The sequence below is a fragment of the Sarcophilus harrisii genome, chromosome 3 (genome assembly GCF_902635505.1).
Source record: "Sarcophilus harrisii chromosome 3, mSarHar1.11, whole genome shotgun sequence".
NCBI lineage: Eukaryota > Metazoa > Chordata > Mammalia > Dasyuromorphia > Dasyuridae > Sarcophilus > Sarcophilus harrisii.
The window spans coordinates 355,036,707-355,108,795 of NC_045428.1; positions in this window are offsets into that span (position 1 = coordinate 355,036,707).

A 72,089-nucleotide genomic window follows, 5' to 3' on the forward strand; every position below is an offset into this window, starting at 1 on the left:
CAAATGCTCCACAGTATATACCGTAACCCTTCCCATATATAAGGTCAGGCATCAAATACTAACATGGTAGAAACAACTTATGAAAACAACTGAAGATCTGGTAAAAGATATTGGAAGAAAATGTTACTCTTACCTTTCCAGTCTTCTTAGCACTTCCTTCACAATCTTTTCCTCTTTCATCCAGTGACATTGGCCTCCTTACTGTTCCTTATGGAAAACCTATTATCTCCTGCCACTGGACATTTTTGTTAGCTGTCTGCATTACCTGAAATTCTCTCTCTTATCTCTGCTGCTTGGCTTCTTTCAAGTCCCACTAGAAATCTCATCCTAAGCAAGAGCCTTTCTCGGTGCCCTTTACTATGCCTTCTTTTTTTGTCAATGAGATCCAATTTTTCCTTTATTTATCTCATTAGAACATAATTGTTTATATGTTGTCTCCTCCATTAAGCAGTGAGCTCCTTGAGGGAAAAGACTATTTTTTTTGCCTTTCTCTGTATTTTTAGCATTTAGATCAGTTCATGGCATATAGTAGTTGGTTAATAAAAGCTTATTGATTAGATGACTGACATCAACAGCTAGCTAACATACACAGTGAAAATCCTGAATAGCAGGATTTTCACCTATTTAAAGGCAACAACAACAACAACAAAAAGAAATATGACCAAAAAAATAGCAGAAATTCTTGAAATTTAATTTTTAAAAGTCGGGGAGGGAAGCCAAAAGGTTATGGCAATTCAAGGAGTCAAAGTAATGCAAAGAACAAAATAAACAATTCAATATCGATCAAAAACTATATTATACTCTCCTTACCAGGACCTCAGCCCCTGGGGAGAGTAAGCTCCAATTTAAGATAACTGCCATGAACATTCTTCTAACCAAATTCACCTCCAAATGAGGCAGAACCAGTGGACATGTTGCCCTCTTTCTTGCAACTTACTAGTTTTTTCAGTGTCAGCAAGATCACACATAATTTTGATGCTATGCTGGTTTCTCAGCTCGTTGTGGTGGCTACAGCCATCTCTGCCATGGACCACTGGACATCTGGACCTTTCAAAACTCATGGGGTCATTCTATTTCTAAAATTCCTTTACCTACAATCAGGAAAGAACAGACAATGGAGGCTGCAAAGGTACATGTGATGAGCCATATAATGTCTTGGGTAGGGAGATGTTGCTGTTTGTTGTTCCTCCTCTATTTTTAGAGGACCAATCACAGGGTTATGTGGTGACCTGGGAATGAATTGGATTTAAGTGAGGAAAAATTACACAAAGTAATTACACAAGTAAACTCACTTCCCAAGTACACCACTCAATCTGATATAAAGCCACAGTAAAACATACATGTAGTTCAAGGGTGATTACCTGGCTGTTAATTCCCAAGATTTAGTGAGAGGAGAGAGATTTAGTTGACAGTGAACAGAAGAGTAGGACCAATACAGAAAATAACCGATTCTTACCTGATTGAGAACTGTCTGTTCTCAATACTAGGATATTAAAGATTTCATCTAAAATTAAAAAAAAAAAACACAAAAACTTTGGACTATGGGTTTTTTAATTTCTTGGTTTACTTTTGCAAATAAAATGATTCTACTGGTTAAAGACAATGCCATACCAAATGCCGTTATCTTATCTTCTCTCCTCACCCCATGGCCATTTCCCCTTAGTGAGCTGAGATGGAATTCTAGAGAAGCAATGAGAGAAACTATAGAACCCAATGTCAAAGTAACCAACCCTAATACTTGTCAACAGGTTAAATTCAGAGAATGAAATTTGAAGTTTATGATATAACTTAGTAATGGCTGCTTCATAGATAAATGAAATTATGACATTTAAAAACATTCTTGTTACCTGTGATAGATTGGTTGCCAAGCATTATTTTTGAACAACCACAGTAAGAAAGGTTACATTTATATAGTTTAAAATTGTCAAAAGAGTTGAGAGTGAAATTAACTTTGTTCTCTTTTTCACAGGAGTAGATACGGGTAGATTGCTTTACTAGATGAAGGAGAATATACACCATAGCTCTAAGATTAAAAATGAACTTTGTTACAAGCACTGAAAGCTTTTGTACAAAGGATGAATTTTTTCCCATTTGGTAATATTATAGGAAACTGATGTATTGCAGATAAGAACCAAGAAGCAAAAATAGAACCAACAACAATGTAACTTCCACTCAACAGGCATGCAGAGGCAGAGGTGAGTACTTTCTACTCTTAAGAAGCTTCCTTTTTAAAGAAATGTCAAATTAAAAATGCAGAAACTAAAACTTGCATAGAATTACTTGTAAATATGCTCTACTGATGCTGCGTTTATTTTCACTGTAGTTTCTAAATCACAGAAACATAACATTAGCATTGCTAAGTACTGGAGAAGGTGCATCAAAGGATCAGGAAGGATCAAAGGCTATATCTGCTCATCCCTAACCAGTCAGATAAAGAAAAGTGAAAATCCAGTTAAAGGTACATAGCTAGTCCATAGTACATCAACTATCTGTATATATTTAAAACGCCCAGTTATTTTATTTACTGATTTTTCATCAATTTTCCCAGTTCTATTCCCAAATAGTATCCAAATAGGGAAAAAAATTCACAATAAATAAATGCAAATGAGGGAACAGGTCATTAGAATGACTTAGACCACATGTCAGGGTTGTTTCATTTGAGAAATAATTACAATAGATTTGTTTTTCAAAACAATAAGAAAGATCATTAAAATTCCATCTCAGCACAGTAAGGGGAAATGGCCGTGGGGTGGGGAGGGAAGATAATGGTATTGGTATAGCATTGTCTTTAACCAGGAGGATGATTTTGTTTGCAAAAGTAAATCAAGAAATTTAAGAACCCATAATCCAGAGTTTGTGTGTGTGTGTGTGTGTGTGTGTGTGTGTGTGTTTATTTTAGATGAAATCTTTAGCGCTTTAGCACAACTTTAGCACTGATCATGGAACACTTCAACTTTTAAACATCCATTAGGAGTTTTCTAAACAATAAAAGTTTTCAAAAATGTCCCTAAAGTTATTGGAATTCTAATTCTATTGAGGCTTGTGAGGAGGATGGCAGATCAGGGCATCCCTCTTCTTTATTGTGCCTCTTTCCCATTAGTTGATATTATATCAAATTAGAGAGAACATTTAAAAATACAGAATTATCTTTTTTTAATTTAATATAGTTCTTTAGTCAATGATTATAGCCTATATTTCTATTGTATATTATGATAATGAGACAAATTGACTTCATCCTTTCATAGATTACACAGCTATTGAGTAAGTCAGGATTTAAATCCAAATATTCTAAGATTTGGTTCAGTACTCTTTTTACCCATGTCTTCATTATTCTTTTCCTCGAGTATATTCACTGATAACTCTACTATGTAAAGAAAGTATTATTAACCTCTGGAAAATAATATGGTTCCATGGCATAGTAATAGCATACAATTGATAATGATAATGATTTTCATATAGCTTTTTGAGGTATGCAAAGCACTTTATCCTCACAACATTCTGCAAGGTAAGTGCTACTAGTATCCCCATTTTACAGATGAAGAAACAGAAGCTAAGAAAAGTTAAGTGATTTGTTCAGTGTCTGAGATAGTATTCAAAGACAGATCTTCCTGACTCCAACTTCAATGTCTTAAACCCTGTGCTACTTAGATAACTAGAACAGAGACCTAGACTATGACACCTACCTTCCATGAACAGTTTTAAAGTATAATGTTCACTGCTAAGAATATATGAATAAAGGAGAGTAACAACTTCAATTCATTCTGTGAAATCAAACAAATATTGTCTTAATCTTGCTTGAAAATTTTAATTATAGAGGTGGTAAAAATTCTTATTTTCAGAATATACTTTTGCTAGTATAAACTCATTTTTGACTTATCTCTAAAATGGCTCATAAATAAGTTGTATACCACATTCAAGACTGAAATGGGAAAAGAGATTTATCATGATCTTTCTATTTGAAGATTTTAAAGATATTTTTCTGTAGCTTAGCAAGAAATAAAAAGGAAATTGACATAGTTCTTTGACACTAATGTTCACAATTTTGGACAAGTCACCAAAACCTCCTTGACCCTCAAGATTCCTCTTCTGTTAAATTAGTATGTCCCTTTGGTACCTTCCCACATAAAATATTTTGATCCTAGGAATAAACACATTCTAAAATAATGAAATAGGCATATAATAAAATGGATCTTTACAGGACAGACATAGCACATATTTAGCTGAAAGCTAAAAAAAGGTTTTCTATATATTTTTGTGATGTTTAAAAGCAATCAACCCAAGTTCACAAATCTTCATCTGTTCTTTATAAGCCTTCTAAATTACAGAACAGATACTGATGACCCACCTAAGAGGGATATATATTAAAAAAATGAGATTGTGTATGTTTTTAAGTAGAATGCTATTGGGAACTATACAAAATTATTTTTAAAGGTCCTCTAGCAACTTACAGTTAAATACAGACAACATTGACTTAAGAACAGAAATATCATAAAATCAAGCTGTTACTCTATTTCACACTCACAACTCTCCCACCCCATTGGTAATATGTCTCTCTCAACTTTCTGCATCTATTCTTTTCACACACACTTATCTAGTAAAGGCAGACTCCTCCTCTCTTCCTATTTCTTTCCTACTCATATAATAATTTCAATTAGTAGTAATCCTTAATCTTAAAGGATTTGTGTCCTGGATTCCTTTGGCTAGCAGATGAAACTTGTGGACTCCTCAAAATAATGTATTCAAATTAATAAAATAAAATTTTCAATCTTTTTCAACCATATCTGACTTCTCATGACCCCATTAGGGATTTTCTTGGCAACAATACCAGAGTGGTTTGTCATTTCCTTTTCCAGCTCATTTTACAGATGAGGAAACTGAGGCAAACAAGGCTAAGAGATCTACCCAGATACAGTTAAGTGTCTGAAGCCAGATTTGAATTTAGGGAAATGAATTTTGGCATTCTATCCACTGTGCTACCTAATTGCCCTATAAATAAAATATATAGGATTTAAAAAAATAAATTATAGTGAAATATTGTTACTAATTTTTAAATGAACCAGAAACATATCCTAATGAATTAAAAATGCCTTGGTCAGAGCCATAGCTCTCAGGGATAATTCAGTACTTTGAATAGTTTCATCTAATGTGCTATATAAACATTAAATAATATTGTTTCTACATCATCATCATCATCATCATCATTATATTCTTGCTTTTTCTTTGAATACTGCTCACCTTAAAAGAATAGCTTTCCCTGAAGATAATAACATAAGACAGCTAAGTAGTATAGTGGAGTCAGGAAGTTCTTCTTGAGTTCAAATCTGACCTCAGACACTTGTTATTAGAATTAACTGGACACTGGACTTAACCCTGTTTGCCTCAGTTTCCTCATATGTAAAATGATCTGGAAAAGGAAATGGCAAATCATTCCAGTATCCTTGCCAGGAAAACCCCAAATGGGGTCACAAAGAGTTGGACATGACTAAACAACAAGGTGACATTATATCTCTTTCTCAGTTTTCTCTGATAAAAGACATTTTTTTGTTAAAGGCCAATGATAAAAAGGGAATGGGCTACAGCCAAGGGTTTATTCCTAACTATCCAGTACTCCTTCCAGAATTTTATTTGATTACCCTCTTTTAACAATTTCTCTGTTGAAGTCCATTTCATTTACTTACTTAGCCTGATTAAGCATGAACTGGGCCTCATCCACCAAACTCTGGAGCAAGGTAATGATGGGGGAAAACTAAAGGTTGAGCAATTTAAAAGAAAGGATGAGCTCAACTTGGGGAAATAACACTCAGCTAAAGGAATTCTGTGTATTCTTACTTTCTAGTCATTTTGAACTGAAAAAATAATGGACTTCACCTTTATAAAAAGAAATTGCCTTCCCTTCTCACCTGAAAATCTGAAAGGTGATAGAGACATGACTGATTGAAGATACAGGAAAGGAGATGGGAAAATTGAGGAGTGAAGACAGGACTCTGGACATAGAGATTATCCCCAGTCCAGATTTCCAGTAAGGACCAAGGTCAGGAAAAATAGCAGAAGATCCTTGAGTTGAATCACCTGCTGTCACTGAATCGCTGGCTATACATTGATATCTTGTTAGGTTTTTCTGCAACTGGCAGAACATTAGAGTTGACACCTTATTAACTGAAGAGGAACTGAACTCTTTGGGTTGGACCTTTTCCTAGAAAAAGTAGATTTTACTTGGTTTCAGAACTAAGAGGGGAGTGATAAGTGATTGTTCACAGGACCTTCCTAGTAGTTTCTCTCATAACAACCTCTTCCCATCCTTTTTCACTATCATCTATCAATGTCCTAAAAAGAAGCATAATTGAATTGAATTAAGTAAGATGTATGAGACTTTTCCAAGAAGGGGACAAGTTGAATATTAAGAACGAAGCAGAGAATCAAACTTAAGATAATAGTGGTGGGAATAAAGAAAAAGTAAAAGATATGAAAACTCTTATGGAGGTGAAATGCACAGATTTGGTCATGGGGTAAAAAAAAAAAAACAAGCAGTTTCTTTAGCAGTGACAATGTAAGGGTCAATCCTGTCCAATTCTTCATGACCCTTCAGGTTTTTTTTTTTAACAAAGAATCTGGAGTGGTTTGCCATTACCTTCTCCAACTTATTTTATGGATGGGGAAACTGAGACAAACAGAGTCAAATAATTTGCCCAAGATCACACAGCTAGGAAGTGTCTGAGGCTGGATTTGAACTTATATAGATGAGTTTTTTTTTATTCCAGGCCTGGTACTCTATCCACTGGATCTCTTGCTGCCCTTAATGAAAGCAAAAACTTGCAATCAGAGAAAATTTCAGAGTTCAAGATCTTAAATGTAGAACAATTCCAATTCAGGAAAAATTACAAAGTGGGGTTAATTTTTAAGTAGGTAAAATGAGTGGAGATGTGAGCCATTGGAGCTGATATTTGAATTCTGACAAATTGTTTCCCATAGTGAAAAACAAAACAAAATCAGGTAGATATAATAGCTAATTCATTTTCTGTGAAATGTGAAAGATTCTGAAGAATGAAGAGAAATAGCATCAGGACTCTTGTTCCAATTTTCAAAATAAAGGAAAGGGAAGAGTCTCCAAACTTGAGGCCAGTAAGCTTAACTTGTATTCCTGGCAAAATTCCAGAATTCGTTACATGGATGATAAGTGAACATTCAGAAAGGGAAACTATTGATACTAGTTCACAACCAATATCATGGGCCAGACTACTTTTGTTTACCTTTATGGGCAAGCTTACTACACTGATAAAATAAGAAAATGCTATAGCTATAGCATATTTAAATTTTAGCAATTCATTTGATGATCTCATGTGAATAAAATGGAGAGAGGCTGATGTGGTAATAATAGAGTAAGCTAGATTCAGAACTCATTAAACGACCAATACCAAAGAGTACTTATTGTAGACCTGGAGGAAAGTCTTTAGTCAAGTTCCCTAGAAACCAGTTCTTGGCTTTATTTTTATTAATGACTTTTAGGAAACTATAGTTGGTGTGTTTGTGAAATTTGCAAAGAAGGATAACTAACATATTGGATGATAGAATCAGGATCCAAAAAAATCTTAACCAGCTAGAACAAAGAGGACCAATTAATTATTGTAATATTTGAAAGAACAACTTCATCAGTAAAAGACAAAAAAGCCATGGAAAGACATCAGTTGATTTGAAAAAGATCTCAGGGCCTTTTACAGACTGAAAGCCCAGCCTGGCTACAATATGACAATCAACAAACCCAGCAGAACTTTAGGCTGCATTTAGAGAAGCTCATTCTCTACAAAGTGATAGCTTCACCATAATTTGCCCTGAACAGACTACAATGTGAATATAAGGTTTGGTTTAGATACCACATTTTAGAAAGCAAAATGAGAAGTTGGATCATATTCAGAGGAGCAAGGAAGGCACCCCTAGAATGCCATAGGAAGATCAGTTGAAAAAAAAATGAGAATGTGTTGTTTATACAAGAAAATATTTGAGAATAGGACAGATGTTATCAAATATTTGGAGGACTGTTAAGGTGTCTCAGTGGATAAAATACCAAGCCTAGAGGTAGGAAGACATCTTCCTGAGTTCAAATCTGGCCTCAGACACTTACTAGCTATTTGACCCTTGGCAAGTCCCTTAATCCTGTTTGGCTTAGTTTCCTCATCAATAAAATGAACTCAAGAAGAAAACAGCAAGCATTCCAATATATTTGCTAAGAAAGCCCCAATTGGAGTCATGGAATCAAACAAGACTGAAAATGACCGAGCAACAACAGCAAAGTGAGGAGAGTTTAAACTTGTCTCCTTGATCCCAGAGGGCAGAACTAGAGATAATGAGTGAAAGCTGCTAAGAAACAGATTATTAGAGATAATGAGTGAAAGCTGCTAAGAGACAAATTTAGCCCTTATTGAAAGAAAGGGGGAAAAAATCTTTGAATAATTGGAGTTACCCAAAAATAGAATGAACTATTTGGGGTACACAAACTTCCTTGTTATTGGAGTTCTTCAGTCAAAAGACAGGTGATTACTTGTTGAGGATGTTGCAGAAAGGATTTCTATACAGATAAAGGTTGGCTTTGATGGCCTTTCTAGTCTATTCCAGCTCTGAGATTTTATGATTCTCCTTTTTTCCACCTTCTCATTGATCTTCATAGTCATCTGAGTCACTGACCCTGCCATCCTTTTGGGTGACTTCAACATCTAATTAATGAATATTCAAATATATCTGCCTCATAATTTTACAAGCTCCACTTCATGATATTCATCAACATTCCATTTTAACAAACTACCTCATAGCCATATTATAGAGTTTGTCATCATTTGGAACTTTTCTATCCCTAAGTTCTGGAACTCTGTGATTCTTCTTTTTGGTCATTCATACAGAACCTGTTCTTTGCCCCAGTGATCAAGTCTATCTATTCTGTCTTTGTAATATTTCTCATTTCCTTTTCTCTAGTTTCACTACTAATGCACTAAGTCCTGTGCAACATCTCTGTGTAAACAAGAATTTAGTTTTCCCTCGGAGCAAAGAAATGTGAAATCTAACTGTGAATTTCAGGAATTGTGATCCAGGAAATCTGCCTGAACTCTTCTTTCTATCTCCTGTTTTCTTTCTTCTAATTCCTCCTACACTTCCCTTAAAATGATATTCCAAAGCACAGTCCAAATCATGTTAAATACTTAACAAAAAAAAATAACAAAATGAAATATAAATGCATTCAATAACTTTCTATTATCAACATAAATTCTAAATTCTTTAAAATATCATTTGATCCTCCATACTCTAGTTCCAATCTATCTGTCCACCACCATCCTTTATGCATTGTATATTCTAGTCAAATTGGACTCATTCATATTCTCCAAATATACTTCACATTCAGACCTTTTTTCCAAGGTAATTCACTGAAAATGACCTTTCCTTCTATCTCTCCCTATTATAATCCTTTCCATTTTAAGGGCTATCTTAAATGCTACTTTTCTTCAAAGATAAAAATTATTTCTTGTACTCTACGCTTCTATAGAACATTTTTTGGTACTATCCTTAAAAAATTTTGTCCCATTCTGTCTTGTGTAAGAATTACTTGGATCTTTTATCAGAGTTAATTGTCTACATATACTTTCTAAATTACAAGCAAAATGAGGCAGGAACTCTGTCATTTATCTTTTGCATCCTCCATACAGACTGATACCCATAGTAAACATCAATTGATATTTGTTGAGTTGGGTTGAACTGAATGAGGATGATGCTAAAATAATTATTATGCGTTATGCACAAACAATGGAGCAAGTACATCTTGTAGGGTAGAATTGAAAAGGAAGTCACAATTGGTACATGTTTAAGCAAAGTGGGATTGGAGGAAGATTAGGCTTTGTGTTTTTCCAGCATAACCTAGAGAAAGCACCATACATGCAGCCATCCACTAGCTAATCACAAATCAGCTAACCAGAGGCCAGCTTATGTCTCAACAGCTTTATTTAGGTTTCTAGGTGCTTCATCCCTACACCCTGGCTAGACAATTCCCTGCCAGTTACTTGACACTTCTATTTCCTCTACTGCAGATATAGCTTTCAACTTTTAAAATAAATGCCCTAAATATCATGATAACACAAAGGGTTTTGTTTTGTTTTGTTTTTTAAGGGTTCTGCATACACCCATCTTTATAATTCCTCCAAAAACCTCTTTGGCTTTATTTCCATGACTCTGTGATATCCAGTGATCAAAATTTAGTCCTGGGTATAATCTATATTGAAATTTAGAGATTCGGGGAAACAGATATTATTGATGTTACTGTTCTTGTTTTTGTTATTAAATAGCATTTATTTACTGGAAATTATTTTTAAATGTTCCCAAACTTTGGACTACCCTAGATAAGGAATAAAATGCTAAAACTGAGAGAACTTTCAGCCACTGGAACCTAGTCCCACACATATGCTTGTACAAAGGTAGATAACACTCCTATAAGGAAGAGATGAAGCTTTCAAAGAATTAGCCTTCTCATTCTATATGTGGCCCACATCCTCTACTTTGAAAGTATTGAAAGTCAAGGCCATTTTTGCTTTCTTTTCTCTTTTTGCCTCTACTATGGTGCCTGTAAAGCCAAGCCTGGAAAGAATCATTTCAGGTGGTTAACAGCTCAGTCAATCTTGGCTGCCAACTCTCCCTTTCCTGAGTTAACTTTTTCTATTGCTGCAAAGACTTTTTTCTAATTACTTTTTGGATTAAAACCCTCCTTGTTGCAGAGGGAGCTGGCTGCTCCTGTTCCAGCAAGCCCAGGCCTGGAGGATGTCTTTGTGCTGTCTGACAGCTGGGCTACAGCCAGGTGTATGTGAAGACCATGCAGATTAGGAACTGTGTTGGGCTTTGTAACCAAGAACATTCCAAATGCACACTAACATCCATCCCCCCTGGCCTCTGAGAACCCTTGTAGGGAGGGGCCCTTTTGAAATAGCTCTGTCCTAAAACACATCTTACACTGCCTTTGCTCCACAAATGTAAAGCTCTCATTATTAGAAACAGCCCATTAAGAAGTCATCACTTTATTTTATTGGTGATATATTTAATATCATGTAAAGTTTCCCAATCTTTTTCATTTAGTTCCAAACTCAAATACAAAACAAGAAATAATGCCAGTATCCACTACTCTGCTCAGCATGGGACTTCAGTCATAGAGCATTGTCATTCTTTCTGGGATCATTAGAAGTATTAAACATGCTACATCATGGAGGTCTATATAGCTTTTGTCTGGGATAAAGTTGAAAGACAATTCTATTGTCACATTTCTGGGATGTGACCACCCAGAAACTGTCTTGGGAGTAACTGTTCATCCAACTGTTCAGTCTATGAAATCTCATAGACATTCATCCTTTTCCATGTGAAAAGAAATTTTAAGATGTTTCACCAACCTAAGAATTAATTAAATAAGAATAAGGGGAAAAGTATTTATTAAGCATCTCCTATGTGACAGGCACTGAGCTGAAGTGCTCTACAAATATTATTTCATTTGATCCTTAAAACAACTCTAGGAAGCAGATGTTTTTATTAATCCTCATTTTATAGTTAAAGAAAATGAGACAGACAGAGGTTAATAGTCCCAGGATCACATGGTTGGGAAGTATTTGAGGCTACATTTGAACTGAGATTTTCCTGACTCCCAGAAATGAATGAAAACAACATTTATTAAGTGCTTACTATGTGGCCAGGCACTATATTAAGTGCTAGACATAAAAGACAAAGAAGAAAGACAATCATATTTAACTCTCTATCTCCTGTTCTAATCCTTGGTGAGCTCTTACCATTTCATTGCTGGATAAGAGAGAAGAGATTCAATTTTTAAAAATAAAGTAAGACACAGAAGATAAAATGAAAAATACAATAGTAGAGGGAAAGAAATACTGAAAAATATGAACTTATTCCCTCTATTCAGGTAGTATACTTGTACTAACACTATAGTATCATGCTGTTGTTCATCTTTCATTTTCCAAGAGGACCAAAGTCATCAGTTTCACTCTCTTCCAAATTCATTATGTCTAGTAGCAAGACAAAAATCAAGATGACTGGTGATGGTCTGGGATATAGTAGATGACTTCAACAACTTCAATGTCTAACCAAGCTCTAAGCTGTCCACAGCATTTTCTTCTACTACTGCCTTTGTAGCCACTGGAGCAAATTGTTCTCATCTGCCTATTTCACTGGGAAATAGTCTTCAAATGCTTGAAGTAGACATCCCCCTATCTCATGGAAGGGTTTAAAGCCTGTGGGTTACTCTTAATATCTGCCAAGATGATTTTACCAGGGTATAGCTACAGTTTCTTGGAGCCACAGGTGAGAGTTGGTTTAAGGTAGATCCCAAAGATGGATGAGCAGCTCTAAAAAGGGCTCAGCAAGCCCTCACACCAGAAGTGTTAGTCATGATACCATAAACTTATACTGTAGAGAGCCTATTTTTCAATAAATTATTGTATTTGAAATTCTAGTTGCCTAATCCAATATCTTCTTTCTTCTGTTACACAGAGGTATTGTAGCATAATAGAAAGAGAACTTGGACCCAGTCAGAAGATTTAGATTTGAATCCCACATCAGAAATTTATTGCCTGGACCATGGGTAGATTACTTAATCTCTCTGACTTGCAATTTCATTATCAATCAAATGGCGATAAAAATATTCACGCATATCATAAGATTGTTGTGAAGTAATCATTTTTCCAAACTTATAATTATATAGAAATGTGAGCTATTTGCATTCTCCTCCATAAATGATATAAGACTGTCCCTTTTCAAGTGTGGATTGTTGCAATAGTAAACAACCTTACTATTTCCAGATTGACAATACAATAGTCTTCTTGGCAACTATTCAAAAAAAAAAAATTAGTATACAACACACCTATTCTCCCACCTAAAACTTAAGTCATGCTGCATCTCTTCTACCTACACTCCAAGAAATCTCTGGTAACCTATACATTTCTTATCATATCCAAATGGGAAGATCAGCCTATAAATTCCACAAGATTCCATTCAAGGTAACATGGAGATTACATCTTTCTCAATAAGTTCTACAATAGTGTCTATAGAATGTTACAAATTCCAAAGGACAGTCTCCAGCAAGGTAGATACATCTTCTATGAAGGATTTATTGGAGATTATAGACAAGCATCACACACAATGAGAAGACACAGATTGTGACCTGTATCAGTAGAATAAGGATTCAGAAGGATGAGATCACAGATTCACTGAAGTTCTGAACAAGATATTATCCCCAGAGAGTTTCTATCCTTGCAAGTGGATCCAGATATCACTTTTTTTTAAATATGCAATCAGTCTATTTGAAAGGGGGGCCTCTGGACCCACCTGCTCATGTAAATACTCTTGCTTTTTAATACTTTAAATCTTGTTTCTATTTATATCATCTTAAAGATTAAAAAAATATCAACTTTTCATTTGTGTGCATATTCATTTCCCTACTCTAAAATATTAGTGTCCCGGGAAGCTTTTAATGGCATTGGATGAAGTCATAATAAGTTGTATAGATAAATCAAAGCTACCTTGACTACATAACATCCCTGAAAGGATTTACCTCTAAACAAAGCCAGATGATGCAATGACTGAAAATAACATTAGAATATTTAAGAGGACATTTGCCAAGGTCCTTAAGACTTCTAGATTGATTGAACTTGGCATCTGTCTCACTTAATAAGCCTTATCTTAAAGCATTCAGCCATTCTCTTATCAATTGAGACTACAGCTTGACATTTTAACACCTTTATTAGCATTAGACTAGATAGGGTCATAATAGACACAAAGGAATTTTTCTTTTGCACTCTTCCTCCTTGGGTTTTTTAAAATTCCTAGGTTGAAATAATGGAAAGGACCTTGACTCAAAGGACAGAGTGGCTTTCTTTAAGGAAAAGATTTTTGCCCCCATACTTGAATACTGGAGATACTTTAAGTAGACTTAGATTTCCTTCTCTGGGAAGAGACAGAAGCAGTTGCTCTGAATTGGGGTATGTGATAAGTTCTTGTCATGATTTGGGTTACTATGCCTAAGAATGCTGTTCTCATCTCCTGCACAACGATTGATTGATAAGTGACCCAGCTTCATTTTAGCAGATGTGTTTTCGAAGCTATTTCATGTGGATAGCCTATTTGGCACAATGAAAGACAATTGACCACTAAATTTCACCTGTAGTCTAATCCATATTAGGGGACTGAGCCAAATACACTCCCAGGACTTAGTTCTAAAGAAGCATTCTAATTATTCAAAGCAAACTGAGAGGATAAAAGTATAATTTTTCCATTAGCATCTTTACTGCAACATCTTCATAAAGAAAATACATAACATTATGTACTATGTAAAAGAAGATACATTATCAAAGATCTGCTAGGCTAATGATAGATACAATATCCATTAGCAGAGGGATTCATAAACTGGGTGGAATACATGGATCCTCAAAATATCCATGGTTAAATTTCAAGAGAAGTGTGAATTAGTTTTAAAAATATTTCTTATTAATATATTTTAATGTAATTGCTTTCCCTGTGAGCCCAAGCATTTTCTTTAATCAATTTAATTATATATTTTATATATTTATTATATATTTTAAATTTAAAAGCATTAACCCAAAAAAGGTTCTATCCACTACACACAGATTATCATATATGAATTCAGAGAATTTTTGTGGATTGTAAACTCAATATAAGTCATGTAATGTGGAGGTCAAGAAAGCTAGTCCAGTCTTATGTTGTAAATAAGAAGGCAATAATCTTAATAATAATCTGGTCAGCTGAGCTAAAATTGGGATATTGTGAGTTGTCCTTAACACCTCACTTTAGGGATATCAAAGATTAATCAGATTGGTGAAGGGTCTCAAGTCCATGCTTTTTTAGTAATTAGAGGAAATAAGATTGTCCTTGTGTTTCAGCTAGAAAGGATTATTTTTATACATCAACTATTTCTTTCCAATACAAAAAGAGAGTCTTGTCAAAAAAAGTAATATTTCATACAAAAAAAAGTTTGTTAATACTTTTCAAATGGGATAAAATAACTAATTTAGAGGGGGAAGGGACATTGTAGATCATCTCATTCAATCCTTTCATTTTATTGAAGTCCCAGTAAAGTTCAATAATTTATCAGTCAATGATAAAAAAAAAGAAAGAAAAAAAGAAAAAGGACCTTTGTGTACAAATATTTATACTGCCTCTTTTTATGGTGGCAAAGAATTAAAATCAAAGAGATACACATCAATTGGAGAATGCCTGAAGACGTAGTATATGACTGGGGATAGAATATTATTGTATATAAAAAACAGTAATCAGGAGACTTACAGAAAAACCTGAAAGACTCTTACAAAATGAAGTAAGCAGAATCAGAGAACAGTATACACAGCAATAACCATAATATATGATAATCACTGTGAATAACTTATTCTCAGTAATAAAATAATCCAAAATAATCTGAATGACAGTATGAAAAATTCTCATCCACTTCCTGAGAAAGAACAAATAGAGTCTGAATGCAAAGTATACTTTTTTTAATTTTGTTTTTCTTCTCTTTTTTGTCTTTATTTTCTTTCACAACATGACTAATATGGAAATGTTTTGCATGATTGTACATGTATAACATATCAAATTGCTTGCTTTCTCAAGAGATGGGAAAGAATTTGGAATTCAATTTTTTAAATGGATGTTTAAAATGTTTACATATTATTGGAAAAAATAAAATACTTGAAAATAAATTTCATCTGAGTCTTTATGAATAAAGTCAAATTATATGTCCTTTACAATAAATAAAATTTCATTTCTAATCTAAATCCCTTTGCTTTCTAGCTAGATTATGGCTTACCTTTTATAGCAACAGAATAATCTAATTCATTCTTTTCAATGATGTTAAATACTTATCAATACTTCATCCTTCCAATATGCTCAATAAACCTAATCCATTTAGCCTCTCTATATATATAAGGGCTATGTCCCGTGTCTTTATTTTTAATGTTACTGGGTGGACTAGAAAAAGATATAAGTAATCTAGTCCACTTTCCTCATTTGACATAAAATTAGACCCCAAGAGTTAAATATACCAGAGAGCTAATCAGTAGAACTTTCCCAAGTTCTTTATATCTTTCCAGAGATACCAATCCCTTGATTGCATAAAATTATCCTTTTTTTTCTAAATCTTAGTGAAGTCAACAGTCAATGACTGTAAAACTGCATGGTAGATAGTGTGTAGTCCAAGACCCAATCTAATCAAGATATCACATCAACTCCCTGTAACCTAAATTATTGAAGGTTTGTGACCTATACTAATGAAAGGAAGAACCCACAATAAAAAATGGTATACTGATACATGTCAGGTAAATCTGCTGTTTTTGTTGTTTGTCCTTCATTCTCAAAGAGGATCATGACATCATGACACAAGAGTGATGCTACAACATGGAAGTGAATTAGATTTAAGTGAGGGAGGGCTATGCAAAATCACTTTCTCCTCCAGTGTCATCTGGGTTCAATGGCAAGATATTGATCAGAAGCAGTGGTATGACTTCAGATTGTCTGACTTTTAACCCTATATTCAATGCATTTGTGTGTGTGTGTGTGTGTGTGTGTGTGTGTGTATTTGTTGTTGTTTTGGGGTTTTTTGTTGTTGTTGTTGTTGTTGTTGCTACTGCTTTTGTTTTGTTTGTGAGGCAGTATTCTTTCCACACTATCCCATTAGCTCTCATGATCCAGTCCACACCTAAATCTTTCTCTATTGGGTTTACATACAATCATTTCTTCCCATACTTTATTTTGATTAGTCAGCTTGTCTTTCTTAAATTCTGAAAAACTTAGTTCTAAGTATGAACATTTTGGGAATGGAGAATGAATGCAAATATATAATCTGAATAAATGACAGGATGGACATGTTTAAGAATTTCACATTCTAGTAGGATAGGCTAAGTACATGAATTCTCAGTTCATTATTGAAATTGATTTATAAATACATGTTCCTTTTTTGTAATATATATATGTATATGTATATGTATATACATATATATATAATATACATATATAAATAGTGCTGATCACCAAATCCCAGAATACTACAGACACTTTCAATGAGCTTCCCATCCACTCAAGAGTTAGATCTTACAAGCTACACAGGAAAAATTAAACTGATAAAGAAGGTTGTAAAAGCTATGACATAGTTAGATACACAGCTCATTGAGGTTATACATTATTAATACATATATGTCAGAAAGATATTGTTGATGGACAAGAAGTTGGGTCCAGAACTAAAAAGGAAGAAAAGAGTGTTCTAGATTTAATTGGAAATAACATAGAGTACTTTCAATAATTCCAATTTCTTCCCTGGCACCAAAAGCCATCTTTATAAAAAAACAAATATTCTCTCAGGGATGCTATGGAAATGTAAGTGATGGAACATCACACCACAAAGAATCCAACTCTCGGATGGTTCAAAAGCAATGAAGAAATTTATGATAAGCAATGAAGATGAATATATGTAGATTACTACATATTACCAACATTGACCTGCTCACAAGGTAAAGAAAGGAATATGTTCTAGAAAATAAATCTATCTATGATCAGGATTGGTAAGACAATCATGGTTCAAGAACAAAAGATTACAAATAAATAACATAAGTGATTCATTAGTAGCATGGACCTTTAAAAAAAAAAAAAAGACACTGACTTAAGGGAAGTCCTTTAGCATACTGGGTCAATCCTCTGTGGAGGATTTATTGAAGGAAATAAACAAGAATTGTGCAGAATGAGAAGGCATTGATTTGTCATGCTCCCCTTGGAGGAAGCACTCTCATTGATGAGATCACAGATGTATTGAAATATGTCTTGTTTTCCTAGAGCAACCTAAGAGTATTATTTATGTGCAAATATTAAACCTCCTTGGAACACCTTCCCAATTATTTCAAGTTGCAGAAAAATATACCTTTGTGTATGAAAGCCTTAAAAAAAAAAAAAAAAAGAAAGAAAGAAAGACTTTCATGACTTAAAGCCAGTTGCATCTTCTACTGCAAGGGACAATTTTTACTAGCTCAGCAACTACTATTAACACCTAAAAACCTATTACTAAAATCAGAAGGATTTTTTTTAATTAAGTCAGGAAACTGCTTAAAGAAAAAGAATACAGGAAAATCTGGAGAACAAGAATTATGCTGCTGAAATCAAATAGTTGGTGCTATTTTTGTGATCACATACTGTACTTGAAAACATCTAGTTAGAGAAAACAGGAAAGGTTAAGAATTCTAAAATAACATTTTGAAACTGCTTTGTTCTAGTATCTGTCACTACAGCTTTTGTCAGATGTTTGAATACTGGTAATTGGTTTGTGCCAAAGGAAAGTGGACAGTTATTTCAAAGCTTTTCCTCTCTGTGGGCCATAAAATTGCCAGAAATTACAATCACAACAAAGTGACACATAATTTAGAAAGAAAGCTATGCTTTTAATTAAACAAAGAAATATCCCTAAATTGTTTGGAAATGCCAGATACAATGTTGAAACCAGAGATAAACATTTTTTTAAAAAAGTAGGTAGTTGACATGGACAACAGTGAATGATATATTCATGAGCTAAAAGAAGCTGGTTTATTCCCATTGGAAATATGACTGCAAATGTAAATTGCTGGGTTCTTGAAAGACTATGGCTATTAAACAATCAATATAAAATCTTCCCATTTCAGAAATGTAAAAGGGTTCTTTCAGGCAAGAAACCTAAGAGCAATTGTAAACCTGTCTTCATTCATATCCTTTGAAATATAAAACAGTGATCTTGGACCACCAAGAACTGCAAAGGAATGCCAGCTGATGTTTACTACAATGTAGTTTTCATGTTCTTCACATATGATTTTCTCGTGCTTTATTAAATGTCTGTCAAAAAGTAAATTTAACTTTGATCTTTCAAATACAAATTCATTATATTTCACTTTCATTCTCTGTTTTAACAGGTAAGTAATGAAAATAATTATTTGTGTTCTTGTTTCTCACCTCAGGCTCTCTCTGCATTATATAGAGTTCTGCTGAGGTAATTGAAGTGGTGTTTTGTTTTGTTTTGTTTTGTTTCTGATTAGTATGAAGTCTACTGAAAAGGCAGAAATGTCATCTAAAATTGGATTAGAAAGGAATTTACTACATACCTGTGAATGGCGAATGAAAGAGATTTACTATTACAAAAGGCAATTCGTTTAAAATTGTCCCATTTAATGTAATATAGGCTCAAAGAGGATCTTTAAAAAGAAAGAAAGAAAAAGAAGGTGACTTTTGGAAGATATAGATGAAACTGTGCTACAATGAAGGGTTTTTTTATGTTTCTAGCAATAAAATCTCTTGAACTTTCCAACAAATATGCATGTACAAAAATGGAACTATTTGACTCTTAAGATAATAAGCACCTTGTCATTCAAACTTTTAAAAAACATTAGCAATATTAACAAACACTAAAATTACTTTAAAATAGACATGTTTATTAAGTTGAAAACAATTAAAGTTGTTAAAATATAATTTTAATTAAAATATTTAAGATTAATTTCAACTTTTAACGTCAGTACTAAAAGTTACATTTGTTGATCAGTTGTGTTTAACTCTTTGTGACTCTATTGTGGTTTTCTTGGCAAAAACATGGAGTGGTTTGCCATTTCTTTTCCAGCTCATTTTACAAATGAAGAAACTGAGGCAAACACGGTTATGTGTGACTTTCCCAGAGACACACAGCTACTAACTTCTAAGGCTGTATTTGAATTCCCAAAGATGAACTTCCTGACTCCTAATTCAGCACTTTATGTAATATACTACATAGTTGAAGTATTTAAATTTTATTTTAATTCTTAAATTCAAAATTAAAAGTTATGTAAAATTATTTCACTTTGAATTTACTGTTTTTAGTTCAATAAAAATGGAATTTTAAATAAATAATAATTTCCTTTCTGTATAATCTCTGAATTAAAATTTATATATAGGAGATCTCTTCTACTAATTTGCAAATAAGCCTATATTAGCCTCAATATTTTCATTACATACATATTCTCAAAGGTTCTTAATTATTGTTTGATATTTTGACAAATTCTGTCCTACCAATGGGCCAGTCCAAAACATATGAATTAATAGTCTAAGTTAATGGACTGCCCTCTGAATTGTACATCATTATTTGCAGAGTAGACATTCTTTATCTATTCGTCTTTTCCTCTATGGATTGTTAAACAGAATTCTTTTAAGTAGTCTTAGATATAAGTTAGGATGCTCTATAGTATTCTGCAGCTTTATGTGATCAACATTGTTACTTGCTAATGGAAATATCTAGAAGATTTCACTATTCACTAGGAATTCCTCTTCAATTTGGACTTTATGAAAGACATTGTCAATGAGGGGGATAAATATTTTCAGCAAGCATACATCTTTTTTTATGACTCACTTGATACTTATTTGATAACTACAGATTTTTTGAACAAAGATGTTTTTCTGCTTACATATATCAAGAAATCTTAAATATTATGAAGACATCCATGAGAAATACTATTGAAGGTATCAAGGAATGAATACTTCATTACGCTCTCCCAAATCAAAATTATTTTTTATCAATAATAAACATAGCAGAATTCTTTATTCTTGATATTCTTGTCTGTTACATAATATTAAAGGCATTGTTTCTAGAAAACCATTTTCACAAGCCTATTTATTCTCTTCCCTTATTTTCATCATCTTTACCCTTGATGTATGTATACCTCATATTCATGAAGATTTTATAGATATGGAAATGGTTATATGAGTAGATAATTGCTTGTGTCTTCTTAATCACTTTGGCTTCTTTTCTTTCTGTTAATCATACCTAGAGTGATTTTTCTACCTGATTGGCATCATCCTTTCCTCAAGATATCCTGAAAATCTATATCTCATTTATTTAAAAATTGCATTACTTCCAGCCCAGGTTTCTTCTCTACATATTTAAAGTCTGGGCTAACCAGAACTTGATTGCACCTTCTTAATCCCCATTATTCCTTACATGGTACATGAGAATCTGAGATGTACAACTCTTGATGTTGTGGTTTAGTTGTTGTGAGCGATGAGAATAGATAGCTGCAGAAATGTGTTGTTGTTTTTATTGTTTTTTGTTTTTTAATTTATTGGATTGTCTATTTGTCATCCTTCTTCAATGGGTAGATAAATTTTATCAATTTGTATTTACTATACACAAGAAAATAACTTCCCTACTGGGACTCTGATAAAATCTGGAGTAAATATGTGTACTATCCCTTTTAAGTAATTAATTGTAAAATATACAAGGATTTGCAAACAAAGAAAAAATATCAGGGTTGGACATACTGGTTTCTAACTTTGGCTTGGCTCTCCTTGGCAAGAACTGGCTGTTGGCAATTCTCTCTAACCACCTAAAATATGGCAAAGGGACTTATACATCTTCCTTAGTGATCTCATAGGAAAAACCCATTTGGGAAACATTTTCATACATCTGAGTTAACAGAAATGTTTAAGAATATATAGTCTGTCTTTCTTTGATTCTTTTTTACAAAGAAATAAAAAAAATCTTGAATGAAAACTTGCTTTAATTGACCTTCTACCCTGTAAAAAAAAAATACTTATCTACTTGTACCTATGTTTTTGGCCCAAAACAAGGACCAAGGACAACTATCTTTGTTAAATTCACTTCTAAATTAAACCCTAAGGCTACTATGACAAATTATATAAAGAAATCACTCTCCTTAACAACCAAGTATTGTGTAAGTCTTGAATATTTCTTCCTTTTCCTTGTTACCTTTCTTTATTATTAGCTTAAATTATTTTTTAAATGTATTTATTGAACTGAATGCAAAATAATAAAAAGGACAGAAAAGGAAAATAAAACAAAAAAAAAAACATTGTCATGTGTCCAGCAGAACATCAGGGAGAATTCAAAATACATAACAAAAAATTCTCATTTCAAGGAAACATATATAATGATAGAAGAAATTATATTCATGAGTGTTCAACTTTGCTTTCTTGTAGATTATTCTTTCGTTCTCTGCTGCATAGTTTTTTCCTTTTTTTTTTCCTTTTTTATCCTGCCCACTCTTCCCAAGCAGCATAATAGTTAAGCATAGATACACACACATACACACACACACACACAGACCCATATTCATATACATAAATCTATATACACACACATACATAGTCCTACATGTCTACATAGCTATCTATACCTAGACACACACACATATACATATGCATTTGCCCATATGTAAACATGCATCTAAAACATTAATATGGCTGACATATAGTGTTGATTTCTCTCTTCATTAAATCTTCAAGTTTGACTCTAAGTACTAGTTAGAGTACTAGCTCTACTTTTTTTTTCTAATAAATTCTACTCCTGATCCTTGTTGTAGTATTTCCATATCTCTTATTTTCTAACCCTGTTGATTCTTTTACTTTATTTTGCTCTTTAAGTAACTGCCTTGCAATTACTTAACCTCCCTTCACCAATGAATCCCTTCCTTATCTTTTTCCCCACCCTTTATTTCCCTCTTAATACCATTCCCATTGATTTACTCACCTTATCCTCTCTGATTAATCTAAACACCTTCTGTACTGCATCTTATTTTATAATACCCTTCTCCCCTTTATCCCTTTCTCAATAATCTACACATCTTTTCACTCTATCATTACTCTAGATACCATTTTATACCCACCTTATTCTCTATCCCTTGCCCATTAATCTACACTCTTGTCCCACTGCCATAAATCCACATATCCTTCTATATCCCACTTCATCTTATTCCCTCTCCCCTTTATTTCTTTACATATTTTGGAAAGTGCTCTGCCTTTCATAGTATAAATATATGATATTCCCCATTTAAGCCATTCCCTATTTGAATAGATTTTCAGAATTACGAGCCCTCCTCTCCTCTCTAATGGCTCTGTGTCTATTCTTCCTCTGCACTTCATTTATATAGCATAATAACTTTTCTTAGACAATTTGCTTTTTAGAGTCAGATCGTACTCAATTCTGTCCCAATCTTTCTTTTGTGTTCCCCAATTGCTGATGTCAGTCTTAAATATATAGTATACATTTCCATGTAAAAAACTTACACAATTTGTCCATGTTAAGTTTCTTGAAATTGATCTTGGATGTTGGCTCTTATATGTTGAGCTTTCTATTAAGTTCAGATTTAGTTGAGATAAAGTCCTGAAAATTTGTAAGTTTGTTGAATGTCCTTTTTATTTTTCATTCAATATTATGGATAATTTTGCTGATATGATATTTTTGACTGCAGGCCTAGATATTTTGATTGCTGTTATACATGATTCCAGGACCCACAATCTTTTATTATGACTGCTGATTAGTCCTGGAAGATTCTAATTGTAGCTCCAATATATTTGAATTGTTTTGTTGTTGTTGTTTCTTGCAAAATTTTCTCTTCGATCTGAGGGTTTTGAAATTTGGAAATAATATTACTATGTGTTTTGCACAGAAGATATCTTTGAAGTGGTGATTAGTGGATTTTTTCTACTTCTACTTTCGCTCATGTTCTATCACTTCAGGACAATTTTCTTAGGTTATTACTTGCATTGTTATGTCAAGATTCTTTTTTAAGTCACAGCTTTCAGGTAGGTCCAATTATTCTTATATTTTATCTTCTTGGTTGTTCTCTAGATCTGTTATTTTTCTTATGTTTCACCTTCTTTTCTATTTTTTCATTCTTTGTATTTCATTTTGTTAGTTCTTGGTCTTTTATAGTTTCACTAGCTTCCCCTTATCGAATTCTAATTTTCAAAGAATTAGTTTCTTCTTTAAGATCCTGTACTTCCTTTTATAGTAGATTAACTTTTTTCCATATTTTTTGTTTTTCTTGGATGTTTTGAAATTTATTCATTTATTTAAGTTTTTCTGAATCTCTCTCACTTGATTTTTAAACTCTTTTTTGAGTTCAATAAATTCTCTGTGAACAGTGAGCCATTTTGTGTTACTCTTTGGAATAGAAGAAGCTTTTTTACTTCAGTGTCCTTCTCTGAAGATGAACCCCAATCTTCTTTGTTCCCACAGTAAGTTTCCATAATTGGGGATCATTTTTTTTTTTAATAAGAGATGTTAGTATAAGCATCTCTTATCATGGGGTGGAGGGATGGTGCCTCTAACTTCATTTCAGCACTCCCCTCTGACCTGAAACCCCAAACTAAGAGTTCCCCCTTCCTGCAAGTACCCACAGCCAGCACTGCTTTTGCACTAGTAGGTGTGCTGGTTCCTTCTTGCCCAGGGCCGTGTCTTGTTCCTAACTAGCCAAGGTTCACTCAGTTTTCTGAGACACAGACCTATAACTCTGTACACAGTCTGGTACGTGAATGTTTCTGTCATTCCTGCTAAGGTTCTAGCCAAACCCAGCTAGCCCCAGGCCTCCCCATTTGGTGTTTCTGCAGAACTAGCCAGGAGGTGTTTGGACTTATATCAGTAAATCTCTGGCCTGGATATTTCTTCAGATCTTCTTGGTTGTGCCAGAGTGATCCCTGTTTTGCCCCAAGGCTTCTTTGCTTTTCACCAGTCTATGTTTTTCCTGAGACACAAATTTGTTGATTTGTAAGAGAAATCTGGAGAGCTCAAGATTTACTGACCTACTCTGACATCTTCCCAGAATCCTCCAACTTAGCTCAAATTTAAAAGAAAAAGAAGTCATCTAGAAAGATGTTTACTTGGAAACATACCACAGAAGGAAATTTAGTTATTAATAAACTGACAACAAATATTTACTTCCCATTATATTACACTTGAAACTGTCCCATGAGATAGCTCAAGTTTTATGTGATGTCTTCCAAAGCTACCTTTATTAAATGAGTTTCTAGTTCAGCTCCTCAAAAGGCCCTTACAGGGTTACTGCCTCAGAGGTGCCACTGTGCCTTAAATAAATTGCCATAAAAAGAAAAATGAATTATCTAAGCAAGTATCAAACAGAGGCACCAATGGTAAAGTGAAATAAGGTACCAGGTTGAGAGTTAAGAAGTCCTGGGTTCATTCTGGAGAACAATTTGGAACTATGCTCAAAAAGTTATCAAACTGTGCATACCCTTTGATCCAGCAGTGTTACTACCTGGGCTTATATCCCAAAAAGATCATAAAGGGAAAGGGATCAAGAATGTTTATGGCCTCTTTGTAGTGCCAGAAACTGGAAAGTGAGTGGATGCCCATCAATTGGAGAATGGCTGAATAAATTGTGGTATATGAATACTATGGAATATTATTGTCAGGTAAGAAATGACCAACAGGATGATTTTTGAAAGGCCTGGAGAGACTTACATGAACTGATGCTGAGTGAAATGAGCAGGACCAGGAGATCATTATATACTTCAACAACAATACTATATGATGATCAATTCTGATGGATCTGGCCATCCTCAGCAATGAGATGAACCAAATCAGTTCCAATGGAGCAGTAATGAACTGAACCAGCTACACCCAGCAAAAGAACTCTGGGAGTTGACTAAGAACCATTACTTTGAATTCCCAATCCCTATATTTTTGCCTGCCTGCATTTTTTATTTCCTTCACAGGCTAATTGTACAATATTTCAGAGTCCAATTCTTTTTGTACAGCAAAATAACGATTTGGACATGTATACTTATTTTGTGTTTAATTTATACTATAATATAGTTAACATGTATTGATTATCCTGCCATCTGGGGGAGGAGGTGGGGAGAAGGAAGGGAAAAATTGGAACAAAAGGTTTGGCAATTGTCAATGCTGTAAAATTACCCATGCATATAACTTGTAAATGAAAAGCTATTAAAAATTAAAAAAAAAAAAAAAAGAAGTCCTGGGTTCAGATTCTAACTCTGGAACATCCTATCTTTGACCACTGACAAGTGCCTTAAATTCTCAGTGCCTTGGGACACTTTCTAAACCAAAATTTATAGAGTAGCTACTTATCTACTTTAGAATTTCTACTTTAATACTTCCCTATACCTATGAAATTAATTATTATAATCACAAATATAATTATAGCCAGCATTTATTTAACACTCACCAAGTGGCAGGCTCTGTGCTGAGCATTTACAAACATTATATCATGTGATCCTCACAACATCTCTTTGAAGTAAATGCTATTATATCTTCATTTTTACATATGAGGAAAGTGATTTGACCAAGGTCTCACAGCTAGTAAATATCTGAGACTGAATTTGAACTCAGGTCTTCCTGATTCCAGGTTCAGCACTCTATCTACTATGTCTGAGTCTTACTCACACACACACACACACACACACACACGTGTGTTTGTATATGTGTGTGTAATATTGTATCTTTTCAATATTGCTTTTAACTTTTTCAAAAACACTAAAATAAGGTTTCTAATCTCAACTCTGAAAATGAATAGCTATATGACCTTGGATAAAGCATTTCACCTTATTCAATCTCAGTATACTTCCCTGTAAAATAAAGGGATGAAACTTGATGACCTCAGACCTCATTTAAAAAGACAGCTGAGATTTTAAGAGAGAAAGCAATGCCAGCAAAGTGCAGTTTATTATTTAATTACTCTACTGATATTAATCATCATTCTCTAGCTTCAGTAGTATTTCTCTGAAGAATTAAATAGGTCATTTGTGTAAATTAATGTGATAATTTTAAAAATATATTTTTTTATTACTTAAGATCTATCTGTGCAAATATACTTTAAATAAAATAATTACAAGCAAATATTATAACTTTACTTTGAAATAAAAGTTTTCATTCTACTATTTCTAATATGTGCCATTGTACTGTCAATTGACAAAATTCAGGAGGTGATCATTCCATATATATATATATATATATATATATATATATATATATACAGACACACACACATATTAATACAGATATACAAATATATTATAGTTTATATACTAATATAATATAGAGATATACATAGGTACACATAGATATATATATTAATCTAGATGTATATAAAATATAATAATGTATATTATATAACATAAATACTATTTACATATATAGTACATATGTTAATATATCTGCACTAATATAGATATATGATATATATATTATATACATACTTATATTTATCTATATGTAGGTATAGTTCTATAAGCACATAGAGCTATTAATGTAGATATATATATATATCCAAAAGCATTTAGATTTATTAATATAAACATACCTATACATCCGCTAATAGATATAAATATATATCACATATACATATAGGTATACATTATATAGTGATGTCATTTGTGATCTCTCAAAGAACAAAGGACAACCGAAACATATGTATTCATACATGTATAGCTCAATTCATTTAGATATGCATATGTTTATATACATATAAATGCCTGTCTGTGTATGTATATATAAAATGTATACATCTTCACTGAAGATATAAACTAATTTAGATATGTGCTAAGGAAATAGATACTAACAATATATATTCTCATGTATTATCTGATTATATTATACATGCATTCATACACACACATACCACAAGTCTACCAAATACATTTCTATTGGACACTACAAGCATTTATATTAAGAAAGCAACTTCCACTTTGGAGATTATCCTCTCACTAAAGCCTTCTTTTACTTACATATGTGATATGAACAACTCATGACTAAACAATCCTCTTGATCCATTCACAATCTGTCCAGTTTTTGGTTGCCTATATCTGGGAACAATGAAGAAATTGGGAAAGAGTTACCAAAATATCCTCCTCCACTCTGCATCCTTTCACATAACCTATGTTGCAAGATGACAGAATTGGGACACAAAAGATCTGGATCAGCTAAAAGAGTAGAGTAAATATACAAAATGAAATGTCATAGGAATAAACGTAAAGTCTTGTATTAAGGTTCCAAAGCTGGAGGAGAAATCATTTATATGAAGATTATCTAGAGATATTGTTGAATTCAATATGAATAACTAATATACTATAATAAAAAAACCCTAATATAATCTTAGGGAACAGTAATAGAAGTATGATTTCCAAAGTAAGAGAGATAATAGCCCTTCTATACTATATCCTGTCAAGACAAAAATCTAGAATTTGGTGTCTAATGATAGGCTACATATTTTAGAAAGGATTTGGACAAACTGCAGCACCTCTGGAAGAGGCTAACCCAATAGTCCAGGAATTGGAAAACATGTGATATAAGGATGGGCTGAAGAAACAGAACTCAGAATTAAAAGTTCTGATTATCCAGGAGGAAAGACTAATTAATAGAAGTTACAGGAAAGCAGATTTTGGCTTAACATAAGGAAAAACTTCTAAACAATTAGAACTAACTAAAAATGGAACAAGTTGTCTAAGGAAATGATGAGTTTCCTATCCCTAGATGTCTTAAATTTAAATGGAGGCTAAATTAATATTTACTGACCACATTGTAGGTAGAATTTATGCTTTGTCTGAGCAGGAATTCTTTTTTTTTTAAGTTTTTATTTCAAGTTTTGAGTTCCGAATTCTATCCCTCACTTCCTCTCTTCTCTGCTCTGCCCCTGAGATGATAAGCAATCACATGTAGGTTATACATATGCAATTATGTAAACCATGTCCATATTAGTCATGAAGAAACAAATAAAAGGAAAAAAAAAGTGAAAAACAGCATGCTGTAGTCTGTATTCAATTAATAAATATTCTTTATCTGGAGAAGGATAATATGCTTCATCATCAGTCCTTTGGTTGTTTTTGATCATTGTATTACTAAGAATAGCTTGACAAATATTACTGTTTGTCTGTAGAAAGTCCTCCTGGTTCTTTTCACTTTTACTATAAATCAGTTCATGTAAATCTTACCAGATTATTCTGAAATTATCTCACTTGTCATTTTCTATAGCACAATTATATTCCATTACAATCACATATTACAGTTTGTTTAGCTATTCCCCAAGTGATAGGTATCCCTTTGATGTCCAATTCTTAACCACCACAAAAATAGCTGTTTTGAATATTTTTCTTTTTCCTTTTTTTTGGATGTTTTTGGAATAAAGACCTAGCAGTGGTATTGCTGTATCAAAGGGCATGCACAGTTTTATCATCCTTTGAGCATAGTTCCAAATTAGAGCAAGAATTGTTTAAAATATTTTAATAATTGCATTTCATTATATTTTGTTTCTTTTGTAATATTGTGTGTTTCGATTGATACATTTCAAAACTATTCTGAAAAAAAATCCATAGATTTCACCAGACTTCCAAGATAATCCATGCCACAAAAATGTTTAAGAACTTTCAGTTTAGAAATTTGATTATAGATGATCTCATAGATCATAGAATTCTATGACCTTCTGATTCCTGTTAAGAGTTGAGAAAACTCTGAGTCAAATAGGTTAGTGACTTGCTCAAGTTCACATAACAATTTAATGACAAAGCCAGAATTTTTAGTCCTGTGAATTTTCTCACTGCTGCCTAATGGACCATAGAAATTACTCTAAATAAAGATGCAAATAATTATAACTGTATTACTTGACTATTAAAAGGGATTAAAGGTTAGCAATAATGAATTCATATTAATAACACCACATTAACTATACCACTTGACAGAAATTTAATATGAATATCACAAGCTGTATGTGAAGAATGTTTTAAAAATAATTTACATTAGGATTTCACAGAATCCACAAACTGGATTTGTTCTTATGTTGGAAAGGAAAGTCATAAATCTCTCCCCTGTCCAGTTCAGACTCCACTTCCTCCATGAATTCCATGAATCCAATGAATTTCTTTCTTTACCAGATAGAATTTAGTTTTCTTTCCTTGGATTTCAGACAGCACTTTGTTCCTTACCAGTGCATTATTTGCATTATAATTCATTGTGTACAAGATTTCTCTCCTGAGTAGATTTCACTAATGTCCTATTCCAAAGCCTCATTATGGCAAAGAAATGATCCTGTCTTTTGAAGGTTTTGCCAACAGACAGCAAGTAAGTTCTCATAGAGCCTAAAAACTGCAAAGATTTAAAAGTATGACCCAGTGCTGGCTTGTATGACTATTGTTTCAAGACCCTTACATATTAAGTTTGGGAAGGTCTTTCAGTTATTGTGAATAAATAATTAAATATTTAAATAAAAGTAGTCTAGTCAGTTATGTTTAGAGTGAAATGAAGTAATTTAAGTTAGATGTGAGGAGAGCAGCAGATTGATTATTAAGTAATCCAAGAATGAAATGGTTGAATCTAGGTAGTTGGAGGACTGAAAAGAAAGGGACTGAACTGTACAGTGATGGCAGCCATTTATGATAGAGTGATTTAAGATGTATTGCAGAGAAAGGGTTAATAGAACAGAATTCAGAAATGGAGGATGGAATATAGGAAATGAAGAAAAGAATTACTTAAAATAATTCAAAGGCAGTAAATCTTGGAGACAAGGAGAATCTTTACTCTTAGGTTATCTGGCAACAAGGAAAAAGTGAGATCATAAATGTGAAATTCTTCCTGCTTCTCAGATCTTCCTAGATTTAGGCCCATGAATTATCCACTAAACTGCCTCCATGCCCTAATGTATGATCCTTTGAAACATTAAAAACATTACACAAATGCATAATAGTATTCTATCCATGAAAATCAGAAATCTAGGAACAGTGTAGTTAGTTGAAAGGGGAAGTCAGGATGAATCTTTTTGATTTGTTGTTATCAAGTATGAAAGGTAACTTTGACTTTGGAAGACTCAAGTTCAAGTCTACCCTATTGCTACTTATTGGTTATGTATCTCTGACTAGAATACTTAACTTTGCAATTCTCTTACACCATAAATTGAAGAGTTAGGAGGCTGATATGGCAGAGGAAGCAAGGAAGCGTATTCACTAGCAATTCCCTTTGCCAATTAAATCACAGGTCACGACCTCCCAGAATTAAAGGCAGCGTGGTAGAATGGAAGGAACCCTGCAAAAGAAGTCATAGGATCAAAGGAACATAGAATTAGCAAGAAAAAAGATCTTAAAAGTAATCCATTCGGATTTCTTTATTTTATACATGTCCCAAAAGTCTTAGTTCAATTATATGTTTAAATAGCTTAAAACAGCACTAAGATTTTTGGAACAAGAAGAAAATAAGAATTTGTCTAAAAGACTGTATTACAGAAAATTCACAGGAGGCAATATTGTTCTGAGAACCCAGTCAGATGCACTATACTTTGACCCATGCATAGTGATATCATTTGATCTCTTCAAGAACAAAGGAAAACAAATATTTATATGTATATGTGAACACACACACACACACACACACACACACACACACATACCATCCCCTCAATGGTCAGAGAGACTGAATAATCCACTCAATGTCATAGAGGCAGTAACTTGTAAACCCAGGATTTAATTTAGATGATAGATTCTAGTCTCACTCCAATAACTACTATCTGGATTACCCATGGATAAGCCAATGATAATTCCTCTTTATTCTTCAGTTTCTTCATCTTCAAATTATAGTAACATAAGCATTCCTCACAGGGTTGTTATGAAGAAAGCATTTTGAAAACCATAAAGTAACATTTAGATACAAATTATTATATTATCTCAAAAAATAAGTTATCCTTTCACATGGCTAGAGAAGAGCAACCAAAGAAAATGAACAATCAGTACTAGAGAGTAGAGAGAACTAGCTTGGGAGTTCTGGACAATCATATGACTACCTTGCAATGGGTTTGAGTACACTCAGGAAGAAAAGGCTATATAGAATAAAGATGAAAGGAATGGACACTGAGAGGAGGGGTATAGAATTAAGGGAGATAATTAAATCCATCATAGAATGTCCACAAAAACACAAAGTAGAAAAATTTTGAGCTGCACTGATCTACAATATGAGACAGCTAGGACATATAGTACATAGAGGGCTGAGTTTAGAGTCAGGAAGACCTAAATTCAAATCCAGTCTCAAACATTAGCTTGGTGACAAGAGCAAATCACTTAATCTCTGTTTACCTTAATCCACTGAATTAAGAAATGGCAAATTATTCCAATATCTTTGCCATATGGCCATCACTGCCATGCTACAGTCCACAAGATCATTAAGAGGTGAACACTGACCAACTGAACAATAATCTACAACATATAGTTCTGCATAGATCAAGAAAAGAAGAAAAAGCAAATTGGATTTAACCACAAAGATTTGAAAGAGAACCGTTTCAATGATGAAATGGGAATGAAAGTTCAATTGCAGGAAATTGGGGGAGCAGAAAGTGAACCACAAAATGTGAAAAAAAAAAAAGTGAAATCAACTCCAGTGGAATTATATGCTGCTGCTTTTCCATGAAAAACCATACACTTGATTTGAAAACCTGTGTAGCTTCTTTTTTATTGAAGGAGAGATCTGGAGCCTACTATGCCCAGCAGGATCCTGGGTATATACCACATATATATAAAACATATGACATGTACATGTCATACAACCTAGACTCACTTGAAGGACCTTTTCTTGTTTTTAGGATGTATGGAAAGTCAGTAGTGGCAATATGGAGTTGTGGGTAGAGTGTCCATTTTGGAGTCAAGAACCTTGGATTTAAATTTCAGCTTGACATTTTTCTACTCTAGTGAACAAGTTATTTAATATCTATATACCTTATCTAATCTCTACAGACTTTATCTCATTAGATGGGTTGTGATTTGAGTCAGTGGAGGGAATTTCTACATCAGGAGTCATCACCTTGACAGAATCTCAGATCTTTTATATCTGGAAAATCTACAATCAACCTGGAAGAATCCATAGCATTATCTCCATTTTTTGGAATCCAGAGAAGTCTTTTTTTTTCTGCTCTCCAAAACAAGTGATTAGTTTTCAAGTTTCCTACTGCCTGATTTGCCACTTTGCTTTGACACTCTTTTGATGTTGATGTTCCAGTGGGAATCATCATATCATCACTATAATTAATCATTAAAAGAATCTCTAGTCATAGACACAGATCACTAAGCAAAGCATTTGTTGCCTCATTTTGTAGCTGAAAAATAAAGGTCGGGGATCATTATAATATTCAGTTAAATGGCTTGGAAAAAAATTGATCTTTTGGTCTTGTATCTCCCAGTGACCTGAATGATCAACTTTATCATCAAAATATATGGACTCCTACAACTTTGCAATCCCCTATGTTTCTAGACTCAAACACCACTTCAATAATTCTTGAAGTGAAAGAACTAATGGCCAATATGGTAATATCTTTTATGCCTCAAAGATAATGGGGTCAAGATTTGGATGAACAAAGGTGGATCAGGTAGATTTAGAATAAATACTAGTTCTTCAAACTCAAATATTCTTTGGAGTAAAAAAATAAAAATGATGTTGATTGTGCAGTTTTGGCATGGGCTTGCTCATTTGCAGGAAAACCATATTTTGCACCACATCCTCACATATTGATATGTTGAGGAAATAAACAGCAAACATCATTTCCCATCCATCTGCTAAGCTTGTTAGAAAGATGAACACCCAGTGTTCAGATGTTTTCCCCTCAGGTTCGAAATTCCAAATTCAGCATAATTTGCTTTTACTTTGCAAGAAAAAAATTTTATCCAATATAAAATGAGTGTAGCTACTTAGGTGAAAACAAGGAAAGCATATGAAGTGAAAAGGCAATGTGTGTTGGATACTAGTCAACACATATCTACTATTGGTGATATCACCATACACAACGAATCTGACAAAAGACAGACAGTTTGCCCCCATTTTCTTCTAAATATGAGTACTGGTGACCTTTTAAACATTTATTAATTTTTTTTTACATTTTACTTTTTTAATAATATAACAAAAGCCCCCAGAAAAAATAAAATTTGAAGAGAGCACTTATCTATAATTCCTACCAAACCATTTTGATAGAAATTTACACTCACTCACCAGATGTCTCTAAGCATCTAAAAAACTTGAAACTAAGGAATAAAAGTCAATTAAACTACTAGAAAGCTGGTGAAAGTAAGGAAAATAACAAGTGGTAGGTAAACCAAATATTCCAACATAAAATACAATTATGTAAAATACAAAATACACAGTACTTATGTCTTGAAATTTTGCCCCTCTAGATATTTTTATTTTAAGAGATTTTGTACTCAAATTCTAGCATGACATGGAAACTTTGACCTCCTCTTCTGCATTTATTTGATTTTGCTCTTCATTAAGCAAAAAGGCGGAGCTGATTGATTTGAAAATTATGCCAGCAAGACAGAAAGCATCAATGATGCAAAAAGATGTCTTAAATTTAATAAGGACAAGAAGTAATATACAACAAAAACCTTTGGGGCTTTAAGGAAACAAAAATGCTTGTACCAGTTTCTGTCACTATTTTTGTGGATGTAATATACACATTATGGAGCCATTCCAGATTATTAATCTGAATAGGAGACTCACTGCATCTTTACCCACCATTTTGTAAAATAAGGTAAGCTACAAAATCAAAACAATTCAACAAATACAGATTAATTATCTATTGACCTACTGTATGCATAGAAATACTAAGTACCAAAGGAACATACTAGGCACATGAGTTAAGATACAGTTCCTCTCCTCATTTGGCCTACAATCCAAAAGATCTATCTCAAAGCCCACTCAAGAGGTATTAATTCCTGGAAGTAGCAGGATTTCATTTTAACATAACATGTCCTATTAAAATTCAAATATAGGGATCTAAAATGAAGAAAACATAATTGGACCTAGAAAGCACTTTAGGAAGAATCATAGTTTAGCTTTCTGCCTACAGAAATGTGAAAGCTCCAGCCAATCTGCAAACGTGTCCTGAACACCTATGATGTGCTCAGCACTAGAGTAGGCACTATTTACTTAGGAAAATTATAAGATCACATCCTCCATTTTCAAAGAATTTACCATAAAGTGCATATATACACATATACACAAATTTAAATAATTATGCAAAGAAGTATCAGCCAGTCAATGGTTGGTTGATTGTTATTCTTCATTCTCAAAGAGAACCAAAATGACATCACTGTTAGAACCAGGTTAGTCTGCCCAGCAGTGTCTGATCAGAACAACAGGAGCTCAGATTGCTCTGCCACAGGTTGGACACAGATAGTCCCTATGAACATTTGGGGTAAATTCTCTCACTTTGTACATTTCATGTTTTTTCTGTGCTAATCCAATTCAGTTTTGCTGGGCAGTCTCATGGTAGTGTTTCCCATATCACACAATCAATTTTAAAGTTCTTAGTTGAGAGATCTTGAGAATGTCCTTGTCTTGCCTTTTTTTCTGACCACCTTGTGAGTGCTTATACTGTGTGAGTTCTCCATGAAATAGTCTTTTAGGCAAGTGTACATTTGGCATTTGAGCCACATGGCCAGCCCAAAAGAATTGTGCTCTCTGAGTTGGAATGCTTGGCAGGTTAGTTCAAGAAAGGCCCTCAGTGTCTGGTACCTTCTCCTGCCAGGTGATATTCAGAATCTTCCTAAGACAATTCAAATGGAAGAGATTCAGTTTTCTGGCATGAAGCTGGTATGCCGTCCATGTTATGCAGGAATACAACAATGAAGTCAGTCAATAAATGTTTATTGATTTCCTTTTGTGTGTATGATGATATAATAAACAATGTAAGAGATACATTCACATTGTCCACCCTCAAGGAGTTTCTAATCTTGTTAAAGGGTTGGCAAACTACAATCCAGCTTCTGCCTATTTTTGTACCGTCCCATGAGATTAAAATGCTTTTTAAATTTTTGTTGTATATAAGAATCATTCCAAGCTCATTGTATAAGAACAGACAGTGGGCCAGATTTGGTCCTTGCATTGTTATTTGCCAACCACTTATCTAATTGAATAGATAAGACATATATACTCTAGACTCCCAGGGTTGGTTGTAAAAAATTTGCCATTGTCCCCCTAAGAACTCTTGATCCTTTCTATCTCTCCTATGATTCAATCCTCCTGTATATATAAACTCCTCAAACACAAGACTGTATCACTTTTCCATTACTATCTTTAGCACTTAGGATAATACTTTGCATACAGCAAGCATTTAATATTTTTGTATTAATTAATGAAACTATAAATTACAATATAAGGCAGATTTGAATCACCATGTGAATGGGATATATAATAATTATTTTAAGAACTCTCAATAGGGAAAGCTATATATAATTAATTTCAAAATTGTGTGATATAGACTATGTGGGCAATAGGAGTTCAGAAAAGAGGAATATAAATGAGGACTGGTTGTAGTTAAAGCCCCAGGTATGGAAGAGCAGAGATAAACTAGACTTCGAAGGATATGTGGGATTTTTTTATATAGGTAGAAAGCAGAGAAGATGGTATTCCAGGAAAGTAGAACCACATGAGCAAAGATAGCAATAAGCATGGTCTTTTGGTGGGACCCTGAAAGATTAGTCTGACTAGAATCAAGGGTATATCCTGAGGACTAGTGTAAGTAAGTACACTAGTAGTACTAGTAGTAAGTACTAGGATAGGTTGTGTAGAGCCAGATCATGGAGGACATTAAAAGTTAAGAAGAGGAATTAGATTAGACATGGTCCGAGACAAGTAGATGGGCATTCATCCTGTCCTTTAAAAAGCCTTACAATGTAGAGATTACAATTTTCTTTGAGAACATGAGAACATAGGATTTTTCGGTCAGCAGTTTTTGCTTATTGCTCATTATATCTTGTTACATTTTAAATTTACATCCTCTCATTCTGGCTCTTAGTTATATGTATGTGGAGAACAGTTATTCTCCATATAATCACCCTTTTATCACTTGAAAATAGTATTAGGTCCCTCTCAGCCTTCTTTTCTCTAAACTAGATAAAATGGATCCCTTTGGGTCTTTTCCTCCTTGCATTGATTCCCCCCACCCCATTCCTCATTGTTCACAATATGGCCCCCAGTAAAGTGCTTGCCCTGCTAATGATAACTCATCTATCCCATTCAAGTTCTTGCTTATGTAGCCTTATCTATTATTTGTATTTAAATGTTATCATTACAATGATGGCTGACCCTCAAGCTTGGCATCTATCTTCATGCCCCAATTCTTTTTCTGCTATAATTTTGATATAATTTTTATCTGTCTCCCTTGATTTCTCCCATCACTCTCTTGATAATTAGACTATTTTGGAAAAAACGTTGTTTTAATCTGTCTTGGTTGGATTCACAGCCCAAAATGTTTTCCCATAATGGCACTATCACCACCTTGAAATTCATACTCAGTTACTCCTTTGGATTTAAAGCACTAGAAATAGTTAGGGTAAGATAAGATAAGAGCTATTAAGGTGCCAATACTTTTCAAAAAATTAGTTATCTTAATGATAATTAGCTTCCCATGTTTGGCCATAGGAGTAACTGGGTCCTTAAAAGGACTTTTAACTTCGAAGGCAAAGGTAAGATCTAGAATATGGGAAGTTAATGAGACAGAAAGAAAATAATCACTAAATGATATAATTTAGTATCTGGTGACAGGGGCAAGAAGATGTCAAAGGGAAGAAATTGACCAAAATAGTGCTGTGCCACAGTTCCCTTTTATTGTCCTGCCTCAATTTCCCTAAATTGTCCTGCCTCAGTTTCCTTAAATTGTTCTGCCTCAGTTCCTTGAATTGTTCTGCCCCAGTCCCCCTAGTTGTAACATCCCCCCCTCCTAATCCTTAGAACTGATATAATTTAAGGCTGGCTATGTTAAGATTATAAACTGTAAATTTTTAATCCATAAAGAGAAAGACCTTCTATCTTAGACATCATGACCCCAGACTTTCCCTACTTATCAGAATGTCCAATGCCTCTCCCCATTCTGTCATTGTTCTTCTTGATCTCAACTTATCAGAATGTCTAGTGCTTCCCCCACTGTCAGAACTGGATATATATATATATATATATATATATTTCATGGGAACTTCACATTCCCTGCTGGTGCTTTGAGACGTCAGCCCTGGGGGCACCATGCCCCCAGCACAATCTTTCCCTCTCAAATAAAATATTAAAAACTCTAATTTCTATATTGCCTCATTTTCTCGAGCATTACAATAGGAAAAAGAAGGTACCAAAGAAGATTTTTACTATTTATCTCAGTACCATTCCTCCTGGTTACTTCTGCTGAATAGTTAACAACTTTAGATACACTGAACAAGAATACAATAAACAATTAGAACTTATCTTAGAGAACTTAGCTGGCCATGTGACACAAAAACAAAAGTGAGAGACAATCCTGTCTTCATTGGGCTTACTCATTCCATTACAATCCTTCTCCAAAACTAAAACATTCCCAGATTTAAAATTTTAATTACTATGTGAAATGACAGGTTTCATTTTTATAATATATGTACTTAGAAATGCTAGTTTGAGGCCTTATCTAGTTTTTACTCTTACCACATTTAGAAAAAATAGGTAGTATGCTAAAAAAATAAAAAATAAAATAAAATAAAATTCTCCATTTTACAGATGGGAAAATATCAAGAAAGTAAGTGATTTAATCAAGATGATGCAGCTGGTGGAAGCTAGGTTTTCTGACTGCTAGACCAATACTTTCCCTAGAGAACCAATTTTCTCTATGGGGTAGGAAATATCAAATAACTTTCATGATGTAAAAGACTCTACAAGGAAATGAGAGTAAGCTGCATTTCCACTGCTCTGAATCCTTCAAGAGACTTCTTGCCAAAAGTGTTAAGGGGACATTTTAATTTATTGACCACAAATAGTAGAGGGAATCCCCAGGAATCTCTTCTCCAATATGGACCAGAAGCTTGCCTGATGCAGGAATTAAGCTGTATTGGGTTGCCCAGAGTTGTTGATTTGCCTCACGCTATTAAAGGGGGGAGGAGGGGTGGTCATTTTTCACTTCTGTTAGAGGATCAAATATCAGCTTTGTTAAAATTCAGAAACATGCCACTTTCCACACGATAGAAAAAAGGGATGACCCAGCCCCTGTGTATAAAGCAGTTGTCAATAGCAGGAAATCTCCCAGACTCAACCCTAAAGCTATGGCATAGCAAATCTGGATGTTCAAATGCTTTCTGATGCCCTGAGGTGTCTGAGGCAGCCTTTACATTAACTAGGAAAGATTCAAAGAATGTTGTTTTTGACAGAGCCAAAAGGAGATTTCCCACAGACTTTGAATCTTGATAGTTTAAAGTATTATTAAATAGATGAGAGAGACAGCAAGAAGAGAGACAAAGTGAGACAAAGACAGAGAGACAGAGACAGAAACAGAGAGAGAAAAAAAAAATCACAATTAACACTTGGGGTTTTTTTTAAGCTTTTTATTTTTAAAACATATGTACGGATAATTTTTTCAACATTGACCTTTGCATAGCCTTGTGTTTCAAATTTTCCCATCCCCTCTCCTAGATGGCAAGTAATCCAATATATGTTATACATGTTAACAGTTAACATTTGTAGAGCAGTTATTTTGTCAGGCATTGTGCTAAATGATTTATAATTATTATCTCATTTAGTTTTCATCACAACTCTGAGAGGTAGGTGCTATTAGCATCCCCCGTTTTACAAATGAGGAAACTGAGACAAACAGGAATTAAGTGATTTGCCAGGATCTTACAGATCAGAAATGTCTGAGGACAGATTTGAATTCAAATCTTTCAGACTCTGACACACAAATTCTAAGAACCTTAAAACTACTACCGAGCTCTTTCCTCTATTGTTTTCTCCTGAAACCCCTTTCTGAAATATGCAGGGTGAACAAAGAATCTCCAACCAGTAATATTCCTTGTACCCTTTAACATGTGTGGATGAATTCTCAGCAGAAGAAAATAAGGAGAAAGCTTCTACTTGCTCAGTCAAGCTTTAGGTCTTTGACTCCTCCCTGGTCAGGGGCCACCATCTCCATTTTCTTTGTCTGGGACTTTTCGGGAGACCCAGGAGAGTGTAATCCAATACTTTTGTCTGCATCTGCTGTTAAAAGCCTTTTTCCCCAGCCCTGCCACAATTCCCTGGAGGCTCATTAAGCACATTTACATTTGGCTCTTAAAATCTTAAATAGCCCATTTCACGCCTAGGAATGGCATATTGATGAAAGAAGCTCTAGGCTGATGGCCGGTAGGCTGAGGGCTTGAGCTCCTTTTGACTTCAGACATCTCTCACAAAGGATTTTTACATGCTGTTAAGGACTTAAACAGAATCAGGTAAGCAATAACTGGAGGAGGGAGGTTAGGGTTAAGAAACATATTCTATCAAAATTTCCTAAACTAGATTCAGGGGAGGGGAAAAAAGGACAACTCAAAAATGTAGTGTAAAAATACAAAAAAGAATCAAAAAAGAAAAGGGAATTAGATCTGGGTCTTAATTTTTAGAAATATCCCTTCTCTTATAAGAAAAAAAATAATAGGATAGATGATTAGAAGCATAAAAAAGCAAATGAAACTAGCACCTAAAATGAATGAAAAGATCTTTTAGGCCTTGGTCATTAGAGAAGGATTGAAGAGGAAAAAAGTGAGCTATTAGGCTCAAACTCCCCTTAGGTACAAGTTGGAGAAACTGGGGAGAGGAACCACAGATTGAATAAATAGCTCTCAAGAATCTTTCCCTAGAGTTAAGACCTCTTTTGTTTCCCTCCAATTTCATCTCATGGGATCTTACTAAGCATACAACAAAAAAAGGATGCCTACATAGTCTCTCTCTCTCTCTCTCTCTATATATATATATATAGCCATATGATAGGGTTATAATATAGGAACAAGTAGTTGATTAAGATTGCAATAAAATATCTTTTTAAATAGTCCATAATCAAAAATATTATTGTTATTGTTATCCTTGCTCTATTATGTCCAACTTTTTATGACCCCATTTGGGGTTTCTTGGCAAACATACTGGAGCTCATTTTACAAATGACAAAACTGAGGTCAACAGAGTTAAGTTGACTAGGGTTACTCTACCAGTTAAGTGTCTGAGGCTAGATTTGAACTCAAGTCCTCCTAACTTGGGACCTGGTTCTCTACCCATTTCCTGTGTCTAGCTATGTCATGTACTGTGCTCCAGGCAGACTCCTGCCTTCAAAGAGCCTTCAATCTAATAGAGAAAGACAACACACAAAAAGAAGCTACTGAAGTACTGTAGAAAGGTAGGAAGTGAAAAAATGCAATAGATTATTAAAATGACTAAAGAATTAACATAAATATAGCAAGCCCTTAATGTAGTACCAAAGTTCTAGATTTATATATTTACTGTTCAATCTTTTCTTTTTCAGAGCTGTTAAGAAAAATAAGTCTTAAAGTTAATAATAATAATCAATAACAATAATGATACCCATGTCTTTAGCAACATAAAGTTTATTAAACACATTCTTCCTAGCATTATGAAGTGACAAGTACAAATATTTGGTCATTGAAGAAACTTATTAATCAATACACATCCTGCAGTTTTTAGACTTAAAATGGTATATGATATGCTGAGATGTTAAATGATTTACCCTAGTACTGAGTATATATGCTATTAAATTTCACAGCAACTCTTAGAGGTTGGTGCTGTTTTGATCTTCATTTTACACATAAGGAAAATGATTTAGAGATGACTTACTCAGAGTTACACAGCTAGCAAGTTTCTGAGGCCAAATTTAAACTCAGGACTAGCTAACTTCAAGCCCAGCACTAACCATTGAGCAACCTGGCTGCCTCGCTGATTAAAGTGAGTACAGTAATGTTAGAGAATAATCCCTATGTCCTTCCTAGGGCAGAAGTCAAACCTAGACAAGTCCTGGCCATAATCACCATGATTGATGATTAAGAAATAAAAACCAGAGAATTTCGGAGGTGGAAGATATTTCAAAGGCCATCCATCCCAACCCAGATCCCCCCAAAGAATTATATATGAGTGATAGTCATCTGCTCTCTGTTTGATGAGAATATAACCCCTCTCCCCACTCCAGTGAGGAAGAACCCACTACTTCTGGACAGCTCTGTTAGGAATTAGGTTGTTGTTTTGTTTTGTTTTGTTTTGTTTTGTTTTGTTTTGTTTCAATTGTTGTTTTTCTTTTTTCCTAGGATAACAGCCGAATGTGTCCTTTTTCATTTTCAACCTATTACTTCTTATTCAGTTTAATTTCTCTTCCACATGGTAGACTTTCAAAGAATTTTACTTTTTTTAGTAAACCAGATTTCAAGGGTCTATACCTACATAAGCCATAAAAATAGAATGTAAGAGCTTTGGGGGATAGGATCTGTTTGGGGATAGGGTGGTAAGGAAATCATCACTCCAAACATCTCTTTTTACAGATGAAGAAATGGGAGCCCCCTAAAGGAAAATTATTGTGTCCTGAGTGGCTAAGCTTAGACAAAAATACAATTTTTTGTTTCTCAACATAGGCCTTTCCTGTCTGAGGTACCATATACTCACTGTCCATCTGACTGTGTCTCTGGGTCTCCTAAATTTTCCAACTCTGACAGAGGCAGATATGTATATCCCTGAGGGCACACACCCTCTCAAAGGAAAAGACATAATCCACTAATATCAAATATTCTCCCTACCCAAGAATTGGACTGTGCAGTAACAATCCGGATAGCACAAATGTTCCAAGCTATGATGGTTTCCATCAATCCCCAAGGGTCTACTTGTGCTCTGTATTCTTTGGCTGTAAATGACACCTTAACAGCACTTCTTTTCTGTTTGACAATTCAGATATGAAAACATTTGCCAAAGATAACAGTACAGTAAAAGACTCCAAAGAGAAAAATTGTATAGGTTCTCCTCAGAGAACATTATTCACTTCAATTAGGCACAGTTGGCAGTGTCTGTTTAGGAGACTGAACAGTACAGATACTCAATTAACTCTCACGCTTAGAGATTTCTGTAGGTCAGGGCAAGAGGGAAGAGACGGTTTCTTCATGATTGCCTGCATGGAGTCAGGCTACAATGGTAGCAAATTTCAGTGTTCCTGCTTCTCAGATAACTCTTAACACCAGTAGCTTTTCCATCAGAATTTAAGCTCCTTTAAACAAATTAACAGTGAAAGATTACCAAATGGGCCCTTATAAAACAATTTCATTTCATCATCTGTCACATAAAGGATTTGGATAATAAAATCACTTTCTTACTTATGGTACTTCTCATCTGAAATGGCCCAAATGTTTTCAAATTGCCAACCCCATTTTACTAAGAATATCTTTTGATATAACAGGCAATTGATATAAGAGTCAGGGAAACTTTTCAATTCCCATTCCTCAGCCCCTCCAAGAGTCCTCCCTTTACCCTCTCCCCCTACCTTTCCAATGGCAATCCCTACATTCCAGTCCTACTTTCAGTGGGATGCTAACAAGTCACACAGTACCAGGTAATTATAAACTATAGATTTGAGAGTAGGTATTGATCTGCACTGGTGGAGAAAGTTCTTCATTGGGCATAGTGATAGAGCATTAATTAAACTCTTACTGCGTACCAGGCAATATACTAAATGAAGAAGATATAAATATAAGTAAATAAGACAGCTCCTGTAATATACAGAGAATATAAACAAAGAGTTCATATGCTAAAAAGAGAAGATGGTGAAAGAGAAGGGAAAAGGAAGAAGTAGGGAGAGCAGAGATTTCTGATAGTCCTAGACAAAGGGTTCTTTACTTAGGAAATTAAATGAACCTGAAAAAGAAAACAATCACATCTTTATTTTAACGATCTTCTAATTTAAATATTGCATATCATGTATTCTATTTTATATATTTATAAACATTATTCTCAGGAATCCATAGTTTTAGCAGACTGCCCAAAGAGTCTGTGACCAAAAAAGATTAAGAATTTAAGTTCTAGGTTAAAGGTTTCTGCTCCTTCTGAAGGAACACAATACTCTCAGGTTATGACTACATCTGAGCCTGAAGAAGTAGAAAAAGCCCTGGAAGTCTATCAAAATTGCTCACTCAATAGAAATACCATATTTTATGAAAAGCAACCTGGCCTCATTGGAAATTTAAAAAAAAAAAACCTGTCTAGCATCTAAGCTAGACCAAAAAGCAGAAAGCAGAAAGCCTTGTAAGAATATCACAAGAAATGGAAATATCTTAAAGCCTTGTAGAAAGAAGAATGAGTTGTTTCACAAAATAAATTTCCTAACTATGAATCTCATTGTTAGTGTACTAACTAAAAGTTTGTGCCTACTTTTCTTGTAGACAATGGATGTATTTATAAGGGAATACACACCAGATTTATGGAAGAATGTTTTGTAACTGCTGTTTTTATTATGCTATTTTAAGAAATGCTAGTGCTTTAAATTCTTTATGTCTATTGGATACTTGTTAAAGGGAAGCACACTTATGGGGGTTCATCAGTCATAGTATTAGGAATAGAGTCCCAGAGAATCATGACTAAAACTTCCTGAAATATGCACTACCCTCTGAGTTCTTTTGCAAGTTGTGGAAATAACTCTGAGGGAATACTTCACAAATTCATAGAAGCAATCTAATTTTAGAGCTCAAATGTATCTTAAAGATTATATAATATAGCACCATTGTTTTAAAGATGAAGAGAGAGCAGTTAAATGATGTATCTGGTGTCCCACTTGTCAAATGCTTTGTTGCAATCCAGATACAATTGGTTCATATTGTATTCCTCTGATCTAAAGACCTAGCAATCCTGTTGAAAAAATAAATTTTCTTTGTTTGAAATGATTACTTATTAATGAACCCACATTGATTTCTAATATTTAAAACTTCTTTAAATACACATTGACATTCTCTTTGATCATCTCTTCTAAAATTTTGCTAAGTATTGATATTAATTATGTTTCTAGAGATTATTTTTTCCATGTTTAGCAGTCAATAAATTTCCCCATTCTTAATATTCTAGATACTTCCTATTTTCAAAGACAGCAGTTTATGATCATGTTTTTTGGTTTCTTTTGTTATGCTAGGATGTGACTTGTATAAGCCCAGAGAGTGAACTCATTTAAAACAGCTACTGTGCTTTCTTACTATCTATCACTTCACCCACCTTGAACTTCAATGGTCTTTTCATCGTGTTTGTTCTACTCTAAGATGATCACTGTCCTTGATCCAGGAGATGAGGGCAAAATAGGGGTTGAAAGCTCTATTTTCTCTCTGTCACCTGTTAACACAACATCTGCTCCAAGCAAAAGGCCCATCCCTTAATTGTTGTTCTTTTTCTAAACAGAAACCCTTTCCATTGTCCCCAACATGTTTTCTATCCCAAATCCATTCTGGACTTTTATGTCTCCTGAGAATGTTCTTTTAGTTTACTGCTGCTCTCTTTTTTTAAAATTCAGCCTTAGTTATGTGTCCCTCCTTTCATCTTTTGTGACTATCCTTTTAATATCTGAGACCATAAAACCTTTGCAGCCACTCTAGTTTCTTCAGACAGCTTCTTCATTCATCTAATTTATGACTATTGTCATTCTTGAATCGTTAGAAATTCTGTTGTCAGAATTTCAATTTTGATAACTATAAATCCCTTGAGACAGTATTCTTTTTAGATATTCTAGTTATGGACTTATATTTTACTTTCTTCTGAGATTTTTAAATTCCATTTTTCCTAAAATCTAGTCTATACATTTGACTATATTTTCTTCCTTTGTTACCATGAACTCTAAAATAAAAAAGTCATTCTCTCCCAAGTTTCCTATCACTTCCATTTCCCCAAATAATTTATTCTTAACAGTGAATATATATGTTGAATGTAGAAATTTCCCTTGTGGTACCATTAAACTTCTAGATGATGTAATTGCTAATAATAACATCCACAAATTTTTCAAATAGTCTTTCATATGTCCACATAATTGAAGTTCCTCACCTCTATAACACAGTTTCTCTGCCAATTTTGTAATCTTTATTAGGAAATCCTGAATCCTCTATCTGAATGGGCAGACAACAAAATACTCCCACAATAATATCACTTCCATCCTTTGCTTTTTTAAAATCCTCATTCAATCTGTAAGCATTTATTAAGTATACAATGTGCCAAGTAATATATTAAGTCCCTTTCTGTTATTCACATCTATAAAGTCTATACAAGGAACATTTCCACCTATGGAAAGAGAAATACTATAGAAAATTAGCTCAAAGAAGTTATTCTTGTTTTGATTCCATTTTGCTCTTCACTACTATTTCTGATTTCCCCATTGGTCCACATGGGATATAAAAAGAGTAATAATGACAACAACAATAATAAAAACCAAAGTAACTTCAATGCAAAAGACAAAAAATGAAATAATGCTTATTTTCAAGGAATTTACAATAAAACTTTCAACTGTGCTTCCCCTTCTAAGTTCACAATTGTCCATATAAATGTATATTTTCTAGTTATCTGGTGCTAATCATTTAATGCTTTTATTAGATCTGTTTCAAGGTAACAGTATATAACAATTACTATCATACATTTTCTTTATCATTTACTCTTGTTCTTCAAAATTTCTTATAGTTCCTTTGTTAAAACCTGCTCATACTCATCATGGGCTTTTCTATTGCCCTCTGGATGATTTTCATTTTCAATTTTTTAGCAACTACAATGTCCCTGCAAGTGCCACTCTCAATGTCTCACCATGGTTTAGAGATGAGACTGGATTCTCAGAGGCTATGTAAACAGAAAATAAGCTTTGGCAAGTTCTACTATAATAGAAAGGCTACTGGATATGGTCCTGAAAACAGATCAAATCTGCTTTCTGGGAACAAGTTTAGGTAAATAGAAAAATTCATCATCAATAGGTTGGCTACTAGGTGATGAATTCTTTGGCAAAGGCAGTCTAAGAAACAAAACTTACAAAATGTAATATTAATCAGATAAGGATCTTCCTCCAACATTCAACATTCAAAATTCAATGGAAAATAAACATTTATTAAATGCCTACTATGTATCAGACATCATGCTAAATTCTGAGGATACAAATAGGAAAAAAAGACTGCCTATCCCAAAAAAACTTACATCTTAATGAAGGAAAACAACACACAAAAAGCAGAAAAAGTGAGGGATGCAAAGTTTATTTTTTGTTTGTTTTTCGTTTTTTGTTTTTTGCAAAGTCATGTTGGAGAAGTCAGAGCTGTCCAGAGTTGTACAGCTAGGTGAGAAATTAGAAGGCTCATAGTGAACTCCCTCCTTAAATGGAAGTTTTAAAGTTCATGCCTCTACCCTCCAATCAGAGGGACCAGAGGGTAATGATGAGAAGGAATACCAAGACTAATGGAATAGATCTTGCAGGATGATGAGATTTTGCCAATATTGAGCTTCCTAGGACACGGTGGCGAAGTCAGAAGTAATCCTACAAAAGTTATATCATTAGAATTTATACTCAAGGAAAGAGAAATACTGTCCAGAGGTAGGTCATAAATTCTAACTTGTCCTTTCCTATGCTTTCTCATATAGACCAAATTTAAGTTATATAACTAATAATAATGAGACTACCTAACATTTATACAGTGCTTTCACATTTACAAAGCAATTTATCATTTATCATAAATCATTCTATTTGATCTTCACAGCCTCGTAAAGTGCTGTTATTGTCCCATCATCCAGATGATGAAAAAGAGGTTGAAAGAAGTCAGGTCACTTGAACAGAATCACACATCCATTCTCAAAGAGGATTGTGTAAGTGACTGAAACAGGATTCAAATTCAGACTTTTCTAAATACAAGTCCAAAATTCTATCCATTACTCCCTTAAGTGAGTTTGACTGATATGGTATTATATGTAGATACAGCATTTTGTGGAATCTTGACCTTTTTAGCTGACAGAGCTTTGCTTTTCTTTGTTGCTCAATAAATATGGGTGAATTAATGACATCATTTAGGAAATGAAAAGTATTTTAAAAGGTATTCTGGATTGTGCAAATTGCTAGAATTGTTATTTGTTGTACTCTAGAAAATTCCTTTCCTAAAACCTCCAGATTTTTTCAGGAATCAAAAACATAATTCAGGACCCCATCATCAGTGCGATAAGGAAAACTATATGAATGCTTTCTTTGCCTCACCAGAATGGCAGGCAGACCAGCCGGCAGTCCAGCAATCATCAATAATGACAAGTGCCCATTGAGGGAAATTAAAGATGCATTTTAACACCCTCAAGGACCTTATAGTCTATAGGGGTCATAGTATAGAAACATGAAAATGATATAAGCATGATTTTCAGAAAAGCATATTAACAATTATAAATTATGTTATTCATAATTAAAAGATATTAACCCCTTATCATTTTGTATAGTTTGTCAGTGACTATCATCCTAGATTACTTCATTCCCCTTTGGTGACTCCTTTTCTAATCTTTCCTTTTAATCAGTTCTGCTATCCATTCTGTCCTTCCTTTTTAATACCACCTATCTAATGTGATATCTCAATGATATAATATTTTCCATCCAAACTGATTTTCTTGTCTTATTCTCTCCCAACCATATATCGTTGTTACATATTCCCCTTCCCCCTTTCACCATGTCCATTTATTGATACCCTTCCTTTCTTTTAAGTTCCAATTCAGTAGCAGTCTCCCTATTAAAGCCTGCCATCACCTCCTATCTGGCCCTGCAAGGTGAAAGTGATATCTCCCTCTAAAAATGTCTCAGCACATTCCCTAGACCCATGCCTTGCATTTAGCTCACTCTAGTTCATAGCATAGTTTATATGCCAGCCTTCTCCTACCCTTCATTTCCATTAGGTTACAACCCTTTTAAAAGAAAGATCTGAATCATCTTCATATCCTCAGCAAAGAAAGATATTGTAATAATGATTTTTTAAATTCTATTTCATTTTAAGATTTACCAGGTGTTTTCCTCTCAAAAAACACTTGAGCGAGGCAATGCAAGTAAACCCAATTTACAGAGGAAGAAGTTGAGTCTCAATGAGATCAGAACTCCAGAATCAGAGATCTTTCATGTGTGAATATATATGTGTACATATATATTTATATTTGTATGTACATATGCATGTATGTATAAAGAAAGAGAGAAGATAGATAGATGATAGATAGATAGATAGATAGATAGATAGGTTTGGATTGGTAATGTGTTAATCCTATTATATAGCATGTACATCATAAGAATAACCTCCAACGCCTTAACCCAAATAGAGATCCATATGAAAATGCCATGCTGTTACATGCTGCTGAGGATTTTACTAAAATAAGTATTTTATTCAAAGACAATATCTTATGGAGCTGTCAGACTTCTAGCCACAGGACCCTCTAAGCTTATCAAGGAAACTCTGTCAACTCACCAGGTAACCATTCAGCAAAAGTTCATGAATGAATAATTGAATAAAGATAGATCTAATAAAACTACAAATAGCAGCATGATTGTAATGGTCAGTAGAGTCCAACAATGGACAAAAGAACCTTTCAGAGCCCCTAAATCATGCTATGTAAATCTCCTATTTTTATCTCTGTACAAGACTAATGCTGATCATCATTCTATCAAGTTCATAAACTTCTGAGCTGCCATAACTTCTAGGGAAAAAGAAGCAATGGACTAAGGCCAAACAGAAAGACAAACCCAGAAACTTGAATACATATACAAAACACTAGATTCATATTAATCATTTCATTAGGTTGTATAGTCTTAAAGAAATATAATGGTACAATTTATTCTCAAAAGCAGGTTTATACCTGTGACTAAATGTAAGTTAGGTTAGCTTAAACACTGTAATCTCTTTTCATGCATTTTTAAAATTTTAATTTGTGTTTAAAATATTTAAAAGATTCTTTCATTCTCATGAATAAATAATCTTGTATACGCTTTTTTGGATGGGGAACAGAAAAGGACTGATCTGCATTTTAATCCTTTATTATCCTACTAAGGAATTTAAAGATTCTCTAGTACCTGGGTAGGGAGGAATAGTGGAAAAAAGGGGGGATAGAGAATCTGGTTCCCTTGAAAAAAGAGGCCTCTCCCCATCTCCACTGGCCCCTAACTCTGGATCTTTTCCTCCATGATAGCCTCCCATTTATCCTTAATATATTTTTTATGGGTATAGTTGCTTGTACTTAGTATTCCCCATTACAATGTGAAGTCCTTGAGGGGAGGAACAATGTTTTTACCTCCTTTTTTTTCTTGTATCCCCAGAGCTTAACACAGTGTCTGACATATAATATGCATTTTAATAAATTTTTGATGATGATAGTGATGGTGGTGGTGATATGGTGTTGGAAATAATGATAGTAGAAATATATTCCAAGCATGGAGTAAAGGCAATTTGGATGAGAGAAAATAGGATAAGAAAAAGGGTTAGAGAGTCATTCAGTATGGTTCAAAAACAGGGTAATGGTGAAATATCATCTTGAATGCCATGTGTATTAAAAGAAATGGATAATAGCACTGGACACTCTGGTATGGAATTTTCCCAAAAGAAAATTAAAAAAAAAAAAACTTTTTCCTGTTTTCACACCAATATGAAGAAAGAAGATACCTCCTAGAATAGCAGACCAGTTAAATCCTGAGGGGAAGATATCAAGATAAGAGCAGTTTCTTGTCTCTAACACTCAGTTTCCTTGTGGAGGTCATTAACAAGACTCAAGAGAAAACTGACATCATTTTATTTTCCCAAAGGACCAAGAACTAGTTTGATGTGAATGTCTTTTGGAGACATCACTGTAAGAATAGTGCCAGGGGCTTCACTAGCTTAGAAACAGCTGAGATGCTCTAGAAAGAGCACAAGCAAAGGGCAGGTTGGACAGAAAATGGTGTTGATTCAGCACATCAAGGATGTAGGTCTCTAAGGTGGTGTGGGAATTACTGAAAGAAATAGCTGGAGTCCAGTTTGTGGAACAGATTTATTTTTGCATACTATCTGATAGTTTGCACTTTATTAGGCAACCCAGATCAAATATTTTTTAAAAGACTATATTCATTAGTTATTATATAAGGATATTGTGGTTATTGCATATTATATAAAATCATCATTTAATGCTACTATATAAATTAAATTGTTATTATGTAAAAATTGTTTTTTTAAAGATTATATAAAGTTGTAAAAGTTTATAACTATTCAATAACCACTTTAAAGGGACTGCTGCTGAAATTGAATGTATCCCTGCTCAAATTTGTGTAGTACAAAATTCAAACATCTTTTCAACCTTTTTAGGGTATAGACCCTGAATAGTTGCTGTCACTTTATCTACACAGTTCAAATTTTAAGTTAAGCCTGTAAGCAGTTATTTTGTCTTAGGCATATTATCTGAAATTAGGGAATTGCCAGCAGTGAACATATTTTCATTTGGTCTATGAGTTAAAGGACAAAAAGTATCATTTAATTAGAGATGTTGTTCAAAAACCTGAATTTTCAAATTCATATTGTTTTGGGTTTTGGTTTTTTGAGCATCAAAATAGAACTCTTTATTAAAGCAGCAAATATGATAATATTTTTAATGCTTATATTCTAAAAAGGCAATTGGGGCAAAATATAAAAAAATAATATCAAGGTACAAAGTTGGTACCTTTGCTACTAATCATTAACTATTATACAAAAATTAGCAAGATTTTAAAAATTTTGTAATGTTTTTTCACCATAGGCCCCAAATTGCCAGGCCTAAAGCAAAATTAAAATAAAAATAAGAAGTATCATGAAATAAAACATGGTTCCAAAAAATGAGAATTTCACTTAAAATGAAGAGTGTAGTTAATACTAACCTTGCACTACATATCTAGAGTTAGAATTTGCTTTATTTTATCAAAGCTCATTTGCTCAAACAAAATATTATCTATTATTCCAATTCTTCACAATTTGATAGGGATAACTATTATTATTTCTCCCTGTTTCACAGAAGAGGAACTGAAGGTGCAAAGATAGCTTTATGAGCAAAAAAGCTTATTATAAGAAACTTAATAAATATTATTGAATATATACTAAGGAAATTCCCTCACCTACTAAAGTGACTTACCTTTTGAGGAGGTGAATATAATAATAATAATGATAATAGCTAACATTTATATAGTGCTTACTTTGTGTTAAGTACTTTGCTAAGTACTTATAATTACTCTTTCATTTGATCCTCACAACAATCCTTGGAGATAGGTACTATTTTTATTCCTATTTTATAGTTGAGGAAACTGAGGCAAACAGATGTTAAGTGATTTTCCTAGTCATACAGCTATTAAGTATCTGAGGTCAGATTGGAACTCAGTTATTCCAGACTCCAGGTTCTATCTACTGTGTCACTTAGCCGTAAGGGCCAGGGAGTTGGGGGTGGTGTTACATCAAAGTTAGCTGTTGTGGGCCCAGAAAGATCCAGCCATTTTGTGACATATAAAAGGAGGTAAGGAGAAATAATTTTGTCTTTTTTGTGACACATTCAGCTTTTTACCTCCCTTTTTCTTTCACCTCTGCCCAACAACGATAACAGCTAAAAGAATTTGGCAGAAGAAATGCATTGTTACTTAAGACAAGTCAGCAAACCTATTCATACTCTTCTGCCTTTGGATTCTTCTTGCGCACATAGTTCTACAGCAGAGATCAACAATCTGGAGAAATGGGCTTATCCAACATTGTTATGAGCCCTAAGAGTTCTAGGGTTCTGCTTCTCCCTCTCCCTTTCCCCCTCCCTCCCCCTCCTTCTCCTTCTCCCTCTCCCTTTTCTTCTCCCTCTCCCTTTGCTTCTCCCTCTCCCTTTGCTTCTCCCTCTCCCTTTGCTTCTCTCTCTCCCTCTCGCTCCCTCTCCCTCCCTCTCCCTCTCCTTCTTCCTCCCTCTCCCTCTTCCTCTCTCTTCCTCTCTCTCTCTCTCTCTCTCTCTCTCTCTCTCTCTCTCTCTCTCTCTCTCTGTCTCTGGTTCACCCACTGCCCAGCAAGAGGTGGTTTCTGTGATAGCATAACTTGTGGAACATATTTCACTACCAGCTCAGCCTAGAGCAAAATCAGCCAAAGAAAACCAAAGTCCTGGCTGGGCAGCCAGAGATCCAGACCTTGAGAGATATCTGAGGTGACTATGAAAGTGGAGTAGCTGTTCCTCCATCCTCTAAAATTGTCTCTACTTAAAGAAGAATATGAATGTGATGAATTCTTATTTTATGTTTTTATATTTGCTAATTTTGTACTTATGAGGCTTTTGTGCATTAAACATTTTTGTTGGTGAAGGAGAAAACAAACAGTTTCTAGATCTAGTATTCTTCTTAAATAACTTTTCCAGAAGTGCCTGTTATCTGGATTTTGGAAAGCCCCTAGACATGAGCCATACCCCAAATTTATTTTAGAAATTTCCCCAGAATTCTACTCTGTGATTAGAGCATAACAAGACAGAGGAAGGGAGCAAGAACTAGAAAATGATAGTAAGAAAGTACAAGAGAGACACAGTCATAAAGAAGGGGAAAGGGACAGAACACAGAAAAAAAGACAGTAACAGAGAAGATGGGAGATACAGAGAGAGAGAAAAGGAAAAGGGAGAGAGATGGAGAGAGAAGGAAGAAGGGAGAAAGGAAGAAAGACCAAGACATAGATGGAAAGATGGAGAAGACTCAACACTTCGCCACTCTGAAGTCAGATACTCCAGTAAAACATCTCCATGTGAATATAGAAAACCCATTCCCATGGTAGAAGCCCTGAGACATGGAACACAAATCAAATTACTTGCTAAGTCTTATTCAGTTAGTGACAAGAATTGAGAATTAGAATACAGTTCTGATTTCCAATCTGGCACTCCTTCTGCTTGTCCCTAAGGTACTTGCTTATACTCCTTGTGTTCACAGTGATTAAAGACATCATCATTGGGAAATTGGTGAAGTGCTGCTGCACATGGAATGGATCTGGATGGTTTTAAGGACATGGAATTAAAATGGTCTTCATCATATTGTGGAATGATATCATGGGAAAAGCACTTAATTAAGAGTCAGGATCCATGAATTCTAAAGCTATATGACCTTGGTCAAATCACAAATATTTCTGAACTTAAATTTCCTCATTTGAAAAAAATGAAAGGATTGGACTCAATGCCCTAAAATCCTTTTTAAGTCCTAATACTTTATGATTCTAAATGTATACAAGCTCATGCTTATACAAGCTATGACTATAAAGTCACAATACCAGTTTTCTTCTGTTGTTTCTGAAAGCAAATAAAGATTGATCATAGTAAGACATGTTTCAACTCATAGCCCAGCATGTTGGTATAAAAATGATTGATATTTACATCAAAGAATTAATATCAAATTTCATACAGAGTTATTAAATCTTCCAGCAAGGCATCTGACATGTTAAAAAAGAACTTAAGAGAATGAAGTCATGTGAAGATCAAGAGTTTTTGAATGGTATAAAACATTTCATTAGAAAAGAACCACAGAGTAACAGCTGGAAGGGACCATGATGACTTCTTAGTCAAACTCATTCCTGAACAGAATCCACTCCATAATACACCCTTCAAAAGCCATCTATAATTTGCTTGAAGATCTTGAGCAAAAGGATCCCACTATCTCCTGAAGCAACTAATTCTATTTTGACATGGCTCTAGCTCAGAAGTTCTTAACATTTTTGTGACACTTCCTACACAAATATTAAATCCTATACAACAAAAGAGTTACATTGCTGTCCTGTATTTGGCATCTCTTTTGGTTATATTCTTCTGGTTCTTAGAGTCCTTTCAGTAGAAAATAACTTTTGATCAAAAAACTTTTTATTATCCAAGCCACTAGAGAGATAAGCTTCCAGGCCTAGAATCAAGAAGATCCTAACTCAAATTATACCACAGACCCTAACTAGCTGTATGACCTTGGGCAAGTCAATTAATCTCTCAGCTTTGGTTTCCTTATCTGAAAAAAGGGATAAATAATAGTATCTATCTCACAGGGCTATTATAAGAATGAAATGAGATAATCCAAGTAAATTGCTTTGCCAACCCTAAAGTACCCCATAAATGCTAGTTTTTATTATTATTCATTATTCAATTTATTCACCAGATTTAGCTCTGACTGATCTTGTGCCACTTCAAAAAATCAAAGCTACCTGCAAAGGATAGAGATCATTTATGATATTATAAGTCCACTCAATTACTTCTAAAGGTAATCCCAAAAGAGTAGATTGAAAAATGTCTTGAACAATGGCAACTTCAATAGAATAACTGTATGATTTCCTAAGGGAACAACAGCCTTGAAAAATGAACATTAATTTAAGTTCCAGCATGTTTGTTTAAAAATATAAGTTTTATTATTTATTCTGTGATCATACCTTGGATGTGGATATGTTATTCTTCACATGTCTCTTTCACTTGAACAGGCTTCAAGAAGCAAATAAAGTCAAATGTGTCATTAATTAAACCATGAAAAAAAAAAACTCACAGAAACTAATAAAATATCAGAACAAAGCTATGTAAAAATAGCAGCCTCATCTGGTCACCCCCGGGAGTTCTGCCAGGCAGACCATGTGTGTGAGTTGGGTGGGGGTAGTAAAGAAGTCTGTGACTAGGAAGCAATGCTATTCCCATGGCTACTCCAGATTTCCCTCCGGCTCACACCAGGCCTCAGCCACCCACCACAGGAGCGTCAGGAAGGAGTCAGTGAACCCACACATAGAACAGTTATGTCACCTGCACAGCAAACCAGCTCAACTGGGCTCCTTTCATACAGTCTATCAAGAGATTCTGAGTACATAAGACTCCATAAGGAGAACAAAGAGAATTTTCCTCCTATTTATCTACCCATTAGGGTGGAGTTAGCAATCCCAAGCAAAAGCAAGGAGAAAATCTAGTTCATTTATGTACTTGTATTGGTTTGCTAGTCCATTGATGACCAGGAATAAGGAAATTACTTTTTATTTGAATGTTAATATTTTCTTTTATTTCTTTCTTTTATATAGCATCCACAGTAGCTGGTTATGGATCAGTAAATCTTAAGTTCAACTCCTAACAGGAACTGGCCATGTAACTATAGGCAAATCACTGAATCTCTTAGTACCTGCAGGAAACTCATTATGACTATGGGTTGCAAGTGAATTGTATCTTTCCCAAACTGATAAAGCCATAGATTATGTATTTAAAGATAGAAGGGATCATAGAAGTCCAACCTCATTTTGCAGATGAAAAACTCAGGTGTAGAAAGGTTAAGGAATTTACTTGAGGTCACACATTCAATAAATGTCAAAGCTGGGTTTCAAAGCCAATTTCTCTGACTCCAAATCCCATATTTTGTGATCCAGGGATCACAGACTTGAGAATTCATTTCCTGTTCCCATTCCATTTATTTTATTTCTATAGCACTTCGTACCTTACAATGAACTTTCATTTCCATTACCACTCATAGCTCTGTCAATAAGCAGATTGGTCATTATTATCTTCAGAGTAAGGTTAGCCTTAAGAAGTTCAATTACTTGCTCAAGGTCATAGAGCAAGTCAGTCAGTGGCAAGTCTGTGACTAAAAAACAGGCTTTCTACTTCAGTCTTTTGCTTATTCATTGTACTCCACTGCCTCTCTAGCTTCTTTTCCAAAAATATTGGATTATTTAACTCTTTCTTCATTAAGCTTCTATGCAGATCCAAAGAGATGGAAAAAAAATTAACATCAGGGAAAAAAGTCAACATAAACTCAATATTTTATTTAACTAGATTCAGGAGGAGAAAGACAGAGAGAGGGAGAGAGAGAGAGAGAGAAACAAGAAAGAGAGAGAAACAGAGAGAGAGAGAGAGACAGACAGAGAGAGAGAGAGAGAGAGAAGAGACAGGGAGAGGGAGGGGAAAATGAAGGAAGGAAGGAGAAAAGGGAGGAAATATCTATCAAGTAATAACATTTATTAGATTGAAAATGGAGAGAGTCTACAGAGTTGGGGTACCATTTCTTACTTTGCCCTATTCAATGGGTGATACAAGTACCCAAAGAAGGTGAATTTAGCATATAAAGATTCCAAGAAGTGGAAATGAGAGAACAAATTCCATGACACTCCAGCTATAATAAATATACTTTTGTTTGTGTTACAATGAAGTTCAATGAATCACCATTATCATTTGTATGGATTCAGTTAAAGTATCAATATCCTTACTAGAAATCGCATCACATTCCAGGGATGTTGTCAAGGATTGGTACTTCTCTATTGATCTTTAGGAATTAATTCATTAATCCCACTTTCCATTGAACAGTATGAAGTTTCTCAAGGAGCTGATTTTGGATTTGTTCTGCACTCCCGATAAAGATAACCCCAACAAGTCCCATTGACATCCATAGCTAAGGCCTCAGGCCTCTCTGCATTTCATTTGTCCACCCATGCCTAGCATGAATGCAGAATGACAACCTTTTCCAGCAGCTATTTCCATATTGCCTCCATCCCTTCTAAATATTCAGCTTTCAACAGCTGTGCTCAACCCGACAGCCCCAGAACCCTTAGGAGGCCAAGCTGCCACAGAAAGTATAGCCGTGGGGGATTTCTCAAAAACCAGCTTTGGGGAATGAAAAAGAGACAATGAAAAGTGTAACACTACATGTTAGACTGCCTGACTGGTCATACACTTCATTAGCTCTTCCCCTTCCCACCTTCACACACTCCTTAGAGCAGTGAGCTCCAGCCCCAATTTTACGATGCCCCAAATTCTGAAAACAAACTTAGTGTTAATTCACTTTAATTTTAAAAGTGCCATCCAGCACTTTTAAGAGGAGTGGGAGGGTGTCATGGAAATCAAATGATAGGGTGTTTGCAACTCCAAAAAGGTTGAGAACTGCAGCCTACTGTTACCCAGACTAGCCAGTTCAGAAATCTTCCCACTGCTCCCCGTGCCACGGGCAGAATTGGAGGGGTAGAGGTGGGGCACCTCCAAAAGAATGAGGTCCTGCCAGGGTGCATTTCAAGGGCACTGTTGGGAAGAAAGTCATGTTTGTAAAGGTATCCTATTCACTTAAATGGATTTAAATTTCAACCACTGTTTCCCAGGATCAACTTCTTGTACCTAAAAAGAATTATAAAATAATTTAAATAAATTATCCAGCCCTCTCTCCCTGGCAGTAGGATAAGGAAGTGTTCAAGATTGAAGACAGAAAGACAGAGACAGACAGTGAGGCAGAGAGACAGAGAAAGAGAGAAAAAGACAGACAGAAACAGAGACAGAGACAGAGAGTGAGACAGAGATGGGGGAAGGAAAGAGGGAAGAAGGGAAGAGAGGGAGGGGGGGAGAGGGAGAAAGAGAGAACAAGAGAAGAAGAGAGGGAGAGAGGAGAGGGAGAATCAAATATTAATGACCCCAAGGACCTGGAGTACTGCACCCATTTTCTTTGCCTGGGATCCCCTTGTTCCAGACCCATGGTCTCGGTCCAGCCTGGTTTCAGTTCTGAGGGAATCTTGACTCCCACTGAAGGTCATATACTCCTTTTCTCATATTCTGGTTTGTTTAGTAAGAACTCCACCCTGACTACAGAGGGAAAGTTGTTTAAGGCATAGGTCGTTGGCTCCTGTTTGTCTCCCCAAAGAGAGCTAGAAGAAAGTAAAAAAGTAGACATTATGCAATATAAATCAGCTACAGGATAGGTGTTTATTTTCTATGCATAAAAGAAATGTTAAAATACAAAAGACTCACAAGTAGACATTTAAAGAAGAATGTAAAGCAAGATTCAGCATCTTAACTTACAACTACCATTAAATCTCCAAGGAATCTGATACTTAAATTTCATCAGCATGTAAAGGAGTTTATGAGATTGATAGGTAGATATTTTATATTTCACCTTAGCTCTGCTCTGTCCTAAAATTCCCCGTATCTGTCAGGTTAATCAGACCAGTTTTAGATTAATCTTGTCTTCTCTGACACAAATGCTTCCCTTGCCACCAGTCAGCGTCCTTCATTAGATCCAAGACTCCAGAATTCAGAAAGTCACCTCCCAGTTTAGACATGTCCACTTCTAGGTCAATGTTTTGTCACCTACTCAGAAAAGGAAACAAAACAGAAAAGGCAGAAAAGGGGAAAGTTCACCTAATTAAATTCTTGTTTCAAGTAGGAGAGGTGGTAGGGAGGAACCAGAGAGAACAAAGCATTCACAAAGAGTCTAGACTATGCTAGAAGCTATCTCTTCTTTCTAAAGGTCAACTGAGTCACCAGCTCAGCAGCCAATAAGATATTGCGTTGTAATTTTAAAGTGCCCACATTCTTCAATATTGAGCCAGAATATGTCTGGAAGTAGCCTGGGCTTCATCCTCTCCTCCACATGCCCGTGTGCTGAACCAACATATGTGGTCAGCTGAAACCAGGAAGGGCAACTCTGTGCCTGCTCCTTGGAACAGCCCTCATCACAACGAAAATAAATAATAATAAATCACTAGCACCATAGGCTAGAGCAATGAGTGTCTTGAGAGCAAGAGTTATTTTTTGTCCTTTTTTTTTTAAATCCCCAGCATTTAGCATAATTCCTGGCATGTAATAGGTACTTAAAAATGCTTATTGATGTGAAAGGGTGGGAAGGAGAACCTCCTGAAATCATTAAACAAACAAACAAAAAAGCATATTTATAGCCTGACTTCTGATAATTTGTACTTTATCCATAAAGGCACAGCTGTGGCTGTTACATTTAGGGATACTTGGAATTAGGGCCTTGTGATTCTGTCTTCTGCAGGACTAATGGATGGTCCCAGTATGGGGTTTTGTTGTGGTGGTGGTGGTTTTGTTGGTTTTTGGTTTGGTATGGGACCAAAAAGAAAGAATCTTGCCTTTGGTGTATGTTAAAGCCTCAGAGAAGTCCTCTCACTGACAGAAGGTGGGTATGTCCTACAGAAGTACAATGAGAACATTTAATAGAGGGAAGACACTAGGGCAGTGTGAAACACTCCCAGCCATAGAGAGTACTTCCAGTACTTAGCCAAAAGGGAAACTTTGAGACAAGACACAACATTGATATTTGGAGGTGAAAGTGTCCTTCTCGGGGTTGTTTTTGGATTTGCTGCAAATGTCGTGATTGGCCTTGTTTATTTCAAAAGTCCCCTCCCATCCCACATCAGCATGTTTGGTGCAATTCAGGGTGTGTGGGTATGTGGAAAGCTGGCCGGATCCTCTTCAAAAAGACTTATCAAAACCATATGTGGTGAGAGTGAAACAAGTTGGGCAAGATGGGGGGGGTGACTTTTAAAAGGTCAGATTATCCTGAAGTCAATTAAATCCTTTTTTTTGGGGGGGGAAGATATTGAACATAGATCATAAATAATTGGCCCCTGATTAATATAAAACACCAATCCCCTTTCTTTCAAAGAGAAGTAGGTTGCCTTCAGGCTTCTTCCCTAGGGCAGAGCAGTATTGCCCAATACCACAAGGCACCTGGTCATTCAGTGATTAAACTGGGTCTCTCTGGGCCAAAAGGACCCAGGGGATCTGCTAAGGAACAGACTAGAGAGCCAGCTTGGATCCCAAGAGCCCCTACCTCTCATCCAGCACTAAACCTCAAGAAAGCAAAAAATGTGATCCTAACATACTGTCACCATCTTTTCCTGGCAGTTTTTATAGATTGAGCACAGACTACCAGCTGCATATTGAAGTAAAGAATTAAATGTTGGAAGGGTTGTAAGGGCCTGTCCATGAAAGTACATAGAAAACGTATAACTAGGGACAGTAGAATCAGGCCCATTGTGCCAACTAAACTCCCACCTTCCATATTATACATAAAATAAAGCATATATAAAGTATAAAATAAGTAAAGCAAGAGTCCTGATTCTTGTTCTGAACTAGGAAAATGGTATGCACAGAGCTAATTACTACTGTGACTAATTCACAGTTAAAGGCAGTCATGATGGGTGAAAAATGTGCTTAATGAGGAAATAGGCGCTTTGAACAGACCCAGGACTAGGTATAAACAAAGTAAACAGTTTTCTGAGATGCAACAAGTTGGGGAGAGGGAAGGCACAATGAGGGATAATTTTAAATGTTAATTTTAATATTAATTATTGAATTAATTTAATTCAATTATTTTAAATATTCTTCTATTTATTTTGAATGCCAGAAAATCTCATTATATTTAACATGTAGTATTTATTTTAAAGTAATAAGTCAAATTACATCTGTTATAATGGAAGTGCAAAGGTTCTAGAGGATGGGAACATATGGGCCACAATTTTGAAACTCTGGAGGTAAGAAGGAATGGGGTATTCAATCTTGAAAGCATATAAATTCATTGTCTGGCCCACCTCAGCTCTCAGAGATTTTATTCCCAGCTTTGCCATTAAGTCTCTGTGTAGCTTTTGGCAAATCACTTAGCAGTGCCTCACACATTTCTCATCATAATCTATAAAATGGGGATTATTTATAATTATAATTGGTAGCAAAGTGACCAGTATATAAAGCACCAAGCCTGGAATTAGGAAGACCTGAATTCAAAACCAGTCTCAAGACACTAACTGTGTGACTATGGGCAAGCTATTCAACACTGTTTGACTCAGTTTCCTCATCTGTAAAATGAGGTGGAGAAGGAAATGACAAACCACTCCATTATCTCTGCCAAAAAAAAATCCCAAATAAGGTCACCAAGAGTCAGGAGGGATGCAAACAACTGAACAACAATGAGGATACCTATTCATCAACTTCCCAGGGCTGAATGAGAGAAATCTAGCTATTTCTCTGTCGCAGAACCCTGATAAAGTTTTGTCTGAGGTGGTGGATCAACTTATTTCTGTTTTCCCCATAGGCCGAAGTTAGTGGATTTCTTGAGCTGCAGGAGAGGTACTAAGCTGATGGGTATCAGCATCAAATCTCCTGAATAATCCATAAAATGGGCTGCCGAGAGCAAGAGGCCACCAAGATGGTAGTTGGGGAGGTGGGGAGGGAGTTAGTAAACCAGTTTAAATTGGAAATTGAGTACATCAAAGGTTCTGTGACAGCTATAGTAAGATCTAGCTGGTGAATGGTAAATCTACTCCTGTTGGGAGAGAAAGGGATACCCAGTGCAATCGATCAATAAGCAAACAAGTAAGTGAATAAATTTTAAAATAGATGAATAGATGATAAATAAGCTTTTATTGTGGTTTTTATTATTAAAATTGAGAAACTTATTGCCTAGAACTTTTTAGGGAAGAACACCCTTTTAATTAAGGCAAATTTCTCCATTCAATGAGACTAGCAAAATATTCAGTGACTGAGCTTAGCCATGAGTTCAGTGCAGCTACATAGGAAGGGATTTCCTCAAGTGGTTAATATCCCCTTCCACTGCAATTGGTAAATCCCCAGGCCATTCTATCAACCTTGTGTTACCTCCTTACTTGGTCATATTTCTGTAGCACTAGAACATTCTCCAAGTGCATCTGAAGGAGCCACAAGATAGGACTTCTGCACCCAGTCCACCTGGAGATCACACCCCCCAACACTCAATCATCATACCTGGCCACAAAACCCCTCAACAAGATTCCCATTTCTCTTCACTCTCCCCTTTGGTAAAGCCATGACATTCTCAAGCTGCCTGTCCTTTGAAAAAAATCAGTAAAAGGACACAACATTAGTTGTGTTACTAATAGGTTAAGAAGAAGGAGGGAGAGTTTGAGGAATAGGGGGTCATGAGAAGAAAGAATGGAGAAGATCAAAAGCTAATCAGCCATTAAAGGAAAATATGTGATCCAAAATGAGTAAAATTTGCTTTGGAATACATCATTCTAAGTCTTCTTTGGAGCAGATTCACCTTCCTAATTATGTTGTGTTTAGGCAACTATTAAAATTAGTTTCCATTCTCTAAGCACACACCATCTGACAGCAGGGGCAGGCAGCCTGTGGACTGAAAATTTCCCATGGATTATCTAAGTGCTGTGGTTAACCTACCCAGAGATAATAAACAGTTAACCATGGTAAAATACCTCCATAAATCTGCTGCTTTTAGATCATATTTGCACAGAGCTACGGGTAACCATTTAATCTTCAGCAGAGTCATGCTTAGAACCAAAGTTGAAATCAACCATCTTATTACAAAAAAAGCCATTCTACTTGAACATTTATTCTTTATTGGGATGCTAATGTCATTCCCAAACTGCATCCTCATTTAGCTGAAAGCCACTCTGAGATAGGAGATCCAATCCTCACAATGAGCTTTGCCACTGGTAATGACTTTCCAATGCTAAGACTAGGAGAGTTGGCTACATCAGGTATCCTCAGGCAATTTCTCCTAGAGTGGCTGATATCGATTGCTTTCCTTTATCCTTTGGCATTGAGGTTTGGATCTGTTTGGTGGGCTGATCTTGCTTGTGACCAAGAGAACAGCTGAGGTGCAGTGTGGTAAATGATCTGAATCAACATAAGGCAACCAGACGCTCAGTTAAAGACAGTTTGAAAAATATTGAATAAGTGTCCACAACCAATTGTAGTCCCTCTTTTTACATGCTACAGAGGAAATATAAACAAATCAGCACCATAACATTAATTTTCCATCAGTGGAAAGGAATTTCCTCCAAATCTCCCCTCATGAATCTTGCTAAAGATTTTGGTATTGGCCAATGGACCCCACTTCAAGGACTACTTACGGCTCAGAAAGGTAAAATAAAGCTGGACTTGGAATTATAGAATATAGAATAATAATTCTAAACTTCATTTTATATGTAAGGAAATTAAGACCAAGGAAGGCTTAGGAAGTTGCTTTAGTTACCCAAATTGTGGTTGTGTTCTTCAGGCATGTCCAACTCTTTGTAACCATATAAACCAGTGGTTCTCAAACTTTTGTTCTCACTATCTTTATACTATTTAAAAAACTATTGAGGATCTATCTAAAGAATTTTTGTTTATGTGGTTATATTGATAGATATTTACCATATTAAAAAAAAACTAATTTGAATTTACAGACCTTCTGAAAAGGTTTCAGAGACCACCAGAGAATCTCTGCACTTGACTTTGAAAACCACTGCACTATAAACCATAGCAAGCCGATACTATCCATAGGTTTTTCTTAGCAAAGATCCTGGAGTGGTTTGCCTTTTCCTTCTCCACTGGATTAAATCAAATAGAGGTTAAATGACTTGCTCAGGATCACATAACTAGTGAGTGTATAGGGCTATTTTGAACTCAGTTCTTCCTAACTCCAGGCTCAGTGCTCTGTCCACTGAGCAACCTTGTATTGCCTCCAAATCACACAGGTAGTAAATTTTGAAGCTAGAATCTGAATCAAAATGTCCTAAATCTAAATCCATATCTCTTTCCACTAGACCACATTACCTCTTGGTGACCTAGGTTTAAATCTTGGTTTAGCTATTTGCCATGTGACTTTTAAGTATGTGTCTCTGTAAGAGACTAGGTTTTCTTTTATATAAAATGGAGATAATTATACCAACACTTCCTATTTTACTTTGTAAATCCTAAGATGCTATACAAACATAAGTCATCAGCTAAAATTAACAGTGACCACTAGGTTTAAGAGAAGAATATTGTCAATTTCCCAATTAAATGACTGCTGTTATATTTGTCATGTGTAGAAGCCTGATACAGGATCTAGGAGATTTTTATAAATCATATTGTTTTCTGGCTTAACAGTGATGAAGAAGGAGAAGAAGGTCATTGACAGAATAGAAAGAAGAAACAAGCACTATATGCATTTATCCCATCAAATCTAGAAATATCCCAGCATCTCTGATACGTGACTATGATGGAATGAAGATCGCCAATCTTCATGTTTTATTGAGTGCCAGTGGTTATGTGGCCCTCTTTTGGATATATACAGGGGAAATTACATTGGAATTATAGTCTGAAAATTCAGGTCCAAATCTCAAGTCTACAAACAAATGACATGAATGTGGGCAAATGATTTAATCTCCAAGGATTTCTGTTTTCTCATCTGTGAAACAAACATCGTAATACTTGTAGTAGCTACCTCACAAGCTTGTTGTGAAGAAAGTGCTTTGTAAGCTGTAAATTGTCACAAGAATGTAAGTTGCTGTTATTATTAACAATAATAAACAAAGCATGAGAGATTGTGTACAATTGTGGAAAGGCTCAGGACAAGTCCCTTGGATTCTAATTCCTGATACATTCTGATTGTATGACCTTTGGCAGGTCACTTGACAGTTCTGGGCCCTTGGGTAAGGAAGATTATAAATTGTAAAACAATTAAAGACTTGCACTAGAAGAGTGGCTATCCTCACCTGGAGCTCCCTGGAACTCAGTTAGATCATAGGTCCAAATCAAAAACCAATCAATGAAACAATAAGAATTTATTAAATGGCAATTATGGCCAGGTATTGTGTTAAATACTATATAAAGAAGAGAGAGAGAGAGAGAGAGAGAGAGAGAGAGAGAGAGAGAGAAAGAAGGAAAGGGAAGGAAGGATGGAAAGAAGGAAGGAGGGAAGAAGGGAAAGAAGAAAGGAGGGAAGGAGGAAGGAAGGGGGAGAGGGAGGGAAGGAGGAAGGAAGGAAGGAGGAAAGGAGTAAAGAGAAGAAAGGAGGAAAGGAGGGAAGGACAGAAGAAAGGAGGGAGGAAGGAAGAAAGGAAGAAAGGAAGGAAGGAGGGAAGGAAGAAAGGAAGGGAAAGAGGGAGGAAGGGAGGGAAGGAGGAAGGAAAGAAAGAAGGAAGGAAGGAGAGAGGAAAGAAGATGGAGGAGCAAAATACATAGCCTATCCTCAAAGAACTTACATTCTAATATACAGAAACAAGCTATATATACAATAAATAGGAAGTATTTAAGAAAGGGAAGGCACTAGAATTAAGAGGGGTTAAAAGAAAAAAATGTTTTTTAACAGACAAAATATAAAGTAAAGTCTTTTAGTAACCTACATAAAAATGAAGGAAAATCTTATCTAGGATTTTTTTTTCTTTTGGGGAGAGTTAGATTTGATTTCCACTCTTCAAGGGGCAGGGTACCTTAGGAAACCAGGAAAGCAAAGTCTCATTTTCTTATCCAGAAAAATGGGTGCCCTCAAAAAAGGGAAAGAATGATGGGATAAACAGGGTAGGAGACAAGTCTGAGTCAGGAATAAGAGAAGGGAGCAAAAAGATGCAGACTAGGGAATAGCACATAAAGATAGAAACCAAAGTGACAGCCAAAGAGTCCCATGAATCCAGATTCAGTCCTACTGACAGCTGCCTGGGTGACACAAGCTTAGAACTCTGTGCTTGGAGGTCAGCTGGGGACTTAGGAGGGGTGAATGAGAGGGAAGGCCCAGCTATTTAACTGGCACTCACTCTAACCTATCACCTCTGTTCCCTTGGCAGATGCCCAACTGCTCTGACCTGCCAAGATCTAGTCTGTTCAATTAAGACAACTAGTTCAAGGTTTTTAGTTTCCCTCTTTCCAACAACAAAAAAAATTCTCTCTTTCACCAAAGACCTAAAATAGGAGATGCTCACTGATTCCTTCATGGATCCACAGATTGACTCCCATGTGACCTAACATTAGATCAGTTTTGTTGCTCCATGCCTGTTTCTCAGTTTTCTCAGACTGACCTAACCTAATTCTTTTATCTGTTTTTTTCTTAATCCTCTTAAGGCTGCCCTTTCCAGAGTTCTCAATGATCCCTTAATTGTCACACCTGATGGCCTCTTCCCAATCCTCTTCCTTTATGACCCATCTCTCAGCAACCTTCAACACTATTGATGATCCTCTTTTCTCCTTCATCCTCTGGTTTTTCCTAAGGTTTCATGACACTGCTCTTTCCTGCTTTTCCTACACGCCAGATTTTTCCTTCTCAGTCTTTTTTGCTGGGTCTGTATCCAAGATGTGTGACATCCTAACTTTGGATGTCTCCTAGGTTTAAATCCAATTCACTTTTTTCTTTATGCTGTTAATAAATGCTTGTTGACTGATTGCCTTGGTTGTGAGAGGACCTCAATTGTCATAATTCTGGAGTAGTCTAATCAACATATTTATATCATCTTTTTGTTCTTTGCATGCTTATGCAGGAATCTGTAGCATGGATAGAGCTGAAATCAGGAAGATCTAATCCTACCACAAATATTTTGTAGTTGTGTGATCCTGAGAAAGTCACTTAACCCCACTCAGCCTCAGTTTCCTCATCTGTAAAGAAAGATTAATAATAATAGTACTTACTGTCCAGGGTTAATATGAGGAACAATTGAGACATTACATATAAAATTCTTTGCAAACCTTAAAGCATTGTAAAAAAAAAAATGCTAACTGTTATTATTCTTATAGTCCTTGACATTTATCAAGGAAGAGGACAATTTTGTAGATCCTCAAAATATGGCCTCTGATTTCTAGATGGGGGCATTATGATGTCTTGAAGGGTGTCTGGAAGAGGTTCTGTACAAAAACAGGAACTAAAGGGGGAGAAGTGAGGCTGTTTGCCTAATGGTCTCATGCTAATGATGGGGAGTTTCCAAGCACTGAGTTACTTGGAAAAGAATTATTGGGCTGCTACAGCTTCTCTCAAGCTAGATAAGAAACTACAATTTTCAAAACATGCACGCAGAGGAAGAAAGGAAATAGAAGATGTATGAAAAACTGGCTGAGCAAGATCTTGCCTTTTTCTCTGTCCAGGGAATATTTCAAGCTACTGGAATAAATCTACCTGGATGTCCTTAACGGACATCTCTTCCCAGGCCCATCACAGATTCCATAACCTCCCTGAAACTTCATCCAGTACTGATTACTCTCTCCTCTTCCCAGGCCCATCACAGATTCCATAACCTCCCTGAAACTTCATCCAGTACTGATTACTCTCTCTCTTCTCTGAATGCCTGTTGCACTGACAATTTCCCATGATTTCACAATCACTTCTCTAATAATTTCAGTCAAACTTTTTGCCTCCCCAACTCAACTTCAGGCCCTCCAAAGCAGGAGCTCCTGGAACATGTTTTTCTTTTTCACCCAAAAATAATAACTCACATTTATGTAGCAATTTGAGGTTTACACAAGGCTACATGATCTCATTTGACTCTTCTAACCACCACATGAGGTAGATGTTCCTTGCATTTTACAGTTGAGAAGACTGAGACACATAAAAGTTAAATAACAAGATCACTTAGCAAGCAAATATCTGAGATCAAGACTTGAAGAAGGTCTCTGACCACAAATCCTACATTCTTCCCATTAGACCAAGTTGTCTCTTACCTCATTCACCCTACTTGTGGACTGTGCACATAATAGATGCTCAATAAATATTTACTGATTTCCAAGAACTCTTTGGAAGAGCATTGGATTTGAATCAGTCAGAATATCTGGGTTCAAATCCAAATAGGGCCACTTCCTGGCTATATGACCTTTGTTAAGTTAATTCCCTTTTAAGGGTGTCAGTTTACTCACATCTTAAATGAGTGAAATGATTTCTCAAGTTGCTTGAAATTCTCACATTCTATGGTTCTATGGTGGTCTCTCTTCTCTTTTCTTTTTTTCTCCTACAGGCAGGATAACTTAGCTGAGTAAATCAAAGAATGCTGCAATCCCAGGGACCAGTAATACTAGGATACAGGTAAAATGGGTACCAATATACCTGAGTAATTTTTTTTTCCTTACCAATAAATTCTACACATAGTAAAAGAAAAGTACATATCTAAGATAAATGAACAACTGTATATGGTTATCTTAATCCTCTTATTATGGCACAAAGTAAGGGAGTAAGAAGAAAGCACCTCGAAAATTCCAACTAAAATTGGATAGAATACTGGGCCTGATATCAGGAAAACTTGAGTTCAAATATATCCTTAAAATGCCAATAGACTTGTGATGGAAAATGCCACCTGCACTATGAGAGACCTATGGAAACTGAATGCAGATCAAAGCATAGTATGTTCACTTTTTGTTGTTGTTTGTTTGCTTGTATTTTTTTCCTTCTGATCTGAACATGATGAATATGGAAATATATTTAGAAGAATTGCACATGTTTAACCTATATCAGATTACTTGCTGTCTTGGGGAGGGGAGAGGAGGGAAGGAAGATGAAAAATTTGAAATCACAAGATTTTATAAAGGTGACTGTTGAAAACTAGTGTTGCATGTATTTGAAAACATAAAATACTATTTAAAAAATCGAGCCTTAGTTATTATTAGTATGATCCTAAATAAGTTACTTAACTTCTGTCTGCCTCCATTTACTCAATGGTAAAATGAAGGATGATAATAGCACCTATTTCACAGGATTGTTGTGAAGTGCTCAGCAAAATGCCTGGCATATGATATGTATTTAGTAGACACAGGTGGTACTCCCCACTTCCCATCCCACCCCACTCCCCCAAGTCACTAGTTGGTTTCATGACAGCTACATCATTTCACCACTTCAGGCCTTTCTTCTTTCCCAAAAAAATGAAGGAGTTACCCACAGGATGATTCCTAAAGTCCTTTCCACAGCCACAAATTCCATGATTCTAAATTTCTAAATAATACTAGAATTCTGAGAATTCTATGCGGTCATTTTTGGAATTCAGGGAAGATAACCTTAAACACAACCACTAGAAATGATAGAGTCAGAAAGTTTATTGCAAATTCTAGACACATTCCAGGCCCTACAAGATATATTAAGCAGCAGGAACTTTAAAACAAAACCCTTCAGTGACCATATCACATGCTTTAAGTCAGCTGTTGATTGTCTGTTAATATGGCCCCCTCTCTTCCCTCCCTCCTTCCTTTTCCCTCAACCGTGTGTAACCAGAGGACAATCTATTAAATTTCAACCTTATATTAAGATCATTCATCCAATGAAAAGGTGTATGTTTTTTTTTCTGTTGTTCATATGCAAAATAGTGCAATGCAATAGATCGCACATAGAAATGGAAGGTTTTTCTAATAATTCAATCGTTTTATCTCTAAGTTTTATCTTACCGAAGGTAAGTGCTACTAAAAAGACTACTAACTACATGTGTGTAGGCATCCTGTGATCTTGGAGAAATAGTGCTACAGACAGTGAATTCAAGGATTAAGATGATTATTCTCTAATAATTTAAGTTTTATTTAAAAAGATAAATTCCACTTCTTCATGAACAGCTGATACAAGAGACATTGAAACACCAAATTATACTTGAATAATATTCAATTTGTCTCTCCTGCAAATTGTAAGAGCTATTGAGACATATTTCCGGGACCTCTAAGGATTCAGAAATGTGCAAAAAGGCCTCAAACCCAAATTATTTACAATCATAAACAATATAGAGGAATTTCTATAGATCCACATTGCAGCCTATGGGGGTGATTTTGGCTTCACTCTGTGAAGCCCCACTTGCTGCCTCCCTCCTGGTTTAACACTTGCCAGTGATTACAATCTCCTCCAGGGAGGCCAAATGAGGAACAAATTTGAAATCAAGCAAGCATAAACCAAAGAACAGGCCAGGTCAGTTCAAAGGTTTCTTTTGGCAAAGAAGAACAGGAAATTGGTTGCAAGAACACAGATTAAGACCAGAAGATCAGTCAGGCAGCAACATACAGGAGCAGACTGTTTAGTTATGTTTTATTTTTTGATTCAATTTGATTTTCAAACGCTCCAGGGTATAGAGTAACTGCATTCCCCATCTTGCCCTACCTGTTGTCCTGTAAATGGAACCGATTTTGCCATGGCTCTTCCTGATTCAGCCTTGCCAATCAGGCCATGTTTTCAAACAATACCCATTAATCAATAAGCATTCATTAAGAACCTACTGTGAATCAGGCAATGTTCTAGCCTGTGAAGGTAAAGATAACAACCAAAACAGTCCTTGCCCCCAAGAAGCATATTAGGAAGGATCAATTAGATTAGAGATTTTACTTTAGACTTGTGTCTACTTTTCTTGTGTAAGGAATACAAGAAGCCACTTGGCGTGATGGGAAGAGCACTTGGAGTCAGTGAGACTTGAGTCTAGTCTGGACTAAAATATTTGTTATGACCCTGGGCAAGTAATTTAACCTCTCCCTGTCTTGATTTCTTTACTATAAAATGGGAGATAATAATAGTATCTACCTCCAAGGGTGGGTATGAGGGTTAAATGAGGTAATGTAGGTAAAGCCCTTTGCAAGCTTAAAAGAGCTATAGGTTTTCATAGTACAACAAAAGAAAGAACTTAGTTAAGAATTTTGTTAAGTCTGGAAAATCTCATCACCAAGTGATTTTGTATATATAGATATAGATATGTGTATATGTGTATATAGATATTGTTATATATGATATAGAGACATATCTGTCTATATATAGACAGATATGTCTCTATATACATATACATGTATAATATATGTATGTGTGTATTTATACATATATATAGATTATATATGTATAAATACACATACATACATATATTATACATACATAAACAAGTCTAATAAAAAACAAATAATTAAAACATGAAAGTACAACAACTTCCAAACAATAATCCATGATCCAATAATCCATATAATACCTGCTCTATAATATTTCCCTCTCAGGGACTGGACTCCAAGTCCCCAACCTAATAGATTGCTTCACTACTTGACTAAGAAACTCTGAAATAACTTTCTGTTTTTATATATAGGTGTGACTTGACCTTTTTAACTAATTTTAAGATTGCCTGAATTGATCTCCTCAACCAGTTACAAATTATTTCCTGCATGGCATCCTCCCCCTTTCATCCTATGGCCAAAACCCTATATTCCTCTTGTACTAGTTTATACTTTTGATTGATTAATTCAATGGAGATGTCTGGGCCTTCTGTGACCAATTCATTGGGATGGGGATGGAACTCCTGAACCTTATGACTATATCTTGATCATGAATGGCCACAAGTCTCAGCCCAAATCAGGTCTTTTGGGAAGAACACTTTGGGATTATTTTCAGGATAGCCAACTTCAAGTCTTACAAAGTTCCACCATTTAGTGAGCTTAATGGGATAAGTCACTTTACTTCTCAGGTTCTCCAATTACTCATCTAAAAAATGGGAAAATTCCTCTACATAATGCCTAAAATAGAAAAGTAGAACATGATTTTGCAGAATAAACTAATTAACTCATACTTCCTACTAGGGTGGCAAAGTGATATAGGGAAGCAGAAAAACAGAGACTATTAAGAGGTTCTAATATTTTGAAAGTCAAAAACTCCCTATCTAGACAGCGTATTTTTACATATATAGCCATACTGTACAGCTATGTCTGTATGTAAACATTCTATATGTGATAGCTGCCAAAGTCACTTAAGTGTCTAATCCAGACCAGTATCACTTTGTATATCTTACTTCTCCTTCCTTTGAGGAATAGAGCTGGGAAGGACTATAGAAACCATCTATTCTCAACTCTTCTTTTTTGTGGATGAGGAAATGGAGGGAAGAAGATAAGAGACTTATCCATGCTCATTTATCATGTTAATCCTGATAGGCAAAAATAATTCTAGAACTGGTCCCATCCTTCCCAGAGACAGGAAGCTGTCTTAATAAGGAGCTTCTCATTTTATTAGAATTAGGGAATTCTAATATAGAAAATCCATCCAGGCATATGTAGACACAAAGTAGACAAATTGAATTGGGGATGTTAGAAAGGTAGGGTTGCAGGAACATGGGAGAGGAATGGG